General features: G+C 38.2%; 2 non-coding genes and 3 pseudogenes across 2 annotated transcripts; 2 read left to right on the plus strand and 3 right to left on the minus strand.

The window, feature by feature from the left end:
• Positions 1 to 17,934: 17,934 nt before the first annotated feature.
• Positions 17,935 to 18,118, minus strand: LOC126819860 (U2 spliceosomal RNA). The gene has a single exon (XR_007679827.1). It is a non-coding gene; the product is annotated as a U2 spliceosomal RNA (small nuclear RNA).
• Positions 18,119 to 33,386: 15,268 nt separating this feature from the next.
• LOC126819876 (U2 spliceosomal RNA) lies at positions 33,387 to 33,528 on the minus strand (annotated as a pseudogene).
• Positions 33,529 to 34,125: 597 nt separating this feature from the next.
• Positions 34,126 to 34,305, minus strand: LOC126819873 (U2 spliceosomal RNA; annotated as a pseudogene).
• Positions 34,306 to 51,609: 17,304 nt separating this feature from the next.
• On the plus strand, positions 51,610 to 51,797 carry LOC126819863 (U2 spliceosomal RNA). The gene has a single exon (XR_007679829.1). It is a non-coding gene; the product is annotated as a U2 spliceosomal RNA (small nuclear RNA).
• A 614-nt stretch (positions 51,798 to 52,411) lies between these two features.
• LOC126819875 (U2 spliceosomal RNA) lies at positions 52,412 to 52,568 on the plus strand (annotated as a pseudogene).
• Positions 52,569 to 72,089: the final 19,521 nt, after the last annotated feature.

Genomic DNA, 72,089 nt, shown 5'->3' on the forward strand with positions numbered 1-72,089 from the left:
CTCTCGTATCTTTTTGGAATAAACTTCGTTCTAACTTCATTCAGACATTCCCAGACAAATAAAAAATGATCTGGATCTTCATTTCCTACTTTGCATAATGGACAACGTGGTGAGTTATTTAAGTTTCTTCTGTATAAGTTTACAGATAGTGGCAAGAGATGTAATCTAAGTCGGGTAATATTACGTCGACACGACACTTTCAATTGACATGTTAAATATGCTTCTTGACATAACTCTTTAACTTGAAATTACTATAGTCTTTCAAACTTTCGCTTAATGCCATGTTGACGTCTTTTAAACGTTGTTTGAAGGACACTATGAAAAGTTGAACATTTCTAATACTTTCGTTTTGGAAGACGAACGCGAATCCAAGAGAAAATAGTAGTAATCTGACATTAGTTACCGAAGTTGTGCGACCACCTTCGTCTAGTTTTTTCATCATTAGGTAGGTTTGTTTAGGGTACCTTGTTAATGGCATGTTAATCAGATTGCACCAATATTTGACACAAGATGACATATAGTAAACATTTTGGTTGAATCTACCGCATTCTCCAAAAGCACCAGCATTGGATGCAAATTTATGAATTCCCAATATAAATTTACAATAGTTGGTGTGTATTTATTCTATGTCAGCCCTATACTGATAACCCCAAACTTGGGATCCGTACAGTAAAATTGGTTTTATAATGCTATCAAACATTTTAAACGAAACGTTTAATGATGGATGACCAATCTTTGTTATTAGTGATTTTATAGGGATTAAAGCTTTTTCTGCTTTTAGTGACAGATTTTGCAAACATTTGCTCCATTTTAACCTAGTACGTTACACATTCTACTTTATTACCGTCCAGGGACCATTTCTCATTCTTTCTCAAAGTGCCACCATTTCTGAACACAATAACCTTAGTTTTACCCATGTTTACCTTTAGATTAAATAGCACACATAACGTTTCTAGTACTTTCATTTTCTTTTGCAAGTCACCTACGCTATCTGACATCAAGCATAAATCGTCAGCATATAGCAGTGCTACAATATCTTGACACTTCTTGTATTGTAAATATGCCCCGCACATCAGCGCCATCTAACATTTCAATTAGCTGATTTATGTAAAACCCAAACAGGAGATGGCTTAAAACACAGCCCTGTACATACTAAGGTTTGATACATATTCCCTTTAACCCCTTTCTGCCAAAGCAGTGACATGAGTTGTGGCCTATTTATCGGGTCAAAGGCCTTCGAGAAGTCGACATATAAACAATAAAATCGGCCTTTTTGTTTACTTAAATATTTTTATGCCAATCCGTGAAACGTGAATACATCGATCTACTGTTGAATAACCGGGGTTTTTTTTGTAAACAGTATTTTATTTCATTTGAAAATGGATTGGAGAACAGGCTGGGCCTATGGTGACTCCTCTTCAGAATTTACAAAAATAAGTTTAATTTATGTACATACAGAACATATATACAACAAGAACATTTAGAACATAACCTCATTTTTCTTCCAATCAGATACCTTTAAAATGACCATGTGACACTGTTCTATTTCATGAAGAATGAAGTTATCTTAAGTACTTGCCATTGGCTGTAGAAAACCCCACCCACAGCTCAGGTCATGGTATGTGATCGCTAATTGGGATTAACACAGTAAGCTAACTACACGGTCTGCTGATTTAGGGTGAGCTAAATAAAGGATAAAGACAACAACATTTAATATAATTTAATTGTGGTTATATCTTAATATTTACAATATAATTTACATGCATTATATTTCAACCGTTACAGTTTTATCTTTTTTTCGCAAAACTACTTTATTTACACAATCTGGAATTATTATTTCGAGAGTGTTATTAGCACTTGAAGGCACATCTTGGTTTACGCAAGTTTTCAACTTCTTAATTTCCTGAATTTCGTCATTATCTTCTTGTGTACCGGTAGTTTTAATGTCATTTATTTCAGGCGGCCCCAAAGACTTGCTAACACTATCTTTAATAGAAAATAACTCTCTTTGGTATTTCTGGACAGCGTTGCTTCTATGGGCACTCCTTGACGTCACAGCCTTATCCGAAAAACCATCATTGTACAAAGTTGTGCAACAAGTTACCCGACCAGAGTGGTTTGATATTGTTCGACCCTCAATACTAAGTCCAGCTTGTTGATAAAATTTTTTAAACATTTGAGAAAGTTTATTAAAAGTTATTTTGGCAGCACTAAACCTGGGATGTTGACTTTCATCAGTTACGGTTGTGGTCAGTGGTTTTTTATATAGAAATCCTTTACGGGGAATAAGCGATAGATAATAATCATACATTTTCACCAAACAACGCTCATTATCTGGCTGTTCATAGTGTTCAATTGGTGTAATTGTCACATTTTTTCGTTTTAATCCACCTTGCGAGTTTTTTTTGTATCCTAGGAGTGAATCTTATAAATTTTCTCTTGTTTTTTTGATCAGTCAAAATTTCAAATTGTTCAGCTTCAACACACTTATGTTGCTCCATACCTCTAAATGCAAAGGCTTTTCCATTATAGAAAAATATCGCGTTACTCAGTCCTTCTGCTGTGTTCATAGAAAAAACACCCTTATCCCACATTACTTTTTCCTCTTCTGGAAGCACTGGTTCACATGATTTTACTTTTGTTCCAAATCCAAGAGATGTCAGTCGTTTCATTTCGGAATCCAATATTTTGCGGAATGTACTAAATTTCTCATCATCATCTCTCAAAATATGCACATTATTTCTGTTACAATCATTTTTGATATACCTTTGTAATCCCGAAACAATTTGAACAAGAGTGTTTGGTGGATAATTTGTCGCATCTTTACGCCTTATCTCAACAATAAATCTTTGCAGCCAAAATTGTAATTCTTCATCATTTAATGTATTAATGTCCGTAGGAATTAATTTTCCTTTCTCAAAATATGTCTCTGGCTTAGAGTTCCTATTATCAACCCAGTCCTTCCATAAATTTAACGCCCATTTGTTGTTGTTTCTGGTCTTGATTGGAACTGAACATTTTTGTATATTTTCTAAATCTGCCTGCTTCACAGGACTAGAAAAACGTCCTTTATTATCACGAGTCAAACATGGCATATCCACTAGTTGTTGCGTTGGAATATCCATCACTTGCGATAGGCTAATTAGTTCATCATCTGATGGAAACGATGCCCAGTCGACAGCAAAATCTGGCACATCAGTATTGAAGTACATTTACTATAGTGACTATAAAATTACTACTGAATGAATGAAGGAACATAATAAGATTAAAGTTGTACTCATTAACGATCAAAAGTTACTTGTAATCACTTGTAATCACCTTTAATCTCTTAATCTCATGACTTATACAGGTGACATTGAATGACTCCACCCAATTGTCAATCACTCTATGACCACACCTACAAATTATTCAACTTTAACAAATTTCATATTTCAATTAGTTTTCCCCAAATATTTTATGAAATATAAATAATACAAATATCATACTATATTTTGTATAAGTTTTGAAAGTAGAGATCATGTTCTAAGTGAGTTAGAACCCATATAGAAAATTCTTCATGGTTTAGAAACCATGAAGAATTTTCTATATGGGTTCTAACTCTTACATAAAAATATAAAATTATTTGAGATTTAAATATAAACTAAACATTTATACATATATAAAGTTGTCCGTTCCGTTACTTTATATTAATATGGTACCAATATAGTAGTGCCGCAAACCCCCTCCATATAAGACCTATCTAAACGTGAAGTATTATTTGGTATATTATATATAGAGTAAATAAATCAATAACAGACGGGATGATTTGGACGTTAGAAACGTTTTGACAATATTAAGAAATTATGAACAGTGTTAAAAATGTACTCATTTTGATCAACTGAGAGGACAAACTGACCATTTAATAAAGTCCTAATATCTTGAAATTGCTGCTTTAGTAAACCAATAGTTTGACCTCGGGCACCCGAATGCAAGGAGCATACTAGTAGATATTAATAACAATCTTCAAAATGGTGACCACACGCGCAGGCGGGGCTATCCGTTAAATGTCTCAAAAACTTATGACCATTTAAATCGCTGCAGCCTAATCTCAGTTTACTATGTATTATTTGATTTTTTCTATCTCCAATATAATAGTACTGTGGAATAATATGGTCGTTTTTAATCAAGCTTGAAACTAATGATGAGACAGAATTTGAATTTTGTACTTCGGGTTCCAATGTGTTCCATTCTCGGGTCGTCGACGGAAAAAATGAATTTGAAAAAATCTTTGTTCTACAAAAGTACTCTTCTTAGACGATATGGTGATTTTTTCTTTAAAATAAGGTTAGAAATATATGAAGGAGCTAGACCATTGATTAGCTTATAGAATAATTTTAATTTGTGTCTTCGTCGACGTTCAGCTAATGGAACAAATCCTGTTTCTTTATAGAGTTTTGCATGGCTTGTACCTCTAACCGCTCCACAAATAGTCCTTAGTGCATCTAACTGTAAAGTTACTAATTGTGAAACTAATTTGTTTGAACAACCAGCTCAAATTACGTCAGCATAATCAAAATGTGGTAAAATAAAAGAAGTATAGATGATGTTTAATGATTTTCTATTAAGTCGATGTTTTAATGATCTAAAACAATTGATAAGTTTCCCTACTTTATTACAGATATGATTTATATGGACATCCCATTTGCAATTTGGTTGAAAGTTTAGCCCAAGATGTTTATGCTCCGATACTTCTTTTATTTGCACAGTGTCCAAGTACAAGTGTGGTCTAGTTAAATTTATTTTAGTTGAAAAGGTTATTGTTTCAGTTTTTAGGGGGTTGAAAGTTACAAGCCATGTCTTTGACCAGTTATTAATAGTTATCAAATCATTATTCAGGATAGCCGCGTCTGCCTGAGGATTCGTTATTTGTAAATACAGGGAAGTATCATCTGCAAACAGTCTAATATTCGAGTTAATATCATTTACAATATCATTAATGTATAACAGAAATAAAAGAGGACCGAAATGAACTGAAATGTGGTTTTATGGCACGCCAGCTCCAACCGGGCTATATTGCGCCAAACATATGGTGAATATTACAAGACAGGCTAAATTATATCACAGAAAAACATTATATGCATAAATAAAAACAATATCACAGTTAGTAAAATTAAAAATAAAATACAACTTTTATGCATATAAATATTAAATACAAAAATGAAATGATATATATACAATTAAAATTTATGATAAAATCCTGTCTCCTTTAAAAAGTCTAACACTTTACCATATAAACCCGGTTGGGCAAACATGTGATGTAATGACTGACAACGGTAAAAATTTGATCTATTATCCTTGAAATGCTTGCACTCAATCAAAATGTGCTTAACTGTCAAAGGAACATGACAGTGTTCACATTCTGGTTGAGGCTCTCGCTTTAAGATGAAAATGTGTGTTAAAAAAGTATGACCAATACGAGAGCGACACAAAACAACTTCATCCCTCCTGTTGGTTCTATAGGAACTTGGCCAGTCTCCTAAGAGAGGCTTAATGTGATGAAGTTTATTTGTGCCTGCAAGATCCCAAGACCGTTGCCAGCGGTCATAAATAAAAAAGTTAATACAAGATTTAAAATCTGTGAAAGGTAAAAGAAATTTTGATATGGGAAGATCTAAAGCAGACTTGGCAGCTAAGTCTGCTTGATCGTTCCCTTTAATATCAACATGACTGGGGAGCCAGCAAAGGACAATGTCCTTGCTGTTAAACTCGTGTGATAGTAGCAGACGATAAATGTCTGCTACTAATGGGTGTACAAGCTGCTTATTGTTTATTGCTTGCAAAGAGGACAAAGAATCAGTAAATATAACGTGTTTTAAATTAGAAGATGATTGAATGAACTCCAATGCCTGAAAGATGGCCTGGAGCTCAGCAGTAAATATGGAAGCAGCAGGTGGAAGTCTGACAGACATGGTTCCAGATGGCGTGACGGTAGCCGAAGCTACCCGATCACCATCTTTGGAACCATCTGTGTAAATGGGAGCATAATCACCATATTTAGACCTCAACTCTCGAAAGAGAGTCTGAAAAACCGTGGAACTAGTATCTCTCTTTTTGTTTTTCGTTAGATCTAAATCGATCTTTGGAGGCGATATAGTCCAGGTTGGAGTACTAAACAAAGGGGTATTCGCAATACTGTCATGACTGATCCCAGCCTCTGACAAAAGGGGTTGGATGCGAATACCGAATGATGGAATAACGTTAGTTTTCAGTAAATACAGATGTTCGTGAAATGGTCTAAATATGGTGTTATAAGAAATATGGTGAGGCAGAGATGCAATTTTTGTAGCATACTGCAGTGCAAGTTTATCACGTCTGTCGTGCAATGAGAGCTCGTGCGCCTCGACGTATAAACTCTGCACTGGAGATGTTCGAAATGCTCCTAAACTGATTATAAGTCCTTGGTTGTGTATGGTGTCAAGCTCTTTGAGATAAGACTCGCGGGCAGACCCATACACAATACACCCATAATCGAGTTTAGATCTTATTAAAGCTCGATATAATCTGAGCAAGACCTTACGGTCTGCTCCCCAGTCAGTGTTTGATAAGACTCTCAAAATGTTGAGGGCTTTCAGACATTTCTTCTTGAGGGTTTTGATATGTGGGATAAATGATAATTTCTTATCAAATATCAAACCCAAAAATTTTGTTTCATCTACAACTGGAATGGGGCTTCCATCCAATGTAAGTTCCGGATCAGGATGTAAACCTCTTCGTTGACAAAAGTGCATACAAACAGTCTTGGATTTCGAAAATCGAAATCCATTGTCAGTTGCCCATCGTTGAATAGAATTCAAGCAAAGCTGCAACTGACGTTCGATTGTTTGCAAACTTGTCGATCCGTAACACATCTGAAAGTCATCAACATAAAGAGAGCCGTCGACCCCACGTTTAAGGCATGATGGTATGGTATTTATCTTGATGGAAAAAAGAGTAGGAGATAGTATACTTCCCTGAGGGACTCCCATTTCCTGGGGAAATGGATCAGAGAATATTGATCCCAAGCGTATCTTAAACGACCTATCTTCTAAGAAATTTTTAATAAAGACAGGTAAGCGACCCCGCAGACCGAGGTTATGCAGGTCGCGCATGATACCATATTTCCATGTGGTATCATAAGCTTTCTCCAGATCAAAAAATATAGCAACTAAATGTTGTTTCTGGATGAAAGCATCCCTGACAAACGTTTCAAATCGAACGAGATGATCAAGAGTGCTCCTTTGGGACCGAAACCCACATTGGAGGTCTGTAATGAGGTTGTTGGACTCAAGGTACCAAACAAGCCTTCGATTGATCAATCTCTCCATGGTTTTGCAAATGCAGCTAGTCAAAGCGATCGGACGATAATTGGAAGGATTCGTAGGATCTTTCCCCGGTTTAGGGATGGGAATTATTATGGCTTCACGCCATGAAGGGGGAAAATTCCCATCAACCCAAATCCGGTTATAAAGATCTAATAATATTAAAAGTGTAGAAAAAGGTAAATGTTTTAATATCTAGTAATGAATTTCATCTGGATCAGTTGCAGTATCCTGAGCCCTTTTAAGAGAATCACGGAGTTCAGCAATAGAAAACTTTTCATTATAACATTCATCATTACGGGACTTGAAATTAAGTCGCCTTTTCTCCTGTTGATGTTTAATGCCCCGAAAGGCATCCGAGGAGAAATTGGATGATGAATTGAATGAAATTGTACTGGCCAGAGAATTAGCAATATCAGGAAATGTTGTTAAGGTGGTATTGTCAACATTTAGATGGTTAACTGATAATGCACTACTTTTACCTTTAATTCTACGAATCCTATCCCATACCGATTTAGAAGTGGTGCGGGAATTGATCCTTGAGACATATCCTTGCCATGAAGATTTCTTTGCTTGGCGTATGGTTCTACGAGCCTTCGCCCGGACCATTTGGTATGCTGCAATATTCTCCATGGAAGGGTGATTCTCAAGGCGTCTTAAGATGCGATCACGCTCTCTAAGAGCGGATTTGCAATCGTTATTATACCATGGTTTATTGAAACGTTTGGGCTCAGTCGTGGTCTTCGGAATCGCCTGCTCAGCTACATCCTGAAGAATTGAAGTGAATAAGGCCATGGGCTCATCTGCATCTTCTAACTCTTTTGCATCAAAAGAGAAGAGACACAAAGATTAAAAAAGAGCCCAATCAGCCTTATGTAACTTCCACCTCTGCGGTCTTTCAACCGGAGAGGGGCCATTATTATCTATCAAGATGGGAAAATGGTCACTACCACACAGATCTTCATTCACTCTCCATGTAAAATCCTGAAACAGGACCGGAGAGCAAATGGTTAGATCAAGAGAAGAAAAAGAAGCTGTGGCAGGATGTAAATAAGTAGGCGAGTCATCATTTAATAAACACAAATTATTAATGTTAATGAAGTCCGCTATTTGTTTACCTCTGTTATTATCATCTGGACTACCCCAGAGTGAATGATGACCATTGAAATCTCCCGTAATTATAAACGGGAGAGGAAGTTGTGCAACAAGGTCATCAAGATCTCTGGGGTTCAGATGTAAACTAGGTGGTAAATATACAGAGCAGAGTGTGATAGGAATATGTAAAGTCACCCTCACTGCAACTGCCTGTAAAGGCGAATTGAGGGTGACTTTTCTCTGCGGAATATTTCCATTAAGGAAAATGGAAACACCACCGTGTGCTCTACCATCATTATTAGCAAAATAATGATAGGCAACAAAATGTCTGAGTGTTAAGACATCTGAATTCTTTAAAAAAGTTTCTTGTAAACAAATAGCTAAGGGATTAAATTTTTGAATTAAGATTTGAACTTCATTAAAATTTGGTTTCAGACCACGACAATTCCATTGAATAATGGAATTAGCCATTATCAGGGAGGTTTAACAAGACTTCTGTGATGTTGTTTGGGGTCATGTATTTTTACAACAACATCCATTAGATTGTCCTGTATCCCGAACCTGTTATAGGTTCCGACAGGATCTTCGTCACCCTTCCTACTACGGAAGGTAGCCAATTTAGAATTTTTAGGAACGCCTTTACCAGAACGTTCCTTGCTAATATCTATTTTGGGTGGATTTCCACCAATTGGTTGAGGAGTGGGAGGCACAATCTCCTCAATCTCAGACTCCCCAGACTTATTAGCAGTCTGGGTGTTGAGAGAAACATTTACGGGCTTTGGAGGAATGGTAGGTTTCGGTGGTGACGAGGACTCCGTCGCAGCTGGAAATACAGCAGGTGTTTGACAAGCAATGGAAGTGGTCTTGGGCTTGACTGTATTTGCAAAAGACATTGCAAATGTTGGGGTTGCAGCAAAAGAGGACCGAGAACCGAGCCCTGTGGGACACCGGCAGGGACAATCCTGGGGTCAGAGGAGACACCACTAACAACTACTACTTGCTTTCTATTTTTTAAATAATCAATAAACCAATCAAGCAGCCCCCCTCTTACACCAGACGCCCTCAGCTAATGACAGAGTCCAGCGTGCCAGACTCTGTCAAAAGCCTTGCTGATGTCACAGAACACTGCTCTTGTATACGTTCCGTGATCTATGGCTTGACAAAAAGTGTGAGTTAGTCAATTAGTTGATAGATAGCGCTATCTCCCTTTAAGAAGCCACTTTGAAATGAAGTTAGTATATTGTTTTCACAAAAGAAGTTAAAGACATGCTTATATATGCATTTTTCGAATATTTTTACAACAATGCTTAATAATGATACTGGTCTATAGTTTCCGCATTCATGAGGAGATCCTTTTTTGAAAATTGCTACTATATTTGCTGATTTCCAAATTTCAGGGACTTTTTTATGAGAAAGGGACAAATTAAAAATATAGCAGAGTGGTTCGCTTATTTCATTTACAATAGTTTTTAATATTTTCCCACTGATATCATCGGGGCCTTTAGCTTTTGAAGTATCTAAACATAGAATGATATCTTTAACTTCTTTTGGGCTTATTACGATCTCTGTAAGAGAGTTTAGGTTTTGGTGAAGAACAGGCAAGTTATTATTATCGTCGTTAAGTTTAGATGGTTAATAAAAAAAGTCATTTAGGGCATTCGCCTTGTCAAGTGGTGTAAAATGGGTGTGGTTATTTACTTGTAGAGGTGTCAGTTCGTTGTTGACCGCAGGTTTTGATTTCACAAATGAATTAACTAAATTCCACCAATCCTTTGTGCCGAAGTTAGCTTTATTGTTGTCCCCCGCCTTTCGAAGAAAGCAGGGGACTATTAAAATGGGTTCGTCCGTCTGTCTGTCTGTCCGTCTGTCTGTCCGTCACACTTTTTGGGACACAATAACTCTCTTCCTAATTGAGCTAGAATGTTCAAACTTGGTGTATGTGTTTATTAGGTCAATGCCTTGATGGAGTTCGAAGATGAGCATTTTCCGCGTAGGGTAAGCAGAGATAAGCAATTTGATTGGTTGATGCTTTGGGACACGATAACTCTCTTCCTAATTGGGCTAGAATGTTCAAACTTGGTGTATGTGTTGATTAGGTCAATGCCTTGATGGAGTTCGAAGATGAGCATTTTCCGCTTAGGGTAAGCAGAGATAAGCAATTTGATTGGTTGATGCTTTGGGACATGATAACTTTTAATTGAGCTAGAATGTTCAAACTTGGTGTATGTGTTTATTAGGTCAATGCCTTGATGGAGTTCGAAGATGAGCATTTTCCGCTTAGGGTAAGCAGAGATAAGCAATTTGATTGGTTGATACTTTGGGGCACGATAACTCTCTTCCTAATTGAGCTAGAATGTTCAAACTTGGTGTATGTGTTGATTAGGTCAATGCCTTGATGGAGTTTGAAGATGAGCATTTTCCGCTTAGGGTAAGCAGAGATAAGCAATTTGATTGGTTGATGCTTTGGGACACGATAACTTTAGTTCTAATTAAGTGAGATTGATGAAACTTGGTGTATAGTTTCATTACAGTAATACCTTGACTAAGTTTGATAATGAGCATTTTCTGCTCAGGGTAAGCAGAGCGATACGCAATTTGATTGGTCGAGACTTTGGAAAACAATAACTCTCCTACTTTGATTGTTAGACTATAAGTAAAGATATACTGTTTCATTGTTCAATACTATGTAAAGGATAATTTGTGATAAATTTATATGTGTCCTCTAATTATTTTCCTATTTCGGCGGGGGACATCAGCCTCACTGTTGGCTTGTTAATTCTATCATCTAGTCTCTCAAAATAATCTCTTTTGCTCTTCCTTATTAAAGATATGTGATCATTTCTAATCTTGCGAAAGTTTGCCCAATCTATAGGATTCCCAGATAATATTGCTTTTCTATGGATTTTGTTTTTCCGTCTTTTCATTTTCCTAATTTTAGAATTCATCCATGGTTTATCATTTGGTCTTATTGTTACTAATTTGTTTGGAATTTTTTTTTTTTGGCTAACTTAATTAACTCACTTGTAAAGTCTAGACACGCTTTACTAACATTATTTTCATCAGTTAGATGCTATATTAGATGCATCTAAGATAAGGTTGTCGTGGTCAATGTTCCCATAATCCCAAATAAATCTTTGAAAGCTTTTATAATGGGGTGAATTAAATGCTAGTCTACTAAAAATCGGACAATGGTCGCTACAAAAATTATCAAGACAACCGGATTCAAATATAAAATGTTTCGAGTTTGTTAGAATTAAATCAATAAGACTATTTTTCCCACAATCATCATACCGAGTTGGTTTTTTGATAACCTGGTTAAGATCTAATATAATCATAGCATTATGTAAAAAAGTATTCTGCTTTGCTAACATATCAATATTAAAATCGCCGTAAATAAAACAATTAGTAACATCATCAGATGCGGCCAAAGTTATAGACTCAACTATAGGGTTATTTATGAGATTTGTGGAATTTGGCGGTCTATAAAACGTTCCTATTAAAAATACATTATTAAAAGTTTTAACTTCTAACCATATTACCTCTATTTCGTCAAATTCTAGATCATGGCGTCTTTTAAAAAGTAGTGAATTTCGAACATAGACCGCGACACCGCCACCATGGTTATTTCTGTCGTTGCGAACAGGGGTGTTATATGAGGGTATAGAAATAGATGATGAAAGGATATTTTTGTCAAGCCATGTTTCACTTACCGATATGTCATAATTAGAAAGTTCAGCTGAAATTAAGTCAATCTTGTTTCTAATGCTCCTTACATTCGGGTGTACGACAGATATATGATTTGGTGCAGTAGGGCCAGGGTTCGTTTCAAAATCACCAGAGAGCTTTATTAATATAAGGATTAAATATAAGGATGTTAAATTTTCAAAAACGTATAGTCCTGTATAAAATATCAAATTTACTGATAATACTTCGCTTTTTGAGCCAATGTCTGGCGAATTAAAATATGTAATTGAGCAGTAGTTGAGACTAGTAAGGGAATACGTAAATTTGAAGCTAATTTTTTGTTTCCAGTGTGTGTATAACGGAACGGCACAAATATATACATACAACAATGGTTTTATATATATACATAACTGAAAATAAATAAAGATGAGCGGTTACTGACGGCACAGATTTTGTTTGAAACCCCACTAGGCCATCCCTAAGTGACATTTCCATTTTGTGCTATATTTAAATACACACATATATAGTTAAAGTTGTATATATAAACACCATGTTAGCTGAAAAAGAACAACAAATAGTCAATTATATGTAGAATATTACAAACTAATATCAATGACTACACGAATATCATTAACCTGCCAAGTTGTGAGCTATATTAATAATAACAGTAATAATAAATGATAATAACTAAGATATCACCATGTAATAATAACAGTTATAATAAATACTAATAACTAAAATATTATCATGTTATACTAACAGTAATTATAATAAATACTAATAACTAAGATATTATCATGTTATACAGTAATTATAAATACCAACAACTAAAATATTATCATATTATACTAACAGTAATTGTAATAAATACTAATAACTAAAATATTATCATATTGTACTAACATTAATTGTAATAAATACTAATAACTAAAATATTATCATGTTATACTAACAGTAATTATAAATACTAATAACTACGATATTATCGTGTAATAACCGGTTCGATAACCCGCCTGGGCTTCCGAATACTGTTCGTTCATTTCAGACCACTTTTTTAATCTTTCGTTTAACACAGACGAGTAGACTTTCCCAATGCAAGAGGATATACCTCTATAATTATTTGGGTCAGATTTCGAGCCTTTTTTTTATAAAGGGGGGCAATCAATGCTCTTGACCATGATTCGGGGAAGGTACCAGAGATAAACACTTTGTTAAACAATTCAGTCAAAATAATAGCAAATATTTTAGGGCATGACTTTAAGAAATCAATACCAATGCCATCAGGCCCGGGGGCTGTACCAGGTTTAATTCTGTTAAGACAGTTTAATATCTCTGACTCTGATATTGGTTGATTAATAATAAAGTCATGTTCACAAGTTTCACTTAATTCATTAAATTCAGCAACACTGTCACATATTGCAGAGTCGTTACTGCTGCGTGGAGATTCCACATTTAATAGACCTTCAAAATAGCTTGCCCATTCTCTAGGATTAATACCATGTTTTCTTTTTCAGTTTACAGATATTGTTGAATTTATTTTTGGCATCTTTATATTTTATTAATGCTTTGTTTGAGTCATTACCTCTGAATTCCTTTAAATACTTATATTTACCAATTTTAATTTCTAGACAATCACTAATTGCAGTCCTCTACGCCAGGGACAAGTTGTTTTGACGATGTGATTTGCTCTATGTTCACCGACTTCGTCAAAACAACTTCGTCTTTCAATACGTAGTGCAGTCTAAAAAAACACGCGACTGTTTTACACTCAGGGTAACGCAGCAAGACGCACGTGTAAATACTACTCAGGTCGTTTCTCCACTGTGCAATCAGTCTACCACGAAATGTAACGTGAGGCACAGAAAGGAATAAATGAAAGAGCAGAAAGTATTTGTCACATTTCGCTTGACACGACTCGATAATAAATACAATTTTTCAGAGTTCGCTTCACAATACTCGATAGAAATGTGATTAAGTGACTTATTAGCACCTTTCCTCGGTGTATCGGTAAAGATCAGGGCCCTGTTTCACGAAATTTTAACTAAGATAAAATCCAAATTTTAGTAGATACTTCAATTTTGATTGACTAAGCACTAAAATCAACCTAATAGTATCCAATCAAATTACTCAAATATAGATTTTATCTTAGTTAAAATTTCGTGAAACAGGCCCCAGGACAGTTTAGGTCGGGGGCCGCCTCGGCTGGGCCCCTCGACCAAAATTGTCCTGATCTTCACCGATAAACTCGGAAAGTGTGCTAATAACTACTACATACACCTGGCAGGTCGCTAGCCGGCGTATAAAAACAAACCAAATTAAAGAGACAGCGTTTTTTAAAACTGAAAATACAATATAAATTAAACACCGAATACAATAAACTTATAGGTAAAACCTCGGATAGTCCTGGGGCATAGCGTGGGTCGTTAAGGGGGAATGGTCAATTAGAATGGTTGGGAGACAGTACAAAACGGTCGCTGTTAGTAACCTTAAATTCATTATTTACGTTTGTCTTTTTTGGGGGGTTTAATCTCATATTCTGTCATCTCCTTGATCTGAGCTCCTTTCCTTTTTGCCCTTTCCCTCTCTGCTTTCTTATTCTCATTCTCTTCATTTGCAACTTGTTCCGGCCAAGAATCAGAAAACGCATTTTTTTTCAATTAACGCGGCCTCGGCTTCAATAATTCTATCGTTCTCACCTTTACTTTCTGTAATTACAGTATTCTTTTCCATACTTTTCCTCTCCATTTTTTTCTCATTTCCATCTTCATTAGTTTCACTCATTACCTGTTCACCTTCCCTGAAACTAAACTCACTGAGTCACTTTCACTTGAAGAAATGAGGTTATTATTCACCACCCTAGACGAATATAATTTGGGATCTTGAAAATTATTGTTGTAATTTGAACAATTTCCCGCAACATGCCCCAGACATTGACATCTTAAGCACAATGGAGCCCTATCTCTCGAATTATGAGAAGTTTGCAGGCCCCATTCTCCGATTCCAGAAAATCGGGGACTGCCGCCATCTTATCTTCCCTCATCTCCATTTTAACTACTTTTATACCATTTTTAAGGTTCATGGATCCTGGTTCCGACGAAGCTAATTGGGTAATGGAAATGATACGGTCATGCGCTTCAAACACCTGAGCTAAAACACTGTTTTTCAAAAAGCGTGGGGTCCGATCAACCCTAAACTCAACCCGTCGCTTATCGCTTGGAGAAAAGTCAAATTTAGATCGTCCATTTTCATAGCTATGTCTAACAGTTCAACATCATTCTTAGATGATACAGTTACAAACCACTCCCCTAAACGTGCCCCTTTTATCTATAGCGATGATGTTTTCTCTGGGAATAATTGCAGAAACAGCGTTAACAATACCTGTTCTCCATACTTTATCTTCACCAGTAACAAATACTCTAACCGTTCTTTCTAAGATATCTCTGTCAATATCATCCTCCGTAATTCTAATCTTCGTAGTAAACACACGCTTACCTTGGCGGAAACCTAAAAAACAAAATCGCGAAAACCACTGGCCGGGACTTTGATCTTAGCCAAAAGGCCGAGAAGCGATGCCGAAGAAAGTTTGATTTCCGTGCATACCACGCTCGAGATGATTGAATTACCCGAGCAGATTTCACTGTCTGGCTAAGGCATTAAATATGTACATGCTGTTTATGTGCCCTCAAAGTATAGTCATTTTGAAGCATATAAATGTGGTCGGTTTCTGATCTGCATCCATGCGCGAGTGAAATATAAATTAATGATATTTCCTCTCCAACATTGCGTCCAGCGAGCTTAACCAGGGCTGCGTGGGCAACTTTACCAGACTTGTATGTACGTATATTGTACGTTTTGTTGAACTTCCGACCCTGTCTCAAGAAGAAAAAAAACAAGAAAAGAAAGAGAGGGATATGGGTGGATAGTAGAATAGAAGGAGGATAATATGACATCAAGAAAAGTTCAAGTCAACAAATTTTGTTTTGTTTTGTGTATATGATGTTTGTCGAATGTACAAAGAATGCATGAAATACAGTGCATAATAATATTTATACGTGTGTGTGGGAATGGTTTTATTTTTATACGCCCACATTTTCATGTGGACGTATAATGTCGTCGCCCCTGTCCGTCCACAATTGTTTGTAAACAGTCTACAGGTCACAATTTTTATCCGATTTCAATGAAACTTGAAATATAGGTTTATCACCCTAAGATCTCGGTTCCTTTCGATATTGGCATCTATCGGACCGTAACTTCATGGATTATGGCCCCTGATTGCATGAAAAATCACGTTTTTGGCTTGTGAACACTGTAGAGGTCACATTTTTTATCCGATTTTGTTGAAACTTGAAATGTAAGTTTATAACCCAAAGATCTCGGTTCCTTTCGATATTCGCGCATATAGGAGGCAGGCCACCATTAAATTTCATCATCTCGGTACCCACGAATTGTAGTTCGTCTATTTATAGCAAATCTCTCTCTCTTTTCTCCCCTTTTGCATGCCCATTTTTGTTGATTTTTTGGTCTAGAATAGACGAAGAAGGTTTGAATTAACATTTTCTGCCAGGTTTTGGTAAATATTCATGATTTTGAGGCGGAATTGTAGTTCGTCTATTTATAGCAAATCTCTCTCTCTCTCTTTTCTCCCCTTTTGCATGCCTATTTTTGTTGATTTTTTGGTCTAGAATGGACGAAGAAGGTTTGAATTAACATTTTCTGCCAGGTTTTGGTAAATATTCATGATTTTGAGGCGGAAGGATAAGAGGGTTATCAGGTTAGCTACGGCGATATGTAAGCAACTAGTTACATGTTTTTAGTATGCTTCTTCAAGTTTGGGTATCTCAAAATTTTGGTGGTCAACCTCATACAAATTTTAGTGCAAAGACATGACCATTTGTTCCTCTGTCTGTAGTGAAAAGCATTCAGCCCAACGACAATTTTGGGAAAAGTTGGAGGTAGGCAAAGAGGCCAGAATTAACATTGAAGTCAATGGGGAAATTAATGGTGGTCTGCCTCCATATCGGACCGTAACTTCCTGAATTATGGTCCCTGATTGTACGCAAAAACGCGTTTTTTGGCTTGTGGACCCTATAGAGGTCATAATTTTTATCCGATTTAAAAAACCGTATTATTATATCACCGTTAAACCCTAAGGACGGTTGAGTTCGAATTTCGTAAAAATCGGCCCAAAACTGACAGACAAAATGGCCGCCGTTCGTTCTCAAATAGCGTAAAAATATGGTATATCAAGGTTGTGGACCCTATAGAAGTCACAATTTTTATCTGATTTTGTTGAAACTTGAAATGTAAGTTTATAACACAAAGATCTCGATTCCTTTCAATATTCGCGCATATCGGACCGTAACTTCATGAATTATGGCCCCTGATTGTACGCAAAAACGCGTTTTTTGCCTTGTGGACCTTATAGAGGTCATAATTTTTATCCGATTTAAAAACATGTGTTAATATATCACCGTTACACCCTAAGGACGGCTGAGTTCTAATTTCGTGAAAATCGGCCCAAAACTGACAGACAAAATGGCCGCCCTTCGTTCTCAAATAGCGTAAAAAATATGGCACATCAAGGTTGTGGACCCTATAGAGGTCACAATTTTTATCCGATATTGTTGAAACTTGAAATGTTAGTTTATAACACAAAGATCTTGGTTCCCTTTCGATATTTGCGAATATATCGAATTGTAATTTCCTGAATTATGGCCCTTGATTGTAGGAAAAATCACTTTCGTTGAGCTTGTTTTCTATCCATCTCTCGAAAATGTGGGCGTATACTGCCTGGCAGCCGCTGGTTTCAAATTTTAACAAGGGGTGGGCCACGCCTGGAGATACTGCAATACCAGGGCAACCCGTGATGAGGGCGGAGCAAGCCCCGACACCTCATCTCGGCCCAAAAATCAGTTTACTATCGAAGTACCCCAATTATCAGATATTAAGCTGATAAGAACAGATACTACACTTTGATCTTAGCCAAAAGGCCGAGAAGCGATGCCGAAGAAAGTTTGATTTCCGTGCTATGGTCGTGCATACCACGCTCGAGATGATTGAATTACCCGAGCAGATTTCACTGTCTGGCTAAGGTATTAAATATATACTGAGCGCCATGGAAAACGCATCACTTGGTTTTTCGTATAACAAAATGATCCTGTAAACATATCTTATTTATTTTTCTTCTTATTGTGAACAATATTCAAATGGGAAAACATCAATAACAACACATTTGTACACTTATGGATGTTTAATCTGTAATCAACGGTATTTTATCAGAGGGATCAAAAGTACGACACAGATGTCAGTAGCGCGTGTGTCCTCAACGGGCTCTTACGCACGCTGTGCAGCGACGTCGCATGGAATATACCAATGTTTGAAAGAAGGCCTGGGGCAAATTGTTCCATTCTTGGACAAGAGCAGCTTCTAAAGCAGCAATGGTGTGCATCTGTGATCTCCGATACAGACGGCGTCCAATCTCATCCCAGACATGTTCTATCGGTGCCATGTCCGGAGACATGGCTGGCCAGTCCAAGTTATTGATGTTGTTAGCAACCAGGTAGTCCATACTAAAACGGGCGGTATGCGGACGTGCATTATCCTGTTGGAAGTGCTGAAGTTGTGGGTGAGCTCGTAACATCGGAACAACAATTGGTTGGAAGACATCATCACGGTAGGCTACAGCATTAACGCGACTCCTGCAAATGTGTAGGGCGGTCCGGTGATGAAATGTGAAGCCTCCCCACACCATTACACTTCCCCCACCCCATCGATTCGTTTCAAAGACGCAACAGTCTGCAAGACGTTCCCCCAAGACGTCCCCACACACGTTGACGGCCATCAGCGTGATAAAGATGAAAGCGACTCTCATCACTGAAGAGCACACTTTGCCAGTCTACTCTTCTCCATGTCTGGTGTCCTTGAGCCCATATCAAACGCCGCTGACGGTGATGATCCCTGAGGATAGATCCAACATAAGGTCATCGTGCACGGAGTCCTACTTCTCTTAGACGACGTCTTACGGTGTTGGTACTTACTGGTCCTTGTCTTCCGACGACTGCTGCACCTGTTCGAGTCGCTGGGCGGAATCTGTCACGCAGATGAGTGACCCGGATGTAGCGGTCTTGAACCTGGGTTATAGCGCGTTGTGGACCAGGGCGTTGACGGTCACGTGTTGATCCAGTAACTTGAACACGTTCCACCAACCTTACAATAGTGGACTGATGACAATTGAAGTGTCTGGCAATAGCACGTGTAGACATGCCAGGCCTGGACATTCCCATGGCTTCATTCCGTTGATTTTCAGTAAGTCTCGGCATCTCTAGCTCGATTCCTTCACACGTCCAACAACAAATTACGACAGATTGACGTTTCACAGTTCATGTACTGCACATTAAGTTGAAAACATGCTTTTAAAGGGCTCACACACAATGATGCACGTGAATATTGGGTTTTTCATGTGCATCTCGTGCAATTTTTTTTTTGTGCACACGGGCCGGTATTTTTTGCGTTTGGGAGCATTGTGTGAAACAATAGTTCATAGTATTGCATAATATTATACATAAAAAACCACCTAGTAATAAAATATTTGGGAAAAAAAAGTGATACGTTTTCCATGGCGCTAAGTATACATACTATTATATTTACATGGAAAAAAAGAAAAACCATGCAATAAACAGGTCATCCTGAGACCTAAAAAATAAAACATTTAACATGCATATGTTTATAAAATAATCATGCATACATATGTATATAGATTTATATATACACAATAAATTATAAATGCATGTATATAGATTTATATATACATAATACAAATACATGCGCGTATTTACTTAACTTATGGTACATCATATCTATAAAACAAGATCAAGTTATATTATATATGTATTATAATACTATGCAAAACTAACCCCTTCTCTTAAACAAAATAAAACTATAGTAACGTAGAGCTTTTACTTCCCACCGCAGACGATTTTAAAAAACCAAACACAAAACCAAACTACGATTACACAAAGAACACAAATGGATAAAGGAAGACAACTCCATATGAAAAAATATACCAAAAAGACAAGCCAGTAACGGTAAAAATTCAGTGCTGATAATCTAGATTTATCAACAGTAATTCGAAATCTTAATTTTTCAATAAATTGAGAAATGATTGCTTGAGAAGTTACTGACTTTGACCTGAAACGTGCATCATTTCTATTACCCCATATTACTTGTTTTGCCAAATTAACTAAAACTAGTATGACTTCAAGCTGAAATTTAGAAAGTTTCGGGAAATTTAGATATCGAATAAGCTTGTAAATTAATTTAGTTTTACCTAACATCAGTATATTAACCATATTTCGAATTACTCCCCAAAGAGGATGATCTTTATCATAATAATAAAATATATGCTCTACAGTCTCAACCGGGTCACAGAAGGCACACTTTTTTTCAAGAGTGTGTCTTCTACAAAATAAGTCCACATAGTGGGAACAATATCATGGACCAGGCGCCATGCTAAACTACGTGCTTGAGGATCAACAAAACTGTTATTTACATTACGCCAAACTAGATTAAAATCTATTTGCGGCAGATTCCTGACAACCGCAAATTCTGTAAAAGTAAAAGTTAGTAATAAATCATAAAATTGTTTAGTTGTACACTCGCCATGCCAAACAAAATCTGGGTACAACTCTGAAAATGTTTCGACGGCAGTCAAACAGCCCTTATAATATGTCGGAATAACTTGGCCATAGGGGACGGAATTAGAAGCTAAACTGGAATTTAAATTTTTCAAACTATGACCAAGCCAATACTTTGCAAAGTAGTTCCACTTGACGTTTTTACTATTTATAATATTATGTACATGCTTGAGCCGTAGAGCTAAAATCTTATAATATATATGTACAACAGATAAACCACCATATCTACGATCATAGAATAAGATCTGACGCTTGAGTGGCTCAAACTTCTTAGTCCCGCAAATAATTTAAACATTGAAGAATTAAAACGTTTGAGATACCCGGGCGGCAGATCTACGATCGTATTCACATACCACAATTTAGAACAGGCTAAAACTTTAATATTAGCGCGTCCAAATATGGACATATCTCTTTTTTCATAAGTAAATAACACGCGTTGAAAGTAATTACAAATTTTGCTCCAATTATCGTCGGCAGTAATATCATGCCCGAAACGAACACCTAAAATTTTCTGAGACTCGACCCAACTAACGCCAAAGTGTTGAGTCGAGTTTTTTAATTTGCCAAAAGCTAAAGCCATTGTCTTCGTCTTATTTAAACGTGCACCAGAACCTTTTCCATATGTTGCAGTGAATGAATGAAATATGGTTTTATGGCACGTCAGCTCCAACCGGGCTATATTGCGCCAAACATATGGTGAATCTGAGACAAATTAAAACAATATCACATAAATGAATTTATATATGTAAATAAAAACAAATATCACAGAAAATATATTAATTAAAAATAAATATAACAAATCTTTTACATATATAAATATTTAAAACGATATACATGATTAAATATATACAATTAAAATTGATTATAAAAGTTTGTCTCTTTTAAAAATGTTAGCACTTTGTCATATAGCTCCGGTTGAGCAAATAGCTGACGTACTGACTGGCAACGGTAATATTTAGATCTAATGTTCTTGAGATGTTTGCACTCAATCAAGATGTGTTTCACTGTCAAAGGAACATGACAGTGAACACATTCCGGTTGAGGCTCTCGCTTCAAAATGAAAATATGAGTTAAAAAAGTATGACCAATGCGAGAGCGACACAAAACAACTTCATCCCTCCTGTTGGTTCTATAGGAGTTGGGCCAATCTCCTAGGAGAGGCTTAATGTGATGAAGTTTATTTGTGCCTGCAAAATCCCAAGACCGTTGCCAGCGGTCATAAATAAAATGATTTATACACGAATTAAAATCTTTATATGGTATTAAAAAGGGTGATTGGGGAAGATCTAAAGCAGCTTTGGCAACAAAATCTGCTTGATCATTCCCCCTTATATCTACGTGACTGGGGAGCCAGCAAAAGACGACGTCTTTACTGTTGAACTCGTATGATAATAGCATATGATAAACATCTGCTACTAATGGGTGTTCAAGCTGTTTGTTGTTAATTGCTTGAAGCGAGGACAGAGAATCAGTAAAGATGATATACTTTAAAGATGAAGAGAATTGTATGAACTCCAAGGCCTGAAGAATGGCCTGGAGCTCAGCTGTAAATATTGAAGCAGCAGGTGGAAGACACACAGAAATGGTCTCATATGGCGTCACGGTAGCCGAGGCTACCCGATCACCATCTTTAGAACCATCTGTGTAAATAGGAGCATAATCACCATACTTAGACCTTAACTCTCTAAAGAGAGATTGGAACACCGTAGAGCTAGTATCTCTCTTTTTATGTTGAGTTAGATCGAAATCGATCTTTGGGGGAGATATAGCCCACGGTGGAGTCCTAAAGACAGGGGTATTCGCAATACTGTCAAGGCTGATACCAGCCTCAGACAAAAGGGGTTGTATGCGAATACCGAATGATGGAATAACATTAGTCTTCACCAGATACAAATGCTCATAAAGAGGTCTAAATATGGTGTTAAATGAAATGTGATTCGGAAGTGATGCTATTTTCGTAGCATACTGCAGGGCCAGTTTATCACGTCTGTTGTGCAATGAGGGCTCATGCGCCTCGACGTATAAACTGTCCACTGGAGATGTACGAAATGCTCCTAAACTGATTCTAAGTCCCTGGTTGTGTATGGTGTCAGCTCTTTGAGATAAGACTCGCGGGCAGACCCATACACAATACACCCATAATCGAGTTTTGATCTTATTAAAGCTCGATATAATCGGAGCAAGACCTTACGGTCTGCTCCCCAGTCAGTATTTGATAAGACTCTCAATATGTTGAGGGCTTTCAGACATTTCTTTTTTAGGCTTTTAATGTGGGGGATAAATGATAATTTCTTATCAAATATCAGCCCCAGAAATTTGGTTTCATCCACAACTGGAAGGCGGTTGCCATCCAAATAAAGTTCTGGATCTGGATGCAAACCTCGTTTCTGACAGAAGTGCATGCAGACAGTCTTGGATTTCGAAAAACGAAATCCATTTTCGGTTGCCCATTGTTGAAGTGAATTCAAACAAAGCTGCAACTTATGTTCGATTATCCGCATGTCTGTAGAACCATAGCACATCTGAAAGTCATCAACATAAAGAGCGCCGTTTGTACCTGGTTTAAGGCACGCTGGGATAGTATTAATTTTAATTGCAAACAATGTTGGAGATAAAATACTTCCCTGTGGAACTCCCATTTCCTGAGGAAATGGGTCAGAGAATATTGATCCCAGTCGTACCTTAAATGACCTATCTTCCAGGAAATTTTTAATGACGATAGGTAAGCGACCTCGTAGGCCGAGGTTATGGAGGTCGCGCATGATACCGTGTTTCCACGTTGTATCATATGCTTTCTCCAGATCAAAAAATATTGCAACTAAATGTTGCTTCTGGATGAAAGCATCCCTGACGAACGTTTCAAATCGAACGAGATGATCAAGAGTGCTCCTTTGGGACCTAAATCCACATTGGAGGTCAGTAATGAGGTTGTTGGACTCTAGGTACCAAACAAGCCTTCGATTGATCAATCTCTTTATGGTTTTGCAAATACAGCTAGTTAAAGCGATCGGACGATAGTTGGTAGGATTCGTATGATCTTTACCGGGTTTAGGGATGGGAATTATTGTGGCTTCATGCCACGAAGGGGGGAATTGCCCATCAACCCAAATCCGGTTAAAAAGATCCAGTAAAATTAAGAGAGTGGAAAAAGGTAAATGTTTAAGAATTTGGTAGTGTATTTCATCTGGCCCAGTTGCAGTATCTCGAGCTCGCTTTAGCGAATCCCGAAGCACTGCAATGGAAAAGGTATCATTATAGCATTCATCATTGCGGGACTTGAAATTAAGTCGCCTTTTCTCCTGTTGTTGTCTAATGCCTCTAAAGGCATCGGAGGAGAAATTGGATGATGAATTAAATGAAAAAGTACTGGCCAGAGAATTAGCAATATCAGGAAATGTTGTTAAGGTGGTATTATTAACATTTAAATGATTAACTGATAATGCACTACTTTTACCTTTAATCCTACGAATCCTATCCCATACCGACTTAGATGTGGTACGGGAATTAATCCTTGAGACGTAACCTTGCCATGAAGATTTCTTTGCTTGACGTATGGTTCTACGAGCCTTCGCCCGGACCATCTGGTATGCCGCAATATTCTCCATGGAAGGATGGTTCTTTAATCGCCTCAGGATGCGATCACGCTCTTTAAGAGCGGATTTGCAGTCATCGTTGTACCATGGTTTATTGAAACGTTTTGGTGTAGTCGTGGTTTTTGGAATCGCCTGCTCAGTAACATCTTGAAGAATTGAAGTGAATAAGGCCATGGGCTCATCTGCATCTTCTAACTCCTTTGTATCAAAAGAGAAGAGACACAAAGATTCGAAAAGAGCCCAAATCGGCCTTATGCAACTTCCACCTCTGAGGTCTTTCGACCGGAGAGGGACCATTATTATCAATCAAGATAGGAAAGTGGTCACTACCACATAGATCTTCATTTACCCTCCATGAAAAATCCTGAAACAGGACCGGAGAGCAAATGGTGAGATCTAGGGAAGAAAAAGAAGCTGTGGCAGGATGTAGATAAGTAGGCGAGTCATCATTTAATAAACACAAATTATTAATGTTAATGAAGTCCGCTATTTGTTTACCTCTGTTGTTATCATCTGGACTACCCCAGAGCGAATGATGACCATTGAAATCCCCCGTAATAATAAACGGGAGAAAGCTGTGCAATGAAATGAAATGAAATGTTGTTTAATGGCACGTCAGCTCCAACCGGGCTATATTGCGCCAAACATATGGTGAATTTAACGAGACAAATTAAAACAATATCACAGGAATGTATTCATATATGTAAATAAATACAAATATCACAGAAAATATACTTAAAAATAAATATATCAATTCCTTTACATATATAATTATTTAAAAAACAATATATGATAAATATATACAATTAAAATTTTGAATAAAAGTTTGTCTCTTTTAAAAATGCTAGCAATTCATCATAAAGCTCCGGTTGAGCAAATAGCTGACGTACTGACTGGCAACGGTAATATTTAGATCTAATATGTTTGAGATGATTGCACTCAATCAAGATGTGTTTCACTGTCAAAGGAACATGACAGTGAACACATTGTGGTTGAGGCTCTCGCTTTAAGATGAAAATGTGTGTTAAAAAAGTATGACCAATGCGAGAGCGACACAAAACCACTTCATCTCTCCTGCTGGTTCTATAGGAGCTTGGCCAGTCTCCTAAGAGAGGCTTAATGTGATGAAGTTTGTTTGTGTCTGCAAGATCCCAAGACCGTTGCCAGCGGTCATATACAAATAATTTAATGGACGATTTAAAATCGGTGAAAGGTAAAAGAAATTGTGATATGGGAAGATCTAAAGCAGACTTGGCAGCTAAGTCTGCTTGATCATTCCCTTTAATATCAACATGACTGGGGAGCCAGCAAAGGACAGTGTCCTTGCCGTTAAACTCGTGTGATAGTAGCAGACGATAAATGTCTGCTACTAAAGGGTGTACAAGCTGCTTATTGTTTATTGCCTGTAAAGAGGACAAAGAATCAGTAAATATAATGTGTTTTAAGGATGAAGAGGATTTGATATACTCCAAAGCCTGAAAGATGGCCTGGAGTTCAGCAGTAAATATGGAAGCAGCAGGAGGAAGACGAACAGAAATGGTCTCAGATGGCGTGACAGTAGCCGATGCTACCCGATCGCCATCTTTGGAACCATCTGTATAAATTGGAGCATAATCACCATATTTAGACCTTTTCTCTCTGAAGAGAGATTGAAACACTGTGGAACTAGTATCTTTCGTTTTGTTTTTTGTAAGATCGAGATCGATCTTCGGGGGAGATATAGACCATGGTGGTGTCTCGAAGAAAGGAGTATTCGCAATACTGTCTTGACTGATACCAGCCTGAGACAAAAGGGGTTGAATGCGAATACCGAAGGATGGAATAACATTGGTTTTCAGTAAATATAGATGTTCATAATAGGGTCTAAATATGGTGTTAAATGAAATATGATGAGGCAGAGATGCAATTTTTGTAGCATACTGCAGTGCAAGTTTATCACGGCTGTCGTGCAATGAGGGCTCGTGCGCCTCGACGTATAAACTCTGCACTGGAGATGTTCGGAATGCTCCTAGACTGATTCTAAGTCCTTGGTTGTGAATGGTGTCAAGCTCTTTGAGATAAGACTCGCGGGCTGACCCATACACAATACACCCATAATCGAGTTTAGATCTTATTAATGCTCGATATAATCTGAGCAGGACCTTACGGTCTGCTCCCCAGTCAGTGTTTGATAAGACTCTCAATATGTTGAGGGATTTCAGACATTTCTTTTTCAGGGTTTTGATGTGGGGGATAAATGATAATTTCTTATCAAATATCAAACCCAAGAATTTTGTTTCATCTACAACTGGAATGGGGCTTCCATCCAGTGTAAGTTCCGGATCAGGATGTAAACCTCTTCGCTGACAAAAGTGCATACAAACAGTCTTGGATTTCGAAAATCGAAATCCATTGTCAGTTGCCCATCGTTGAATAGAATTCAAACAAAGCTGCAACTGACGTTCGATTGTCTGCATACTTGTCGATCCGTAACACATCTGAAAGTCGTCAACATAAAGAGAGCCGTCGACCCCGCGTTTAAGGCACGATGGTATGGTATTTATCGTAATGGAAAAAAGAGTGGGAGATAATATACTTCCCTGAGGGACTCCCATTTCCTGGGGAAATGGGTCAGAGAATATTGATCCCAAGCGTACCTTAAACGACCTATCTTCTAAGAAATTTTTAATGAAGATAGGTAAGCGACCCCGCAGACCGAGGTTATGCAGGTCGCGCATGATACCATATTTCCATGTGGTATCATAAGCTTTCTCCAGATCAAAAAATATAGCAACTAAATGTTGTTTCTGGATGAAAGCATCCCTGACAAACGTTTCAAATCGAACGAGATGATCAAGAGTGCTTCTTTGGGACCGAAATCCACATTGGAGGTCTGTAATGAGGTTGTTGGACTCAAGGTACCAAACAAGCCTTCGATTGATCAATCTCTCCATGGTTTTGCAAATACAGCTAGTTAAAGCGATCGGACGATAGTTGGTAGGATTCGTATGATCTTTACCGGGTTTAGGGATGGGAATTATTGTGGCTTCATGCCACGAAGGGGGGAATTTCCCATCAACCCAAATGCAGCTAGTCAAAGCGATCGGACGATAATTGGTAGGATTCGTAGGATCTTTACCCGGTTCAGGGATGGGAATTATTGTGGCTTCACGCCATGAAGGGGGAAAATTCCCATCAACCCAAATCCGGTTATAAAGATCTAATAGTATTAAAAGTGTAGAAAAAGGTAAATGTTTTAATATCTGGTAATGAATTTCATCTGGACCAGTTGCAGTATCCCGAGCCCTCTTAAGAGAATCACGGAGTTCGGCAATAGAAAACTTGTCATTATTAACATTCATCATTACGGGACTTGAAATTAAGTCGCCTTTTCTCCTGTTGATGTTTAATGCTCCGAAAGGCATCAGAGGAGAAATTGGATGATGAATTGAATGAAATTGTACTGGCCAGAGAATTAGCAATATCAGGAAATGTTGTTAAGGTGGTATTGTCAACATTTAGATGGTTAACTGATAAAGCACTACGTTTACCTTTAATTCTACGAATCCTATCCCATACCGATTTGGAAGTGGTACGGGAATTTATCCTTGAGACATAACCCTGCCATGAAGACTTCTTTGCTTGGCGTATGGTTCTACGGGCTTTCGCCCGGACCATTTGGTATGCTGCAATATTCTGCATGGAAGGGTGATTCTCAAGGTTTCTTAAGATACGATCACGCTCTCTAAGAGCGGATTTGCAATCGTTATTGTACCATGGTTTATTGAAACGTTTGGGCTTAGTCGTGGTCTTCGGAATCGCCTGCTCAGCTACATCCTGAAGAATTGAAGTGAATAAGGCCATGGGCTCATCTGCATCTTCTAACTCCTTTGCGTCAAAAGAGAAGAGACACAAAGATTCAAAAAGAGCCCAATCAGCCTTATGCAATTTCCACCTCTGCGGTCTTTCAGCCGGAGAGGGACCATTATTATCTATCAAGATGGGGAAATGGTCACTACCACACAGATCTTCATTTACTCTCCATGTAAAATCCTGAAACAGGACCGGAGAGCAAATGGTGAGATCAAGAGAAGAAAAAGAAGCTGTGGCAGGATGTAAATAAGTAGGCGAGTCATCATTTAATAAACACAAATTATTAATGTTAATGAAGTCCGCTATTTGTTTACCTCTGTTATTATCATCTGGACTACACCAGAGTGAATGATGACCATTGAAATCTCCCGTAATTATAAACGGGAGGGGAAGTTGTGCAACAAGGTCATCAAGATCTCTGGGGTTCAGATGTAAACTAGGTGGTAAATATACAGAGCAGAGTGTGATAGGAATATGTAGAGTCACCCTCACTGCAACTGCCTGTAAAGGTGAGTTGAGGGCGACTTTACTCTGCGGAGTATTTCCATTAAGGAAAATGGAAACACCACCGTGTGCTCTACCATCATCGTTAGGAAAATGATGATAGGCAACAAAATGTCTGAGTGTTAAGACGTCTGCATTCTTTAAAAAAGTTTCTTGTAAACAAATAGCTAATTGATTAAATTTTTGAATTAAGATTTGAACTTCATTAAAATTTGGTTTAAGACCACGACAATTCCATTGAATAATGGAATTTGCCATTTTCAGGGAGGTTTAACGGGACTTCTATGATGTTGTTTGGGGTCGTGAATTTCTACAACAACATCCATAAGATTGTCCTGTATCCCGAACCTGTTAAAGGTTTGGACAGGATCCTCATCACCCTTCCGACTTCGGAAGGAATTAAGTTTTGTATTTTGAGGAACGCCTTTACCAGAACGTTCCTTGTTTGTTTTTGGTGGATTTCCACCTTTTGCTGGAGGAGTGGGGGGCACAATCTCCTCTATCTCAGACACTCCAGACTTTTTAACAGTCTGGGTACTGAGAGAATTATTTGCAGGTTTCGGAGGAATTGGAGGTTTTTCTTGTGATGAGGATTCTGTCTGAGCTGGCCAGACAACAGGTGTTTGGCAAGCAATGGAAGCGGTCTTCGGTTTGACTGCGTTTGCAAAGGACATTGCAAACGTTGGGGTTACAGCCTCAACCAACTTCCTTGCTTCTGGATATGAAATGTTTTTCTCTGTTTTCACCTGTTGTACTTGTTTTTCTTTTTTCCATATCGGGCACTCTCGGGAATATGCAAAATGAGGCCCTTTGCAGTTAATGCAATGGCGATCGAGCTGACAAGATGTACTTTCGTGACCATCCTGTCCGCATCGAGCACACATCGCTTTCCCCTTACACACGTTCTTACTATGTCCAAAGCGTTGACAATTAAAACAACGCAATGGATTTGGAATATAAGGGGTAACTGGAATGGAAAGAAAACCAGCCTTGATCATCCTAGGAAGATCTGGCTTATCAAAGGTCAGGATATAGGTGTTTGTTTGAATAATGATACCATTACGTTGGATGGAAATACGTTTGACGTAAGTAACACCTTGTGAGGAGAGATTTTCAAGCATCTCTTCCTCACTGCTGCCTTCTAAATCCTGAGACCGAATAACACCTCTTGAAGAATTAAGAGAGTTATGCGGTGCAACTTTGATGGGAATGTTGGCTAAAGTCTTAGATTTTAATAAAGATGAAGCATGTGATTCTTTAGCACATTCCACTAGCAGAGTACCATTTCTCATTTTCTTCACGCTTTTAGGCTCACCAGCCAAGCCGGCAAGACCTTTAGCAATCAGAAAAGGAGAAGTTTTACTTAAATTAATATCATTGGTACTCTGTATAACCAGAAACCTAGGCCAAGTTCGGGATGTTTTATTTGCTAAACCATTTGTTTCCAAATCCTCGGTCGACGTTCTTTTTAACGTACGAGTCTTCTTGATTTGGGAAGCCATGAGTGTATTTTAAAAGATTCATCCCTGCCTGCTCTCCAACCACCAAAGGGTTGCAATATCCATGCAGGCTACTGCGCGGATATCCAGCGCATGCGCCCTAAGAGAACAGACAGGGATATACCTAGACAAAGTAAAGATATAATATTTTTACCTTATCCAGTTGACCCAAGCCGCTGCTTTAGAGTAGGCACCCAGGACACAAAGGTAGAACTGCAATAAATACATTACAGATTTATGGGAAAGATGCGCCTACTCGTCAGCTAAACACGACCAAAGCCGATTGATCAGAGTGGGCCACTCGGACCTCCCGTCTAGGTGAACCATGGGCCAAAGTAATGTGTTGCAGAGAAAGGGCTCGCAAGCCAAATCCCCACTCAATTACCAGGATTCCACTCTCCACCGACACGGGTCGCAGCGCACGGCAAACACGTTGCCCCATTACAGGGATCCTTTTAGTCGCCTTTTACGACACGCAGGACATACGAAGGGTATATTCTTATCACCCCCTACACCCCAGGGGGGAAGAAAATGGGAAGTAACACAATATTTATATAAATAATCAAAAAAAGCTCTACCTTCAGGACAAGAAGGGCTAGATGCATATATATTTAAAATTCTGAAATTAACTCCACTTATTGAGATGTCTAATAAAACCATACGACCGGAATGGTCGAAATCAAATTTAATAATTTCATAATCAAGGTTGTTATTAATTAAAATACCTACCCCATATTGGCGATTACACCTGAAGCTACATATTGCCTTATACCCGCACATACTCTCAATTTTCATACCTTCATTTACAGATTCAACATGACTTTCTTGCACCAAACATACATCCGGATTCACACTCTTCAACTCTCTCACAAACATTCTCTTCCTATGGAGCTTCCCCATCCCGTTCACATTCAGTGAAACAATCTTTAAAGAACTCTCCATTGTATTTTAATTAATAACAACCCTAAAAAGAGAAAGCACAAAATTAAAATATGAATACAAAAAATATAAAAATACTAACCAAGAAACACAAGCCAAGTCATTATAGAACATAACAAACTTGGCTAAAAATAGAAAGTATACACTGACGGGGAATACCCGGCAAGACACGCCTTGACAGACCCGATGTGTATACAACACTCGACTAACGACTGACAAGCTATACACCTGGCAGGTCGCTAGCCGGCGTGTAAAAACAAACCAAAACAAATGAGCGGTGTTTCTTAAATCTGTAACAAGAAAAAAAACTAATTAAACTAAATCTATCAAACAAGAGGTAAAACCTCGCACATTCCAGGGGCATAGCGTGTGTCGTCGAAGGGGGTTGATCAGATAGGAAATTCCAGGGACGGTCCAAATCGTTCGCTGTTATTGAGATAAAAGGAATTATTTATTTTTATCTTTTTTCTTCGATTTTATCCCTCCCCCCCCCCGTCCTCACGTGTTAACACTTCATTAATCATAGCTACTTTTCTTTTTGCCTTTTCTCTTTCTGTTTTCTTTTTTTTCATTTTCCTCATTCATAACCTGCTCTGGCCAAGAATCCGAAAATGCCATTTGTTCAACTAACTTGGCCTCGGCATCGATAACCTTATCGTCTTCACTTTTGCTTTCGTTTGATGATGTATTTTAATTAATAACAACCCTAAAAAGAGAAAACACAAAATTAAAAAATGAACATTGAAATATAAATATACAAACCAAGAAATACAAGTCAAGTCATTATAGAACATATCAAACTTGACTAAAAATAGAATGTATTCACTGACGGGGAATACCTGACAAGACACGCCTTGACAGACCCGATGTGTATACAACACTCGACTAACGACTGACAGACTATTCAACTGGCAGGTCGCTAGCCGGCGTATAACAACAAACCAAATTAAAGAAACAGGGCTTCTTAAAGCTGAAAATAAAATATAAGTTAAACACCAAATACGAGATAAGAGGTAAAACCTCGGATAAGTCGGGGACATAGCGTGGGTCGTTAAAGGGGGTGGTAAAACCTCGGATACGTCGGGGACATAGCGTGGGTCGTTAAATGGGGGTGGCCAATGAGAAAAATCCAGGGGCAGTCCAAGTCGTTAGGTGTAAAATTAAGGGTTGAAACTATTTGAGTTTATCTTTTTTTCTTTTCTTCTCTCCTCTTTATTTCTTTTTCATGTGCCGATGTTTCATTTGTTTCATCCTGTTTTCTTTTAGATTTTTCCCTATCATTTTCTATTTTATCCCTTTCTTCTGCCTCCACCTGTTGGGACCAAGAATCGGAAAACGCCAACTTTTCAACAAGTGCCGCTTGGGCCTCAAAACTACTCTCACCTGTCTCTTTAACTACACTTTCTGTATCTTTCTGAATCTTCTCGTCTTCCTTTGTTCTTATCTCCATTTCTTTTTCGTCGCTATTTACCTCCATCCTGTCAATTTCTTCACCTTCCCTGAAACTAAACTCGCTATTAGATTCACTCTCTTCAGTAGATGACACAGCACAATTATTTATGACAGTTTGATTGTCTCTGGCTAAAAGCCTTGCTGAATACAAGTTAGGATTTTGTAAACAAGACCCAGCAACATGACCAAGACACTTGCACTTTAAGCATAGGGGCATCCTATCTCGAGATGTAATTAGTAACTTATAAGACCCGTCCTCTGATTCCACTAAGTGGGGAATGGAGGCCAACTTATCTTCTCTAACTTCCATTCTCACAACTCATTTTTCAAGTTCATAGCACCAGGCTCAGCAGACACAAGCTCGCCAAGAGATATAATTTTGCCATGTGGGCTGAAAATCGAATGCAGTATTTCATTCCTCAAAAAACGTGGCACCCAATGTACCCGGAACTTCACCCTCCTCTTGTCACTAGGGCAGAACTCAAAAGTAGAGCCCTTATTCTTCACATTACCCGCTAGATCCAAAAGAGTAACGTCGTTCTTTGACGCAACAGTTATATACCATTCCCTGAACATACCTCTTTTATCTATAGCCTCTACATTTTCTCTAGGAATAACTGTCGACACAGCCTCTAAAACTCCGGACCTCCAAACCCGATCGTTACCTGTAACAAACACACGAACTGTTCTTTCCAAGATGTCTTTATCAATGTCTTCCTCGGTAATCCTGATCTTTACAGTATATTCACTCATCCTGGCGCCAAGGTAAGAAAAAAACCGCTTACCTAGGCGGAAACCTCTAAAAAAAAATCGCGACAATCCCTGGCCGGGACGTTCGTAGATACTACACTTGATCTTAGCCAAAAGGCCGAGAAGCGATGCCGAAGAAAGTTTGATTTCCGTGCTATGGTCGTGCATACCACGCTCGAGATTTCACTGTGTGACTGGAGGTATTAAATATGTACATGCTGTTTATGTGCCCTCAAAGTATCGCCATTTTGAAGCATATAAATGTGGTCGGTTTCTGATCTGGATCCATGCGCGAGTGAAATATAAATTAATGATATTTCATCTCCAACCTTGCGTCCAGCGGGATTAACCAGGGCTGCGTGGGCAACTTTACCAGACTTATATGTATGTATATTGTACGTTTTGTTGAACTTCCGACCCTGTCTCAAGAAAAGGGAGGGAGAGGAGAGGAGAAGGGCGGGGTGGGGGGTGGAGAGGAGAATAGAATGAGGATAATATGACATCAACAAAAGTTCCAAGTCAACAAATTTTGTTTTGTTTTGTGTACGTGATGTTTGTCGAATGCACAAAGAATGCATGAAATACAGAGTATAATATTTATACGTGTGTGTAGGAATGGTTTTATCATTTTTTGTACATGATGTTGCCGAATGCATAAAAAGCATGCGCGTAAGAGGGTAATATCTATACGGGGAATTGGTCAATTTCACTCTTTTCAAATTTTAACGAGGGGTGGGCCACGCCTGGAGATACTGCAATACCAGGGCAACCCGTGATGAGGGCGGAGTAAGCCCCGACACCTCGTCTCGGTCCAAAAATCAGTTTAATATCGAAGTACCCCATAATGGGGTACGTATCAGATATTAAGCTGATAAGAACAGATACACTTTTTTTCAATAAATTTTATTTTCTCAATGCTTTTACAAGGCAACTCTGTGCAGACGCCCCATAATGGACAAAATGAAATTATATACTGAGCGCCATGGAAACGCATCACTTTTTTTCCCAAATATTTTATTACTAGGTGGTTTTGTATGTATAATATTATGCAATACTATGAACTATTGTTTCACACAATGCTCCCAAACGCAAAAACAATCGGCCCGTGTGCACAAAAAAACAATTGCACGAGATGCACTTGAAAAACCCAATATTCACGTACAGCATTGTGTGTGAGCCCTTTAAAAGCATGTTTTCAACTTAATGTGCAGTACATGAACTGTGAAACGTCAATTTGTCGTAATTTGTTGTTGGACGTGTGAAGGAATCGAGCTAGAGATCCCGAGACTTACTGAAAATCAACGGAATGAAGCCATGTAAGGTTGGTGGAACGTGTTCGAGTTACTGGATAAACACGTGATCGTCAACGTCCTGGTCCACAACGCGTTACAACCCGGGCTCAAGACCGCTACATCCGGGTCACTCATCTGCGTGACAGATTCCGCCAAGCGACTCAAACAGGTGCAGCAGTCGTCGGTAGACAAGGACCAGTAAGTGCCAACACCGTAAGACATCGTCTAAGAGAAGTAGGACTCCGTGCACGACAACCTTATGTTGGATCTATACTCAGGGATCAGCATGGGCTCAAGGACACCAGACATGGAGAAGAGTAGACATGTGTGGAGACGTCTTGGGGAACGTCTTGCAGACTTCTGCGTCTTCGAAACGAATCGATGGGGTGGGGGAAGTGTAATGGTGTGGGGAGGCTTCACATTTCATCACCGGACCCCCCTTCACATTTGCAGGGGCCGCGCTAATGCTGTAGCCTACCGTGATGATGTCTTGCAACCAATTGTTGTTCCGATGTTTCGAGCGCACCCACAACTTCAGCACTTCCAACAGGATAATGGACGTCCGCATACCGCCCGTTTTAGTATGGACTACCTGGCTGCTAATAACATCAATGTCTTGGACTGGCACCGATAGAACATGTCTGGGATGAGATTGGACGCCGTCTGTATCGGAGACCACAGATGCACACCATTTGCCCCAGGCCTTCTTTCAAACATTGGTTAATTACATGCGACGTCTCTGCACAGCGTGCGTAAGAGCCCGTGGAGGACACACGCGCTACTGACATCTGTGTCGTACTTTTGGTTTTGACCCCTCTGACGCTGTACCGTTGATTAGATTAAACATCCATAAGTGTACAAATGTGTTGTTATTGATGTGTTCCCATTTGAATATTGTTCACAATAAGAAGCAAAATAAATAAGATATGTTTACAGGATCATTTTGTTCTACGAAAAACTAAGTGATGCATTTTCCATGGCGCTCAGTATAGTACTAAAGTGATGTGCCAAAATAAAGGAAAGTTTAGACAACTTACTCTTAATCTCTTCTACAGCTGCTTTGGTTTTAATTAAACTATCGTCTGCGACCTCTAGTTGAACGCCGGTTTCTTATATACGCCTCATGCACTTGCATCTCAAATCGAGTCTGCATTTGGGCGACCCGTAAATATGGATGAGTTTAGGCGTTCTCTGAATACAGTTGAGTTTGGGCGAGCCAAACCAACTTTAGTAGTAGAAAAGTGTTACTGTGGCTATATAGAAGATAAATTAAGTATGTTATTATCTAAACAGTACCACAAAACACAACACACCTCCCAGTTTTTAAAAGGCCCCAGATAGGAACAGGGCTAGACCCATAAAGTATGCCCAGATAGTACAAAAGTACCTCGAGCCTAATCAGAACCAACTCTAAAGAATAACCAATACACAACATTAATCCAACTATATCGATAAATGCTAATACTGGGCGAGATCCGAAGATCTGCCCAAATGAGCTCTTTCAAGATTTAAATATTCTTAAACCATACCCGGTCTTCCGGGGACATCATATTAATCGCCACCACTAAAATCCTTCAATGAAAAAACCCGCAAAACTATTTAGAGGACACAAAAGAGAACCGGAATGGGATGGGCCAACGGAACAAGCGACATGCTCGCTCCATCTCCCAAACGGCCCCTGGAGCCAGATAATTGTTTTCTGTGACTACCCTGGACCGATTAACCAAACTCCAGAGATTTGTTAGTGACCCCCCGCTTTTTGTGACCCTCCCCGCCAGGATTTTCACTACCTCCAATTTTCTATACAACCCCTCGTCTGTTGTAGACCCCAAACTAAAAATGTTCGATTAATGATTACATGCCGCTGAATGGCTTTAGAAAAAAAACAGCAACCCCTAACCGGGCAGAGCTGTGCTCGCCCCACCTGTGACTTATTCCGTCTTTTCCTGACCTCCCCTTGGGACGCCTGGCATTGATTACTGTGGAATTGTTGGGAAATAGGTTGTAACCCTAATTTAGGCCCCTGACATTGATTACTATGGAATTGTTGGGAAATAGGTTGTAACCCTAATTTAGTCCCCTCCCCCAATTAAATTTTTTGGATAGTAATTCATTCGGGGGAATTTCCATCTGCTCCTCAACCAACACCGACTCCTCTACCACCGACACAGCCAACAGCCCTCTCGTTGCTTTCGCCCCCATAACCAACGTCTCCGCGGTTACTTTTCCCACAGCCAAGGCTCCTAATGTCACCCTCTCTCTCCATAAAGTCTCCAACCTCCCCCGCCTCCGGTGTTACTATCAGTAAGTCCTGGTACCATTCCTCTATCCGTTCTACCCTCCGTCTTCCATTGCTCCTTATCCTAAACCAATCTTCCATCTAAAAAAAAACATCCAACAGAAAAACAAAACCGAAATTTAGTCCTTACCCTCGGCGAGGTCTAACTGCCCTTTTCAGATAATTATCCTCAACCTCTATCGCAATTCGGACATTTATAAATATCAATGCTCTCGGCCTCCTGAGGGGTAATATTTACACAATGACCATGAAACCATTCCAGACAGAAGTCACATTGTAAACCGAATTGATTCCTCCACGGCTTCCTACACACACAATAAACTTTTCTCCCTTCGGTATCCCTATCTGTCCTATCCTTAACCCCTTCAATAGCTCTCTACCTGCCTTGATTGTCCAAGAGGGAGCATTCATATCCGAGCAATTCTTGATGCGATCATGGTGCGTAACCGATACTGAGCTTCTAGTCTTAACTCTATACAACGAAGCACCCAATTTTTCAATACCTACCCCCGGACCCCTCCAATACTTCATTAATTTTCGAGCTTTTCCTTTGGGGGTAGAAGTGTCCAAAATATATACAAAAGCCCCCACTTCATAAGCTCGTTCTCTCAATTTTATATCATAATCCCCTTTCATGCGCTTCTGTGCCATCCCTAAATTTTCTCTAGCACGTTCATGTGCCAAAGTCGCAGCTTCTTCTAACTCAACCAAATATTGATCTACCGTTCGTATATTCGCCTTCTCTTGACTTCCAAACATCAGATTTACTGGAATATTTATCTCCCTGCCTAACATTAAACGGTTTGGGGTAAATCCGGTCTGTCTATTTACCGACGACCTTAAAGCGCCAGCTAATTGAGCTAAATGTTGATCCCAATATTATTTTGTTTCTCCTCTACGAAACATCTAACAGCGTCCATTAGTGTCCGGTTATACCTTTCCGCTTGCCCATTCGAAGAAGGACGATACGGAGTAGTTCGCGCTTTATGGATTTGCATCTGATGGCACAATTCATTAAACAAGTCACTCCTACCTTGATCAGTGAAAATTTGAAAGGGATACCCGAAACGAGAGAAGAATTGATCTATTGTGGCTTGTACAGTTACTTCTGCTGTTTGCGAGGATAACGGAACACACTCGACCCATTTTGTAAACTGATCTACCATCATTAGAATATGTACATTACCACGAGTTGACTTCGGCAAAGGTCAAAGGAAATCTAAATGCACCCTTTCCATGGGAAAACCGGACTGATATGACACTAAACCCGAACGAGCATGAAAAGTAGCCTTTTTACAAGTATTACAAACCCTACAGTTTTGCAAATAAGCTGCCACATCTTTGGACATACAGTACCAGAAATAGTTCATTCTAATTTTCTGTTGAGTTCGCTTTGAACCTTGGTGTCCTGCTGAAGGGAGATCATGATACAAGGCGATAATTTCTTATATACAATTTTTAGGCCCCACTAATTGAGACGACCCATCCCCGGGATCTTTTCTAAACAAAATTCCCTTGTCAGTTAAGTACAACAGTTCCTTATGAATCCAATACTATTTAGCGGCAGGACTACTAAGGATTAGCTCCGCTTCTAATGGGGAACTCCCATCCTTAAGCCAGGCCAGAATTAATCTAAAATTTGAATCTTTGTTCTGACTTTCTACCATTTCCTGTTCAGAATTCAGGTTAGCTAAAGTTATTTGCCTAACAATCTTATCCTTTTCCTCATTATCATCTGATGCCCCTTTTCTATAAATCGAAAAACACGACACAAACATCCCATTAATATTATATGACCCTAACTGACTCGAATCATCCTCCCAATCCGAGAATAAATCTCGTGACAATATTCTATTTACAACCGGTTCCTCGGGAATCCTTCTAAATAAAAGGTATCGATTCCTCTACCTCTTCTATAAAGTCAGCCCAATCTTCATAGGCCTTACAACAATATTTACACAACCCCCCCCCCACCACAAGGCAAAGCTTCAGGTAGAATTTGTGTCTTGAAATCGGGACAAGGGCCTACCTCGGGCGAGCGCGTCGAGCTCAGGGTCGATGCTTGACTGTCATATCGTATTGTGGTGACAACTCCTCTAACCGTCTAGCTAGTTGTCTATTCGGTTTTTTAAATCTTAAGAGCCACGTTAAACTACTATGATCCGTTCGAACCGTAAAATTCCGCCCCAACAGATAATGTCTATATTGTCGGGTGAATCTGACCACTGCCAGAAGTTCTTTCCGGGTCGTGCAATAACGTCTTTGCTCCGGAGTTAAGGAAACACTACTATACGAAATTACTTTTTCTTGTCCATCTTGCACCCGACTTTAAACATACCCTATAGCTATATTAGAAGCATCTGTATCCAAAATGAAGTGATCCTGGGCGTTTGGAAGGGATAAAACCGGAAGAGTTATCAAAGCCCGCTTAATATTTTCAAAAGCAGTTTGTTTTTCTAGATCCCATGAAAAAGGCTGCTTTCCGGTAATGGCATACAACGGAAAAGTCATTTGTGCCAAATCGTTTATAAATTCTCTATAATTTGCAAAACCTAAGAATTTCTCGACCTCTTTAGTATTCTTAGGTACTGGCCAAGATTTGACAGGCTCTATATGTTTCTGACTCATTTTTAACCCTTCCCCGTTTACTATGCTCCCTAAAAATTCTACTTCCTCTTGAAATAGAACACGATTCTTTGGTTTCAATCCATATGTTTGCAATCGCGTAAGAACTTGCCTAACATTCCCATAATTAATATATCATCTAAGAAGGCCAATGCTATATTCCAAATTAATCCATGCATTACTAAATTGATAGCCCTAGAAAATGTGGAAGGGCTGTTCGTGAGCCCAAAAGGGAGTCTACGGAATTCAAATAATCCATACTTAGTTATGAAAGCGATCTTTTTCTGATTTTCCTACTTTAAAAGGGATTTGATAATAAGCATTGGTCATGCCCATTTTAGAGAAAAACCTTACAGCATTAAGCGCTCTGTAATCAATACACCACCTAACGGAACCATCGGGTTTCCTTATTAAAACTGGTGGACTCGCCCATTCGGACGATGATGGCTGAATAATCTTAGCGTCTAACATTTTTTTTATTAATGATTTTTCCTCATCGGCAAAATTAATTGGTCGTATGGTCCTCTTAGATATTTCTATAGATGGCGTTAAATTTAGATTTTTAAATATATATGCATCTAGCCCTTCTTGTCCTGAACGTAGAGCTTTTTTTTTATTATTTATATAAATATTATGTTACCTCCCATTTTCTTGTTTTAGCAGGTGATTTTAATTTTATTATGGATTCGTCGCTAGATAAGATTGGTGGAAATCCAGACGCAGGTACTGAGGGGCGTGTACAGATGAGAAAGATTATTCAAGATTTCGATTTGGTAGACACTTTTCGGTACCTGCATCCTAAGAAGATTATAACTACATGGAGAGGACCTAATGTGAGTACGCGTATTGGTCGCTTTTATATTTCAAGCAGATTTGCTTCTCGTTGTCTCAAAAATAACAATGTTTGGCCATGTCATTTCTCAAATCGGACCCGGTTATTGGAAATTTAATAATTCTGTTTTAGATGATGGCTCCTACAATTTAGAGTTTAGGTGTTTTTGGCAAGAGTTCATCCAAAATCAAAATATTACACATGAATGATGGGAACATGCTAAATTAGAGATTAAGAAATTTACATTGGCTTACTGTAAGCGTAAATCTAATTTAAATACTCTCGTAAGAGAGATCTTGAGAGACGTTACACGGAATTAGTTTTGGCTGAATATAATAATAGAGGAGATGATTTAGATCAGATAAATTCTATCAAAAAGAGTTAAATGCCCTTGCTTTGGCTGATGACAGAGGGTGTTTGATTCGGTCCAAATCTGATAATCTTGATAATAACGAAAAACCCACTAAATACTTTTTAGAGAAGGAGACGAAACGCGGTAAGGATAAAATTATTACACAATTACAAGATTTAAACAATATTACTTAGTCGGAAAATCTAAAATTATCAGAAATCGCTCGTAATTTTTATTTAGATTTATTTACTAGGGAGAGTATCGATATTACACTGTGTAATGAGTTTTTAGCTGATTTACCGGGTTTAGACAATGATGTATCAGAAAGCTGTGAAGGTTATATCACTTTAAATGAAATTCAAAATTCACTCAAAAATATGAATAGTGATAGGAGCCCAGGTAGTGATGGTTTATCAAGGGAGTTTTATTTATATTTTATAGATTTATTTGGTCCTGTACTGGTGGAGTTGTATAATTCATCTTTTGATAATGGTTTTCTTTGTCCTAGTCAGAGAATGTCTTATACTGAGCTCCATGGAAAACGCATCACTTAGTTTTTCGTATAACAAAATGATCCTGTAAACATATCTTATTTATTTTTCTTCTTATTGTGAACAATATTCAAATAGGAACACATCAATAACAACACATTTGTACACTTATGGATGTTTAATCTGTAATCAACGGTACAAAGTCAGAGGGGTCAAAACCAAAAGTACGACACAGATGTCAGTAGCGCGTGTGTCCTCCACGGGCTCCTACACACGCTGTGCAGCGACGTCGCATGGAATTTACCAATGTTTGAAAGAAGGCCTGGGGAAAGTTGTTCCATTCTTGGACACAAGAGCAGCTTCTAAAGCAGCAATGGTGTGCATCTGTGGTCTCCGATACAGACGGCGTCCAATCTCATCCCAGACATGTTCTATTGGTGCCATGTCCGGAGACATGGCTGGCCAGTTCAAGACATTGATGTTGTTAGCAGCCAGTTAGTCCATACTTACACGGGCGGTATGCGGACGTGCATTATCCTGTTGGAAGTGCTGAAGTTGTGGGTGCGCTCGAAACATCGGAACAACAATTGGTTGCAAGACATCATCACGGTAGGCTACAGCATTAACACGACCCCTGCAAATGTGTAGGGCGGTCCGGTGATGAAATGTGAAGCCTCCCCACGCCATTACACTTCCCCCACCCCATTGATTCGTTTCGAAGACGCAGCAGTCTGCGAGACGTTCCCCAAGACGTCTCCACACACGTTGACGGCCATCAGCGTCATAAAGATGAAAGCGACTCTCATCACTGAAGAGCACACTTTGCCAGTCTACTCTTTTCCATGTCTGGTGTCCTTGAGCCCATATCAAACGCCGCTGACGGTGATGATCCCTGAGGACCAACATAAGGTCGTCGTGCACGGAGTCCTACTTCTCTTAGACGACGTCTTACGGTGTTGGCACTTACTGGTCCTTGTCTTCCGACGACTGCTGCACCTGTTCGAGTCGCTGGGTGGAATCTGTCACGCAGACGAGTGACCCGGATGTAGCGGCCTTGAGCCTGGCTTGTAAGGCGTTGTGGACCAGGACGTTGACGGTTACGTGTTGATCCAGTAACTCGAACACGTTCCACCAACCTTACAATAGTGGACTGATGACAATTGAAGTGTCTGGCAATAGCACGTGTAGACACGCCAGCCCTGGACATTCCCGTGATTTTCAGTAAGGCTCGGCATCTCTATCTCGATTCCTTCACACGTCCAACAACAAATTACGACAGATTGACGTTTCACAGTTTATGTACTGCACATTAAGTTGAAAACATGCTTTAAAAGGGCTCACACACAATGCTGCACGTGCATTGAGCATCTCGTGCAATTTTTTTTTTTTTTTTTGCGCACAGCCGATATTTTTTGCGTTTGGGAGCATTGTGTGAAACAATAGTTCATAGTATTGCATAATATTATACATACAAAACCACCTAGTAATAAAATATTTGGGAAAAAAAGTGATGCGTTTTCCATGGCGCTCAGTATAACTCTCCTGTGCAAGGACCGTAATAATTCTCAATTTATGAAAAATTGGCGTCCCATATCTCTTTTAAATATTGACTATAAGATTTTATCTAAGGTCATACAACGACGGCTGAGTTCGGTGATTTCTGAAATAGTTGGCCCTGATTAGACTTGTTCTGTACCTGGTAGAACTATCTCAGATAATCTTCATTTTATTAGAAATATAATTGATTATGTCAAACAAATACAGCTTGACTGTGGGTTTGTTAATATAGACAGTCAGAAAGCTTTTGATCGTGTAGATCATGGGGTTTTTTTTTCGGCACTTTCTAAATTTAATTTCGGCCCATCTTTTATAAGATGGGTTCGCTTGCTTTATACAGATGTTAATAGCTCAGTTATTGTTAACGGTTTCGTTACTCGTTCGGTACGGTACGACAGGGATGTTCATTATCTCCCTTGTTGTACGTACTTGTAGTGGGACCGTTTCTCATACGAATCCGTAAAGACTTACATATCAGGGGAATTAAAATTCCTGGGTGTATAGAGGACGCTAAGGCAACGGCTTACGCAGACGATGTTACTGGAAAATGTTCAAATCTGAGTCGTGTGGAGGTCAGGTACAAAACTCAGAAAACTCGGAAAATATTTTCCGACTTTTCCCCTCTCCGAGTTTTATGAATTGACTCGATTGAAAACACAAAACTCGGAAAATTCGGAAAAAATTGTCCGACTTTTTGTTTCAAACTGAAAAGTCGGAAAATATTTTCCGAGTTTTCTATTCAAACAAAAAAGTCGGACAATTTTTTCCGACCTTTCCGAGTTTTGTGTTTTCAATCGAGTCAAATCATAAAACTCGGAAAGAGAAAAAGTTGGAAAATTATCAAAAATATTGTTTTTTTTAAATTAGCGAAAGTAGTTGTAGTAATACATCTATGTAATAAGTTGGGCATAATCTGTAACTTTTCAGTTATATTTTAACCAAAATAATGCAATATGGCATTTTTGTATTTTGGCCTATACGAAAACACAAAACTCGGAAAACTCGGAAAGTGGTCAAAAGGTACCAAAATAAAATATTTTTCATTGGATATGGTGTGTAAGGGTTGTAATATGTACAAAGGAACTCAACTCGCCTTTACGGGGATAACTTGGGTGAGATCGAAAACTCGGACATCCAAAAGATGAAATGATTAAAACGAGGTGTGTATATAATTTCAAGTTGACACATGGCCCCGAGACCGAACCTGCCCCGTTCTCCCATACTATATACGTCGTGTCGAGAATAGGCCTACCTAACTTTTAGAAATAAAATTGGCGAAAGGAGTAACAGTCAGTTATATAGAGAGATGACTCGTGTTTTCCTTTGGCGTTCGTCACTTCCGATTCAGGAAACATTTATTACTCAGCTATCGTAGCAATGATCTCTGTGTTAAAATTATATTTGGAATGTGTAACTATCTCTATCACATATGTGATAATGACTGGCACCAATATTGTCCTTTAATTATCCAATTAGATATTCTCGACACGTAGTAGGCCTACTGCCTGTGATGTCTATCTCGATGCAACAAAAACTTGAGTGGGCTACACTAAATATCAAGTTATTCCCGTTAAGGAAAAATCCGCTGTATATTAATCATAATTTTCCAATGAAAAATAGTTTATTTTGATATCTTTTTGCCACTTTCCGTGTTTTCCGAGTTTTGTATTTTCGTATAGGCCAAAATACAAAACTCGGATATTTAATTGTAACTGCCATATTGCATTACATGTATTTTGGTTAAAATTTAACTGAAAAGGTTATAGATCATGTCCAAATTATTAAATAGATGTGTTACTATCACTTAATTATCCAATTAGATATGCTCGACACGTAGTAGGCCTACTGCCTGTGATGTCTGTCTCGATGCAACAAAAACTTGAGTGGGCTACACTAAATATCAAGTTATTCCCGTTAAGGAGAAATCCGCTGTATAATAATCATAATTATCCAATGAAAAATAGTTTATTTTGATATCTTTTTGCCACTTTCCGAGTTTTCCGAGTTTTGTTTTTTCGTATAGGCCAAAATACAAAACTCGGATATTCGATTATAACTGCCATATTGCAGTATTTTGGTTAAATCTAACTGAAAAGGTTATAGATCATGGCCCTGTTTCACAAAAACTTAAACTAAAATCAAACTGAAATTTTAAATTTTATGCGTTTCACGAAGATCGATTGTAACTTAAAATGCAATTTTAATAGATTATAGTTAAAATAGCTTGCGCTCGCGCAGTGAACAATTCCGGCGAGGAACTTAAAATGCAATTTTAATAGATTTTAGTTAAAATAGCTTGCGCTCGCGCAGTGAACAATTCCGGCGAGGGCACTTAGGGTGTTGGCATACAGGTTGAATTAACCGTTACAATACCAATGAGGAGAGTTTCATACGTTGTTATAATGCCTGCACATGGTCAGACAGTCGTAGAGAGATGAAATAAATAAGTTTATTGAGTGTTATTTGTTTTGAAATGTATCAATTTGTTGGCCTTGAACTTGCATGTCGTTTTCGTGACCTTGGCATTGGATTTACTCGCAGACTTCAATGGAAATAATGCGTATCGATAAACTAAATGGCTTGAATTTCGTAGTTTTGTTGTATTTTGGATAACAGAAACTATTGAGAAATTGTCACAAACATGTAATATTTCTGACTCAAACGATTAATCTAGACTAAAGTATTGTCGAATTTAAAAGTATTTAATAACTTTTAAACTAATACACGAAATAACCAATGTTCCGATGCCTAGATTTGAAATGTCAGTCCCATGGACCCTTTCAATAATAATTTGAAAATGTCAAAGTGCCACACTCCTTATTGGATAATACCTATCTATCTTATTAAATTAAAATGATTTTTTTTTTCACAATATAAAATACCCTTGGCTCCTATTTAAATCATCATAATCCCAAAACCATAATTAATACTTTGCATATGGCGTATCTAGTATTACAGGACTAACGGGGTTTCGATTCCCCGGTTGTACGTGACAAGGAGTAGGGTCGCCCGTCCAACCTCGTGGGTTTTCTCCGGTTCCTCCCACTACTAAAGACCCCTACGCGCAAGCGAATTATTCAAATAAAATTGAACCATGTGTTAGCCCGAAATGACCTAAACTCTCTCTCTCATTTTAAACAATTGTAGGCCTATAAGATATTTTTTTATAGACATTAGATATGAAGTGGCTTTAGATTTTTTTAGGTTTTTTTTTGGTCTATTAATTATTTGAAAATAGCATAATTTATACTTGAATCATATGGTAATATATAAAATAGTAACAAAGAGTTTTGTTTACTGGTGTTTTGAGGGGATTTTTTGTTCTTGGGGTTTTAATTTGGGGCGTCATCTAATTGCTTATATTTCCCATACAATGAAAAGAAATTGAATAAAAATTATTTTTGTGAATGATAGTATGTTTAAATTATATAACCCGGGCCATTGGCAATATTATCATTATTCCAAATATATCTACATGTCGCAATAGATCTCACAAAGTAGCTCTAATCAATGTTTGTTAATGTCGTGATTTTAAGTTAGGAGAGGGTGACGGCTGTCCTAAGTTACAATAGAATTTAGTTAAAATTGTCCCTAAAATAGTTTTGTGAAACGCCACTATTGTAAGTTAGGATACAATTTTAACTTACAATATTATTTTTGTGGATTTTACCTAATATGCTTAAAATCGTTTTGTGAAACGCGTCTATCTTAAGTTAGGATGGAATTTTAGTTTAAGTCGATTTTAAGGAGATTTAAGTTTTTGTGAAACAGGGCCCAGGTCCAACTTATTAAATAGATGTGATACTGTTACTCCTTTCGCCAATTTTATTTCTAAAAGTTAGGTAGGCCTGTTCTCGACACGACGTATATAGTATGGGAGAACGGGGCAGGTTCGACCTCGGGGCCATGTGTCAAATTGAAATTATATACACACCTCGTTTATTCATTTCATCTTTTGGATGTCCGAGTTTTCGATCTCACCCAAGTTATCCCCGTAAAGGCGAATTGAGTTCCTTTGTACATATTACAACCCTTACACACCATATCCAATGAAAAATATTTTATTTTGATACCTTTTGACCACTTTCCGAGTTTTCCGAGTTTGGTGTTTTTGTATAGGCCAAAATACAAAACTCGGATATTCGATTATAACTGCCATATTGCATTATTTTGGTTAAAATATAACTGAAAAGTTACAGATTATGTCCAACTTATTAAATAGATGTATTACTACAACTACTTTCGCTATTTTAAAAAAAAAAAAAATATTTTTGATAATTTTCCAACTTTTTCTCTTTCCGAGTTTTATGATTTGACTCATTGAAAACACAAAACTCAGTTTGAAACAAAAAGTAGGACAATTTTTCTGAGTTTTCCGAGTTTTGTGTTTTCAATCGAGTCAATTCATAAAACTCGGAGAGGGGAAAAGTCGGAAAATATTTTCCGAGCTTTCCGAGTTTTGTACTTGACCGTAGTGGGGAGCATTTGCTTGCAACATATGAAAATTATTGAAAAGGTTTTAGGGCACGTTTAAATAAGACGAAGACAATGGTTTTAGCTTTTGGCAAATTAAAAAACTCGACTCAACAGTTTGGCGTTAGTTGGGTCGAGTCTCAGAAAATTCTAGGTGTTCGTTTCGGGCATGATATTACTGCCGACGATAATTGGAGCAAAATTTGTAATAAATTTCAACGCGTGTTATTTACTTATGAGAAAAGAGATATGTCCATATTTGGACGCGCTAACATTGTTAAAGTTTTAGCCTGTTCAAAATTGTGGTATGTGAGTACGATAGTATATCTGCCGGCTGGGTATCTCAAACGTTTTAATGCTTCAATGTTTAAATTTATTTGGGGGACTAAGAAGTTTGAGCCACTCAAGCGTCAGATCTTATTCCATGATCGTAGATATGGTGGTTTATCTGTTGTATATATATATATATTATAAGATTTTAGCTCTACGGCTCAAGCATGTACATAATATACTCAGCCAAATTAAAAACTTGACACTGATGAATTTCAACTAATTTTTTTTTCTGGTAAGTCAAATAAATTTTAAAGTATTTCTAACGATGGTAAGTAGTAAGAAGCCTTTAATTTCAGAAAATTGTAAAGTCACGTGGCTCACGTGACTTTTGAGCATATAAAGATGAAAAATCTGAAAAACACGTGCAAACACAAACTCGTGAGGTCAATCGATGCAAGTTTGCTTAAACTGAACACGCACACGTAACTTGAACTGGAAAAACAAATTAAAATTCTTATTTTCATTTTTGTTAGAAAATGCCGCGCCTTTCAAATGTAGAACGTCTACGTGCTATATGTAGGCTCTATGCTGGTCAGTCTGTGGTCACTGTTGCAAGAGCCTTTGATTGTTCACGCCAGACAATAATTAATCTTAGAATGAGAGTGCTTCAAACTGGAACTATTGCCGACCGCCCAAGGGCGGGAGCGCCACGTGTGACATCACTCCAGGAAGATCAAGCAATACGATTACGTCATCTTAGAAACAGATTTGTCACTGCAACCTCCACAAGTAGAGAAATGTAGGCTCTATGCTGGTCAGTCTGTGGTCACTGTTGCAAGAGCCTTTAATTGTTCACGCCAGACAATAATTAATCTTAGAATGAGAGTGCTTCAAACTGGAACTATTGCCGACCGCCCAAGGGCGGGAGCGCCACGTGTGACATCACTCCAGGAAGATCAAGCAATACGATTACGTCATCTTAGAAACAGATTTGTCACTGCAACCTCCACAAGTAGAGAGATGTGTGGTGGAAGGGTAACTGCACAAACTGTTCGAAATCGCTTGCAGGCTGCTGGTCTTCAAGCTCGGAGGCCCTATAATGGACCAATATTGACACCTCTTCATCGCCGTAACCGACTTGTGTGGGCCACAAGACACATAAGATTTACCCAAAGACAGTGGAATTCGGTTGTCTTTAGTGACGAATCTCGATTCACCTTGAGATTTGCCTCAGGGTCAGGGTCCGAGTGTACCGCAGACGAGGTGAACGTTACGCTCAAGCATGCGTCAGAAGTTGACTGATTTGGTGGCGGCAGCGTCATGGTTTGGGGTTCTTTTTGTACACATGGACGTTCTCTTGTTGTTGTCCAAGGGAACTTAAATGTTGTCCAATACAGGGATCAGATTTTGCAACCTTTTTTTCTTCCGTTTATGCAGAGACATGGGCCTGGACTAACGTTTCAACAAGACAATGCTCGACCCCATACAGCAATTGCTACCCAGAATTTTTTAAGAAATGCCGGTGTCCAAGTCCTGGATTGGCCGTCGCTTAGCCCCGACCCTAATCCTATTGAACACATCTGGGACGAACTGGGTCGACGTGTTCGTCAGCAAGTGAATCCACCACTGACGTTGCAGACCTTCAACATGCTCTTGCTGAGCAGTTTTGACGTCTTCCTAGGGTAGTGTTTACTAATGTTCTGAGATCCACGAAATGACGTTGTGTGGCAGTACGAGAGGAGGCCACAACCGTTACTAAACACTTTATTCCGATTGTTCTCCAAGTCTGTGAATTTCATTTTGGGGGGTACTGTGACATCACGAACGTTATCAATGTCAAGGTTTTTCGGCGAGACGTATTCTTGCTTTCTGTTGATGTCAAGGTCGTCTGTCCACAACATAACACTAAAATAGTTGCCTTAAACCAAATATTAAAAATCTAGTCCGAAAAATCCCGAGTGTCAAGTTTTTAATTTGGCTGAGTATATTATAAATAGTAAAAACGTCAAGTGGAACTACTTTGCAAAGTATTGGCTTGGTCATAGTTTGAAAAATTTAGATTCCAGTTTAGCTTCTAATTCCGCCCCCCATGGCCAAGCTATTCCGACATATTATAAGGGCTGTTTGACTGCCGTCGAAACATTTTCAAAGTTGTACCCAGATTTTGTTTGGCATGGCGAGTGTACAACTAAACAATTTTATGATTTATTAGTAACTTCTACTTTTACAGAATTGGCCGTTGTCAGTAATCTACCGCAAATAGATTTTAATCTAGTTTGGCGTAACGTAAATAACAGTTTTGTTGATCCTCAAGCACGTAGTTTAGCATGGCGCCTGGTCCATGATATTGTTCCCACTATGTGGACTTTATTTTGTAGAAGACATACTCTTGAAAAAAAGTGTGCCTAATTCTGTGACCAGGTTGAGACTGTAGAGCATATATTTTATTATTGTGATAAAGTTCATCCTCTTTGGGGAGTAATTCGAAATATGGTTAATATACTGACGTTAGGTAAAATTAAATTAGATTTCAAGCTTATTCGATATCTAAATTTCCCGAAACTTTCTAAATTTCAGCTTGAAGTCATACTAGTTTTAGTTAATTTGGCAAAACAAGTAATATGGGGTAATAGAAATGATGCACGTTTTAGGTCAAAGTCAGTAACTTCTCAAGCAATCATTTCTCAATTTATTGAAAAGTTAAGATTTCGAATTACTGTTGATAAATCTAGATTATCAGCTATGAATTTTTATCATTACTGGCTTGTCTCTGGCATGTTTTGTGACATTGACAGAGAAGCTAGTGTTTAACTTTTAATTTCTCCAAAGAGTTGTCTTTTTGGAATATTTTTTTTCATATGGAGTTGACTGCGGTGGGAAGTAAAAGCTCTACGTTACTATAGTTTTATTTTGTTAAGAGAAGGGTTTAGTTTTGTATATAGTATTATAATACATATATAATATAACTTGTTCTTGTTTTATAGATATGATGTTCCATAACTCAATATCATCCAAAATCTTCAACATTGAAAACACGATTTATTTGTCAAATTAAACAACATTCATGTTGTGATCTTACCGGGAAAAGATGGGCTGTTGATATCCAATATTTAAGACAAAAACATTTTACCATTGGTACACGAATCGTGTACCATAATGCGCTCCAGCCCCAGTTGTATCAAGAGACTCGAGGGACGAGGCTAGACACATTGCACCAAATCAAACGGCTTATGTACACTGGAATAACCAGACGCTAGAAATTTGCACTCGCTTGAGACTGCTGGCTTATTTCGCCGAACATAACTGATTTGAAATTGGAGTAAAAACGGAAACCATTGAATGTAAATCAGTTTATATGCATTCATATTACAGTATTATATGCGTTGCGACCCACTTTTGTCAATTTCTGGGTCCCAAATGTTAGCGATTTTTTCATTCTTCTATTACGGTGTATATATTTGTTTTGTGTATATATAAATCTATATACATGCATTTTTAATTTATTGTGTATATATAAATCTATATACATATGTATGCATCATTATTTTATAAACAATATGCATGTTAAATGATTTATTTTTTAGGTCTCAGGATGACCTGTTTATTGCATTTTTTTTTTTCCATGTAAATATAATATTATGTATATACTTTTGTTTGAACATTATATAGTGTTTCTTTATTGCGTCCATATATATGTTTAATGCATGGTTTTTGGTTGTTTTCTTTTTTTCGTGTGCATATTATATTATGTATAAATGGTTTTTTTTAGTTTTTTTCCTGCATGTATATATGTTTCCGGCAACTCTGTGCGCATTATTTAAAAGTTTTTCTTTAATTTTCTCCTCTGGTTTCTGGTCCAGACTAAAAAATAAACCTTTTTTATTTTTATTTTTTTTTCCATTTTATCGTCTTTATTTTCTCACGCAACATACCGTTAATCATTCTTCATTGTATATAATTTCATTTTGTCCATTATGGGGCGACTGCACAGAGTTGCCTTGTAAAGGCATTGGGAAAATAAAATTTATTAAAAAGAAAAAAAAAGTGTAGTATCTGTTCTTATCAGCTTAATATCTGATACGTACCCCAATGGGGTACTTCGATATTAAACTGATTTTTGGACCGAGATGAGGTGTCGGGGCTTGCTCCGCCCTCATCACGGGTTGCCCTGGTATTGCAGTATCTCCAGGCGTGGCCCACCCCTTGTTAAAATTTGAAAAGAGTGAAATTGACCAATTCCCCGTACAAAAAAAATAAAACCATCCCACACACACGTATAAATATTATTATGCTCTGTATTTCGTGCATTCGACAAACATCACGTACACAAAACAAAACAAAATTTGTTGACTTGAACTTTTCTTGGTGTCATATTATCCTCCTTCTATTCTACTATCCACCCCGCCCCTCCTCCCCCGCCACACCACGCCACACCACACCACCACCTCGCCTCCCCTCTCCTCTCCCTCTCTTTCTTTTCTTGGTTTTTTTTTTCTTGAGACAGGGTCGGAAGTTCAACAAAACGTACAATATACGTACATGTACATATAAGTCTGGTAAAGTTGCCCACGCAGCCCTGGTTAAGCTCGCTGGACGCAAGGTTGGAGAGGAAATATCATTAATTTATATTTCACTCGCGCATGGATGCAGATCAGAAACCGACCACATTTATATGCTTCAAAATGGCTATACTTTGAGGGCACATAAACAGCATGTACATATTTAACACCTCAGCCACACAGTGAAATCTGACCGGGTAATTCAATCATCTCGAGCGTGGTATGCACGACCATAGCACGGAAATCAAACTTTCTTCGGCATCGCTTCTCGGCCTTTTGGCTAAGATCAAAGTGTAGTATCTGTTAACGTCCCGGCCAGGGATAGTCGCGATTTTTTTTTAGAGGTTTCCGCCAAGGTAAGCGGTTTTTACCTTGGCGCCACGATGAGCGCGTTTACTGCTAAGTTTCGTATCAACGACGACGATATTGACCGAGATATTTTGGAAAGAACAGTCAGAGTGTTTGTTACAGGTGATGATCGTGTATGGAGATCAGGTATAGTTAACGCTGTTTCATCTATCATTCCCAGAGAGAACATTGTTGTTATTGATAAACGAGGTATGTTTCGTGAATGGTTTGTCACAGTTGCTTCGAAAAATGACGTTGAGCTACTCGATATAGCTGGCGTGTATCAAAATGAGAGATCAAAATTTGAGTTTTCCCCAAGTGATCGGAGACGGGTCAAGTTCAGAGTTCACCGAGCCCCGCGCTTTTTAAAGCAGAGTGTTTTATCTCAAATTTGCATGGCCGTATAATTTCCATAACTGAGTTAGCGTCAAATGAACCGGGAGCTATGAATTTGCGAAACGGTATAAAAGTGGTTAGAATGGAGATGAGAGAGGACAAAATGGCGGCCGTACCTCACTTTTTAGAATCTGAGGATGGGGCATACAAACTGCTAATCACATCAAGGGATAGGGCAGGGCGCCTTTATGTTTGAGATGCAAATGTTTAGGGCATGTTGCGACAAATTGTGGAATGTACAATAATACACAAGATCCCAATTTGTTCTCTGCTAGAGTGGTGAATAATAATGTTATATCATCTAGTGACAGTGACTCTAATAGTGAATTTAGTTACGGGGAGGGGGATCAAGTAATGGGCGAAGATGAAGAAGGAAATGGAAAAGTAGATAGCGAGGAAGAGAAAGGTGACAGCAGTGAAAATAAAACATCAAATGAAAGCAAAGGTGAGGACGATAAGGTTATCGATGCCGAGGCCAAGTTAGTTGAACAAATGGCATTTTCGGATTCTTGGCCAGAGCAAGTAATGAATGAGGAAAAGGAAAAAAAGAAAGCAGAGAGAGAGAAAGCAAAAAGAAAAGCAGCTATGATAAATAAAGTAACAACATGTGAGGATGGGGGGAAGGGATAAAAGCTAAGAAAAAAGATAAAAATAAATAATGCTTGTTATAACAACAACAGCGAACGATTTGGACCGTCCCTGGAATTTTCTATCTGATCACCCCCCTTCGACGACACACGCTATGCCCCTGGAATGTGCGAGGTTTTACCTCTTGTTTGATAGATTTTATTTAATTTGTTTTTTTCTTGTTACAGATTTAGGAAACACCACTCATTTGGTTTGGTTTGTTTTTGTTTTTACACGCCGGCTAGCGACCTGCCAGGTGTATAGCTTGTCAGTCGTTAGTCGAGTGTTGTATACACATCGGGTCTGTCAAGGCGTGTCTTGTCAGGTATTCCCCGTCAGTGAATACATTCTATTTTTAGTCAAGTTTGTTATGTTCTATAATGACTTGGCTTGTATTTCTTGGTTTGTATATTTATATTTCAATGTTCATTTTTTAATTTTGTGTTTTCTCTTTTTAGGGTTGTTATTAATTAAAATACAATGGAGAGCTTTTTAAAGATAGTTTCACTTAATGTGAATGGGATAGGGAAGCTCCATAGGAAGAGAATGTTTGTGAGAGAGTTGAAGAGTGTGAATCCGGATGTATGTTTGGTGCAAGAAAGTCATGTTGAATCTGTGAATGAAGGTATGAAAATTGAGAGTATGTGCGGATATAAGGCAATATGGAGCTTCGGGTGTAATCGCCAATATGGGGTAGGTATTTTAATTAATAACAACCTTGATTATGAAATTATTAAATTTGATTTTGACCATTCTGGTCGAATGGTGTATATAGATGTTTCTATAAATAGAGTTAAATTTAGATTTTTAAATATATACGCATCCAGCCCTTCTTGTCCTGAACGTAGAGCTTTTTTTGATTACTTATATAAATATTGTGTTACTTCCCATTTTCTTATTTTAGCAGGTGATTTTAATTTTATTATGGATTCGTCGCTTGATAAGATTGGTGGAAATCCAGACTCAGGTACCGAGGGGCGTGTACAGATGAGAAAGATTATTCAAGATTTCGAGTTGGTAGACGCTTTTCGGTACCTGCATCCTAAGAAGATTATAACTACATGGAGAGGACCTAATGTGAGTACGCGTATTGTTCGCTTTTATGTTTCAAGCAGATTTGCTTCTCGTTGTCTCAAAAATCACAATGTTTGGCCTTGTCATTTCTCAGATCATGATTTTATTGGTATTAACGTTATATTAGATAACGCGCGTTCTATCGGACCCGGTTATTGGAAATTTAATAATTCTGTTTTAGATGATGGCTCTTATAATTTGGAGTTTAGGTGTTTTTGGCAAGAGTTCATCCAAAATCAAAATATTACACATGAATGGTGGGAACATGCTAAATTAGAGATTAAGAAATTTACATTGGCTTACTGTAAGCGTAAATCTAAATTTAAAAACTCTCGTAAGAGAGATCTTGAGAGACGTTACACGGAATTAGTTTTGGCAGAGTATAATAATAGAGGCGATTATTTAGATCAGAAAAATTCTATCAAAAAAGAGTTAAATGCCCTTGCTTTGGTTGAGGACAGAGGGTGTTTGATTCGGTCCAGATCTGATTATCTTGATAATAACGAAAAACCCACTAAATACTTCTTAGTGAAGGAGACGAAACGCGGTAAGGATAAAATTATTACACAATTACAAGATTTGGACAATATTACTTATTCGGAGAATTCAAAATTATTAGAAATCGCTCGTAACTTTTATTTAGATTTATTTACTAGGGAGAGTATCGATATTACACTGTGTAATGAGTTTTTAGCTGATTTACCGGGTTTAGACAATGATGTTTCAGAAAGCTGTGAAGGTTATATCACTTTAAATGAAATTCAAAATTCACTCAAAAATATGAATAGTGATAGGAGCCCAGGTAGTGATGGTTTATCAAGGGAGTTTTATTTATATTTTATAGATTTATTTGGTCCTGTAATTCACTCAAAAATATGAATAGTGATAGGAGCCCAGGTAGTGATGGTTTATCAAGGGAGTTTTATTTATAATTTATAGATTTATTTGGTCCTGTACTGGTAGAGTTATATAATTCATCTTTTGATAATGTTTTTTTTGTCCTAGTCAGGGATTGTCTTATATAACTCTCCTGTTCAAGGACCCTAATAACTCTCAATTTATGAAAAATTGGCGTCCCATATCTCTTTTAAATATTGACTATAAGATTTTATCGAAGGTCATACAACGACGGCTGAGTTCGGTGATTTCTGAAATAGTTGGTCCTGATCAGACTTGTTCTGTACCTGGTAGAACTATTTCAGATAATCTTCATTTTATTAGAAAATATAATTGACTATGTCAAACAAAAACAGCTTGACTGTGCGTTTGTTAATATAGACAGTCAGAAAGCTTTTGATCGTGTATATCATGGTTTTCTTTTTTCGGCACTTTCTAAATTTAATTTCGGCCCATCTTTTATTAGATGGGTTCGCTTGCTTTATAAAGATGTTAATAGCTCAGTTATTGTTAACGGTTTCGTATCAGAGATGTTTCCAGTTACTCGTTCAGTACGACAGGGCTGTTCATTATCTCCCCTGTTGTACGTACTTGTATTGGAACCGTTTCTCATACGAATCCGTAAAGACTTACATATCAGGGGAATTAAAATTCCCGGGTGTATAGAGGACGCTAAGGCAACGGCTTACGCAGACGATGTTATTGGAATTTGTTCAAATCTGAGTAGTGTGGAGCATTTACTTGCAACATATGAAAAGTATGGAAAAGACTCTGGTGCACGTTTAAATAAGACGAAGACAATGGTTTTAGCTTTTGGCAAATTAAAAAACTCGACTCAACAGTTTGGCGTTAGTTGGGTCGAGTCTCATTCTACGTGTTCGTTTCGGGCATGATATTACTGCCGACGATAATTGGAGCAAAATTTGTAATAACTTTCAACGCGTGTTATTTACTTATGAAAAAAGAGATATGTCCATATTTGGACGCGCTAACATTGTTAAAGTTTTAGCCTGTTCTAAATTGTGGTATGTGAGTACGATCGTAGATCTGCCGGCTGGGTATCTCAAACGTTTTAATTCTTCAATGTTTAAATTTATTTGGGGGACTAAGAGGTTTGAGCCACTCAAGCGTCAGATCTTATTCCATGATCGTAGATATGGTGGTTTATCTGTTGTACATATATATTATAAGATTTTAGCTCTACGGCTCAAGCATGTACATAATATTATAAATAGTAAAAACGTCAAGTGGAACTACTTTGCAAAGTATTGGCTTGGTCATAGTTTGAAAAATCTAGATTCCAGTTTAGCTTCATATTCCGTTCCCCATGGCCAAGTTATTCCGACATTTTATAAGGGCTGTTTGACTGCTGTCGAAACATTTTCAGAGTTGTACCCAGATTTTATTTGGCATGGCGAGTGTACAACTAAACAATTTTATGATTTATTACTAACTTCTACTTTTACAGAATTGGCGGTTGTCAGGAATCTACCGCAAATAGATTTTAATCTAGTTTGGCGTAACGTAAATAACAGTTTTGTTGATCCTCAAGCACGTAGTTTAGTATGGCGCCTGGTCCATGATATTGTTCCCACTATGTGGACTTTATTTTGTAGAAGACACACTCTTGAAAAAAAGTGTGCCTTCTTTGACCAGGTTGAGACTGTAGAGCATATATTTTATTATTGTGATAAAGTTTATCCTCTTTGGGGAGTAATTCGAAATATGGTTAATATACTGACGTTAGGTAAAATTAAATTAGATTTCAAGCTTATTCGATATCTAAATTTCCCGAAACTTTCTAAATTTCAGCTTGAAGTCATACTAGTTTTAGTTAATTTGGCAAAACAAGTAATATGGGGTAACAGAAATGAAGCACGTTTCAGGTCAAAGTCAGTAACTTCTCAAGCAATCATTTCTCAATTTATTGAAAAGTTAAGATTTCGAATTACTTTTGATAAATCTAGATTATCGGCTATGAATTTTTATCATTACTGGCTTGTCTCTGGCATGTTTTGCGACATTGACAGAGAGAAGCTAGTGTTTAACTTTTAATTTCTCGAAAGAGTTGTCTTTTTGGTACATTTAGTCATTTCTGTTCTTTGTGTAATCGTAGTTTGGTTTTGTGTTTGGTTTTTAAAATCGTCTGCTGTGGGAAGTAAAAGCTCTACGTTACTATAGTTTTATTTTGTTAAGAGAAGGGTTTACTTTTGCATAGTATTATGATGCATATATAATATAGTTTTTTCTTGTTTTATAGATATGATGTTCCGTAATAATGTAACATATAAGTTAAGTAAATACGCGCATGTATATTTTTATACGCCCACATTTTCATGTGGACGTATTATGCCGTCGCCCCTGTCCGTCCGTCCACAATTGTTTGTGGACTCTCTACAGGTCACAATTCTTATCCGATTTTGACGAAACTTGAAATATAGGTTTATCCCCAAAAGATCTCGGCTGCTTTCGATATTGGCATGTATCGGATCGAAACTTCATGGATTATGGCCCCTGATTGTACGAAAAATCACGTTTTTAGCTTGTGGACCCTATAGAGGTCACAATTTTTATCCGATTTTGTTGAAACTTGAAATATAAGTTTATAACCTAAAAATCTCGGTTCCTTTCGATATTTGCGCATATCGGACCGTAACTTTCTGAATTATGGCCCCTGATTGTACGAAAAATCGCGTTTTTAGCTTGTGGACCCTATAGAGGTCATAATTTATATCCGATTTAAAAAACCGTATTATTATATCACCGTTACACCCTAAGGATGGCTGAGTTCGAATTTCGTGAATATCGGCCCAAAATTGACAGACAAAATGGCTGCCGTTCGTTCTCAAATAGCGTAAAAATATGGTATATCAAGGTTGGGGACCCTATAGAGGTCACAATTTTTATCCGATTTTGTTGAAACTTGAAATGTAAGTTTATAACCCAAAGATCTCGGTTCCTGTCGATATTTGCGCATATCAGACCGTAACTTCCTGAATTATGGCCCCTGATTGTACGCAAAATCGCGTTTTTAGCTTGTGGACCCTATAGAGGTCATAATTTTTATCCGATTTAAAAAACCGTATTATTATATCACCGTTACACCCTAAGGACGACTGAGTTCGAATTTCGTGAAAATCGGCCCAAAACTGGCAGATAAAATGGCCGCCCTTCGTTCTCAAATAGCGTAAAAATAGGGTATACCAAAGTTGTGGACCCTATAGAAGTCACAATTTTTATCCGATTTTGTTGAAACTTGAAATGTAAGTTTAACACAAAGATCTCGGTTCCTTTCGACATTTGCGCATATCGAATTGTAATTTCCTGAATTATGGCCCTTGATTGTAGGAAAAATCACTTTCTTCTTAGCTTGTTCTCTATCCATCTCTCGAAAATGTGGGCGTATCCTGCCTGGCAGCCGCTGGTTCATTTTTATTCTATTGCGGTGTACATATTTATATTGTGTATATATAAATCTATATACATGCTTTTTAAATTTATTGTGTATATATAAGTCTATATTCATATAGTTTCATTTTCGTATATGCATGTTAAATGTTTTAATTTTTTAGGTCTCAGGATGACCTAGGTTTTTTTTGCATGATATATGTTTAATGCATATATATGTTTAATGCATGGTTTTTGTTTGTTTCTTTTTTCCATGTGCATGTTATATTATGTATAAATGTTTATTTTTTCCTGCATGTATATGTTTCAAGCATCTCTGCCCATTATTTAAAAGTTTGTTTATTTTCTCCTCTGGTTTCTGGTCCAGACTAAAAAAACCTTTTTTATTTTTATTTTTTTTCCATTCTATCATCTTTATTTTCTCACGCCCCATATCGTTAACCATCCTTCTTTGTATTTTTTATTGTGTCCATTATGGACCGAGATGAGGTGTCGGTTTCTTATATACACCTCATGCACGTGCATCTCAAATAGAGTCTGCATTTGGGCGACCCGTAAATGTGGATGAGTTTAGGCGTTCTCTGAATACAGTTGAGTTTGGGCGAGCCAAACCAACTTTAGTAGTAGATAATAATATAATAATAATTGTTTATTCAATATCCAAGGCCCTTGGCCCAAAGTACAAGTGATACAATGATTTACAAAAGAACATGAAAATAATATACATAATTATAAACTGTTTATATATTTACATCTTAACCTCATGCAACTATACACATAATTTGCTAGCTGAACCTGATTACAATTACACATAATAAGTTTGAAGGCATCAGTTGCACTTAAATTGACATTTAAGGTTAATAGTGCATTTCTAATAACACTATATAAGGTACATTTCACAATAAAATGGATTTCATCTTCAATGTGAGATTCATTGACATTTTTACAGTACAGACAAATTCTGTCAACTCTGTCAGTACCGGCCCAACGACCTGTTTCAATTGCAAGGTGATGATTTGAGCATCTAAATTTTTTCAGTGATATTTTATGTGCATTAATATGTACATCAGATAAATACGCTTCATATGAAAGGGGGAGATCACGGTGGCTAAGTGGGTAAGGCGCTGGCTCGCTAGCCTGGAGGTCGGGTGTTCGATCCCCGCTTTGGCCGAGAAAGTTCATCCAGATTTTCCGGCGTGGTTTCCCCTTGTCAGTGATGCAGGACGGAGGGCCTGAAAAGGACAGCAGTCTAGTCATTCGGATGAGACGAAAAACCGAGGTCCCGTGTACACATTAGCGTGCACGTAAATTATCCCTTGACAGTTGGAATTCGATATAAGAGTAGGCCGTAGTGCCGCTGTCCGGGCAAAATTTCTCTCATAGCAGACTGTATGGCGGTTGCCCGTCTTCATTAGCCCAGTTCGGAGTAAAACAGTAGGACGTTAAACCCCATTTCATTTCATTTCATTTCATATGAAAGGGAACATTTATAAGCCGAGTAGTTAGAGAGTTTAGAACTATTCACATCTTTTAAACGTTGCTTAAATTGCCTTAAAAATACACTTTTGTCCCCAATGCATTGCTGCTGTATGGCGGTTGCCCGTCTTCATTAGCCCAGTTCGGAGTAAAACAGTAGGACGTTAAACCCCATTTCATTTCATTTCATTTCATATGAAAGGGAACATTTATAAGCCGAGTAGTTAGAGAGTTTAGAACTATTTACATCTTTTAAACGTTGCTTAAATTGCCTTAAAAATACACTTTTGTCCCCAATGCATTGCTGCTCCCAAACTAATCCAAACCCATGTGTATACAATATATTTCGAACTTTACTTGCCCACGTTATTCTTCCTGCATTGTCTAAAGATAATAACATGTTGTAACAGGCTTTGGGGAAACGGTCAGTTGGCATTTCTAACAGTTTTAACCAGTATTTTATAAGCTTTGTCATATAAGTAATGTAAATAGGTTCTCGACCAAGTTCACCATACACAGCAGCATGTGAAGTTCTTGAATTTACATGAAGTATAAATTTACAAAAGTTTAAATGTACATTTTCAATATTTTTTATATCAACAAATCCCCAAATTTCACAGCCATAAGTTAAAATAGGTAAAATCATTCTGTCGAAGAGAAATAAAGAATCTTGAACACTTACAGAGCATTTCGAAACGAAGGCTTTTAACATATTAGAAGCTTTAGTGGCTTGTTGGGCTAATGTAGTGGTGGCACGGGACCAGCAAAGTTTCGTGGTAAACATTATTCCCAGGTACTTGTAGAAAGAAACAACTTCCAAAGGTTTGCTGCCATAAAATCGCTTTTCATTTGCCTTAACAATCCACCTCTGCGAAATACAATTATCTTAGTTTTATTTACATTTACTTGCATACCATATTTTTTGCAGAATTCATGAATACAATTCACCTGATTTTGGAGTCTATTAACAGTGTCCGATACATTGGCAATATCATCTGCATACATTAAAGAAATTATATTCGATATTTCAGAGTTCACAAATATACCCTGATTACCATATTCAGCCATCATTTCGTGTAGTTCATTCAGAAATAAAACAAATATTAATGGGCTTAAAGTACAGCCCTGTTTCGTACCAATTCTGCATTTAAAGTAGTCAGTTAGTTTTAGTTTATCACTTTGTACACATGATTTCAAATGTTTATACATGTTTTTTATAACTTGAAATACCTTACCCTTTACAGTGTTTTTAATTAAAACATACTTAATGAGCTGATGATGGACACTATCGTAGGCTTTACTAAAATCTATAAAAAGACAATAAAATCTACCATTTTTCTTTGACAAATATTTTTGTATTAGAGACTGTAATGTAAAGATGTGATCATTAGTACTACGCCCCTTTCTATAACCGGCTTGAGATTCCAACAGCTTATCATTTAGTTCACACCATTTTGTTAGTCTATTGTTCACAATTTTTGAAAATATTTTACTCAAAGATGACGATAGTGATATTCCCCGGTAGTTACTTGGGGTGGATGATTGAAGAAGCCCATTCCTTTGGATAATATCCAGTCAGCAGTATTAAATTAAAAGTACTAAGTATATATGGAATGATAATACCGACAGAATGTTTATATATTTCACAGACTTTACCATCAGGTCCAGGGGCTTTATTATTGTTGTTTAAATCATTAATTACAGAAACTATTTCATGTTCACTAATTGGAGCATCCAAAATGTCACTGTAGCCACTATCACTGTTCTCATTGTCACTGATTACATCAATAATTTTTTCATGAAACTGCTCATTTAACTGTGTTGAGGTATTGTTATAGAGTTCATTAAAATGATTATACCACTCATCACTGGATATTCCACGTCCGGCATTATTCTCCTTTTAGAGGAAGGATTTCACTTGTTTCCATAAACTGTCCGTACTCGCATCTTTAGTAGTAGAAAAGTGTTACTGTGGCTGTATAGAAGATAAATTAGGTATTTTATTATCTAACCAGTACCACAAAACACCTCCCAGTTTTTAAAAGGCCCGAGATAGGAACAGGGCTAAACCCAAAAGGTCTGTCCAGATAGTACAAAAGTACCTCGAACCTAATCAGAACCAACTCTAAAGAATAACCAATACACAACATTAATCCAACTATATCGATAAATGCTAATATTGGGCGAGGTCCGAAGATCTGCCCAAATGAGCTCTTTCAAGATTTAAATATTCTTAAACCATACCCGGTCTTCCGGGGACAACATATTAATCGCCACCACTAAAATCCTTCAATGAAAAAACCCGCAAAACTATTTAGAGGACACAAAAGAGAACCGGAATGGGATGGGCCAACGGAACAAGCGACATGCTCGCTCCATCTCCCAAACGGCCCCTGGAGCCAGATAATTGTTTTCTGTGACTACCCTGGACCGATTAACCAAACTCCAGAGATTTGTTAGTGACCCCCCGCTTTTTGTGACCCTCCCCGCCAGGATTTTCACTACCTCCAATTTTCTATACAACCCCTCGTCTGTTGTAGACCCCAAACTAAAAATGTTCGATTAATGATTACATGCCGCTGAATGGCTTTAGAAAAAAACCAGCAACCCCTAACCGGGCAGAGCTGTGCTCGCCCCACCTGTGACTTATTCCGTCTTTTCCTGACCTCCCCTTGGGACGCCTGGCATTGATTACTGTGGAATTGTTGGGAAATAGGTTGTAACCCTAATTTAGGCCCCTGACATTGATTACTATGGAATTGTTGGGAAATAGGTTGTAACCCTAATTTAGTCCCCTCCCCCAATTAAATTTTTGGGATAGTAATTCATTCGGGGGAATTTCCATCTGCTCCTCAACCAACACCGACTCCTCTACCACCGACACAGCCAACAACCCTCTCGTTGCTTTCGCCCCCATAACCAACGTCTCCGCGGTTACTTCTTTCCCCACAGCCAAGGCTCCTAATGTCACCCTCTTAAAATTTTTGGATAGTAATTCATTCGGGGGAATTTCCATCTGCTCCTCAACCAACACCGACTCCTCTACCACCGACACAGCCAACAACCCTCTCGTTGCTTTCGCCCCCATAACCAACGTCTCCGCGGTTACTTCTTTCCCCACAGCCAAGGCTCCTAATGTCACCCTCTTACACTCCCTCTCCATAAAGTCTTCAACCTCCCCCGCCTCCGGTGTTACTATCAGTAAGTCCTGGCCCCAGTCCTCGATCCGTTCTACCCTCCGTCTTCCATTGCTCCTTCTTATCCTAAACCAATCTTCCATCTAAAAAAACATCCAACAGAAAAACAAAACCGAAATTTAGTACTTACCCTGGGCGAGGTCTAATTGCCCTTTTCAGATAATTATCCTCAAGCTCTATCGCAATTCGGACATTTATAAATATCAATGCTCTCGGCCTCCTGAGGGGTAATATTTACACAATGACCGTGAAACCATTCCAGACAGAAGTCACATTGTAAACCGAATTGATTCCTCAACGGTTTCCTACACACACAATAAACTTTTCTCCCTTCGGGATCCCTATCTGTTCTATCCTTAACCCCTTCAATAGCTGTTCTACGTGCCTGGATTGCCCAAGGGGGAGCATTCATATCCGAGCAATTATTGATGCGATCATGGTGCATAACCGATACTGAACTTCTAATCTTAACTCTATACAACGAAGCACCCAAGTTTTCAATAACTACCCCCGGGCCATTCCAATACTTCATTAATTTTCGAGCTTTTCCTTTGGGAGTAGAAGTGTCCAAAATATATACAAAAGCCCCCACTTCATAAGCTCGTTCTCCCAATTTTATATCATAATCCCTTTTCATGCACTTCTGTGCCATCCCTACATTTTATCTAGCAAGTTCATGTGCCAAAGTCGCAGCTTCTTCTAACTCAACCAAATATTGATCTACCATTCGTATATTCCCCTTTTCTGGACTTCCAAACATCAGATTTACTGGAATATTTATCTCCCTGCCTAACATTAAACGGTTTGGGGTAAATCCGGTCTGTCTATTTACCGACGACCTTAAAGCGCCAGCTAATTGATCCCAATTATCTTGTTTCTCATCTACGAAACATCTAACAGCGTCCATTAGTGTTCGGTTATACCTTTCCGCTTGCCCATTCGAAGAAGGACGATACGGAGTAGTTCGCGCTTTATGGATTTGCATCTGATGGCACAATTCATTAAACAAGTCACTCTGAAAATTCCTACCTTGATCAGTGAAAATTTGGAAGGGATACCCAAAACTAGAGAAGAATGGATCTATTGCGGCTTGTGCAGTTACTTCTGCTGTTTGCGAGGATAACGAACACACTCGACCCATTTTGTAAACTGATCTACCATCATTAGAATATGTTCATTACCACGAGTTGACTTCGGCAAAGGTTCAGGGAAATCTAAATGTACCTTTTCCATGGGAAAACCGGACTGATATGACTCTAAACCCGAACGAGCATGAAAAGTAGCCTTTTTACAAGTATTACAAAACCTACAGTTTTGCAAATAAGCTGCCACATCTTTGGACATACAGTACCAGAAATAGTTCATTCTAATTTTCTGTTGAGTTCTCTTTAAACCTTGGTGTCCTGCTGAAGGGAGATCATGACACAGGGCGATAATTTCTTATATACAATTTTTAGGCATCACTAATTGAGACGACCCGACAAATTCCTTATGAATCCAATAATAGTTAGCGGCAGGACTACTAAGGACTAAGGATTAGCCCCGCTTCTAATGGGGAACTCCCAGCCTTAAGCCAGGCCAGAATGAATCTAAAATTTGAATCCTTGTTCTGATTTTCTACCATTTCCTGTTCAGAATTCAGGTTAGCTAAAGTTATTTGCCTAACAATCTTATTAGGCCGTGGACTGGCACGATTATATGGATTAGATCTTTACTCTCGCTTAAAGGCCGGGAACCGCCTTTCCGATTTTTTAAATTGATAGATAGAGCAAAAATGATGTTAACTAGCAACCTTCAGATGTGGCAGTCAGTATGTATAATATTTATAAAATTATCTGAATAAGAATTATATTTTTTCTCGTCATAACACGAAGCTGCTACGTGATCATTGTTTATAAACAATGCCACGATCTGGTCAACTGAACCCAACCGGGTTTATATTGTAACATACTAGACTTTTTACAAGAGACATGTTTTTATCATAAATTTCAGCTCTCCAGAAGCAGTCCACAAATCCAGCTTTGTTTACTTCGTTAATGGATAAGTGCTTGGAAGAGATTTTAATTGTATTAAATAGACAGTATGCCAGGTACTTTGGCCTAAAAGTCACCACTGACCTCATACTCCAAACCGAATCTGCTAGATTCCCACAATATAGACGCGGAGGAGGTTATGGGAATGTTTAGCGCAGCACAGAAAAGAGCACCTAATGCTACTATGACATACATTTCATCCAAGTTACGTGCTCAAAAAAAAAAGAACCAACACCTACCTTGATACGTTACCTACTTGTGAGCAAGAGTACATGATAAACTTTGCTATTTGTCATGCCAGGAAAGATAATGTTAAAAGTAGGAAAGCTAGTAAAAAAATTGTTGAAGAAGTGTCACTCCGTCGTGCCAGCAAATCCCAGAAGCACCACATAACAAACAGACGTAAACTTGAAAAGAAAATCCGCGAAACTTGTTCCTCAGATCTGCTAACTCTGCTAGCTGATGAATACCACCTGACAGATGATCAGACATCTGCACTAAGTGACATTCTTTCGGGCGCTGCTGTCGGAAGAGACATTGGGCATTATTGGCATGATGATAGCAGCAATCTACGTGTTCACTATAATCGAAAATTGGAGAAAATACGAAAGAAGAGAACAGGCGAGATGAAAGATGCATTTGTTGTTTGCTATTGGGGAGACGGTGAATCTTATGATGACGATGGCACAGATTTCTCCCTCAACCGTCTTCAAGTTGTACAAAGTCATCTTCTAGAGACCATGTTTAAGTATTATTACAAACTGTGATGTGACATTTGTTAAGCGCTTAGAAATATCACCAGATATAATGAAGCGCTCTAGAAGATGAATAATAATAATAAATTTTAATTGTATATTTATCACTTCATTTTTGTATTTTAAATGTTTATATGCATAAAAGGTTTATTTCATTTTTAATTTTAGTTACTGTGATATTATTTTTATTGATGCATATAATACTTTTTCTGTGATACTTATTTAACTTGTCTCGCATAAATCACCATATGTTTGGCGCAATATAGCCCGGTTGGAGCTGACGTGCCATTAAACAATATTTCATATCATTTCATTTGGTCAACTGAACTAATCTTGTTTTATGTGTGTTTATTGATAGTTTGGGCTTTGCGGAAACGATATTTCATCAAGGATTGGCACGAAATAGATGCAGGGTAATCGGGCACACTTATATCTTTAGACATGTTGAATTTGAGCTTCAAACTCAGTGCAAATTGCGTCATATGTTAGTCATGTATGTACACTCATGTATGCTGTTTTCAATAATGGGGGAAGGTCTGGTGACAACTGGCCCAGAGCTACAAATCATTATTTATTTTCCATTTTTTTTACTGAACTGAGATTTCATTTCATTTCATTTCGACCACCTTTTACTAGCTTGAATCTGAATATTGGGGGAAAATTTCTGATGGATAATTTCTTGACAGTCTTTATATTAGATCTAATGAATGGTGGTTATATTTCTATCAAGGTACACTAAATCTGACCAAATTCTTAACTAAATAAAACAGATTTTTGTGGCCCCAACCTGTAAGTCCCCAAACTATGATTTCCATCAGGCCATAATAATTATTGTATGTACATTAGACCTTTATACTAAAATTTCATTTCTCGTCATTTTGCAAAATAAGTGCTCGAATTGCAAACCAATATAGATCGAAGAATGTTTGACTAACCGCAGGTTACTTGTATATGTCTATGTTTGATATGCAAAACAATGCTACATACAGCAATTGACATCCTCTAAAGGCAATGCACAATAATAAGACAAAAATATTATTAATTTTGTATTTATTAACTAGTCCAATTTTTAACTGGGAGATAAATTTAGAAAAAAAATCCAGTCATAACAATAGCAATGCATAATCAAAATATTCACGACAGTAAAACCCAATTAAACTCATAAAATATTACTAAAATTGAAAAGACATGTCATGTATGCACACACAGTATATTGCTCTTAAAAGCACTCTGAGCATGCTTATGGGTGGATTTGGCACTCAAAAAATGTAATTTATTATTATTGTATGTCAATATTCATCAATATCATCATCTGATAAGTCATCAGCATCAATTTCTGTTGTTGTAAGCATAGTATTATTGCAATTCCTACATCCACAAAGATCAGTGCATGAGAGATTTGCAAGTCTGCATGAACATCTTTTAGAGATGCAGTTAGTTTTGCAATTGCAATGTACATATTTTAAAATGTCCTCTGGCGCTGGATCAAGTGTCATCCACTTGATTTATATGCCATGATCAGTTATATTCCACCCATGCTCTGATGGGAGTGAAATCACATTTTTATATGCCCACATTTTCATGTGGACGTATATTGTCGTCGCCCCTGTCCGTGCGTCCACAATTGTTTGTGAACAGTCTACAGGTCACAATTTTTATCCGATTTCAATGAAACTTGAAATATAGGTTTATCACCCTAAGATCTCGGTTTCTTTCGATATTGGCATGTATCGGACCGTAACTTCATGGATTATGGCCCCTGATTGTACGAAAAATCATATTTTTAGCTTGTGATCACTGTAGAGGTCACAATTTTTTTTATCCGATTTCGTTTAAACTTGAAATGTATGCTTATAACCCAAAGATCTCGGTTCCTTTCGATATTCGTGCTTATCGGAACGTAACTTCCTGAATTATGGCCCCTGATTGTACGAAAAATCGCGTTTTTTAGCTTGTGGACCCTATAGAGGTCATAATTTTTATCCGATTTAAAAAACCGTATTATTATATCAATGTTACACCCTAAGGACGACTGAATTCGAATTTCGTGAAAATCAACCCAAAGTTGACAGACAAAATGGCCGCCGTTCGTTCTCAAATAGCGTAATAAATATGGTATATCAAGGTTGTGGACCCTATAGAGGTCACAATTTTTATCCGATTTTGTTGAAACTTGAAATGTAAGTTTATAACGCAAAGATCTCGGTTCCTTTTGATATTCGCGCATATTGAATTGTAATTTCCTGAATTATGGCCCTTGATAGTAGGAAAAATCACTTTCTTGTTAGCTTTTTCTCTATCCATCTGGTTCAAAGAATGGATTGCAGCCTGATAGTTAGATCTTTTAATATGTAAAATCAAGGCATCTTTAGTCGGGGGGGGGGGGATTGTTCAGATGAAGTTTTTAAACAGAATAATTTATATCTAGCACCCCCTCCCCCCCCCCCCCTGGTGTGTAGGGGGTGATAAGAGAATATACCCTTCGTATGTCCTGCGTGTCGTAAAGGGCGACTAAAAGGATCCCTGTAATGGGGCAACGTGTTTGCCGTGCGTTTCGACCCGTGTCGGTGGACAGTGGAATCCTGGTAATTGAGTGGGGATTTGGCTTGCGTGCCCTTTTTCGGCAACACATTACTAGACGGGAGGTCAGTGTGGACCACTCTGATCAATCGGCTTTGTTCGTTTTTAGCTCTATAGAATGTACGTTTTTCCAATTCCATTGCTTTGTTTATTTGTTCACCTTTGTGTCCTGAGTACATTCTACAGAGCGGCGGCTTAGGTCTATCAGGTTAGATAAGTATTTTTACTTTCTGGCTTGAGTATACCCCTCGTCGAGCCCGGAGGCCATGCCCGGATATCAGCGCTAGCCCCCCCCCCCCCTGGTAGGCAGGGCAGTAACCTGGGGGACGACGAGGGGTGATTAATTAAAAAAATATTTTCATGGATCCCCATATCCCCCCACATCAATAAAAGAACGTAAACAGAAACGTCTGAGTACAGAGGACGTTTCTGATTTATTTTCAAATAATAAAATGTCAAAGTCTTGGCTCAGGTTTCTCTTAATTGAGAGTCCCTCTAGAGACCTATCGAAAGTGTCACCATTACTAATAACCAAGGGTTTAGCTGGCTTGGCCGGCGAGTCCTAGGCTATTAAAAAACTAAAGAACGGAACACTCTTAATAGAATGTCCCAAAGAACAGCATGCTACCATGTTTCTTAAATCATCATCTTTGGCAGACATTCCTATTAAGGTGTCTCCCCATAGGTCTCTAAATTCTAGTAGAGGTGTAATACGTTGCCGGGACCTTGAAGGCAGCAGTGAGGATGAAATGGTATAATACCTTTCTCCCCAAGGTGTACAACACATTAAAAGAATTAGTGTTCGTCGAGGAGATGAGGTGATTCCAACAAGCACCTACATCCTCACATTCAATCGTCCCGACCTACCTAAGACTCTCAAGGCAGGTTATTTAAACATACCTGTGGATTCTTACATTCCTCTTCGTTGTTACAAGTGCCAAAAGTTTGGGTACAGCAAGACTGTCTGCAGGGGTAAAGACACTTGCGCTCGTTGTGGTCATGATGGCCACGAGAACGCCACCTGTCAGGCTGAGTTTTGTTGTGTGAATTGTAAGGGGAAAGCACTTTGCTTATTCCCGTGAATGCCCAATATGGCAAAAATAGAAAAGAATCCAACAGGTCATGTCTGAACAAAAAATACCATATTTCGATGCTCGAAAGCAGGTAGATTTAATTGCACTTTTTGCCCACTACTCATTTTCAAGTGCAGTTAAAGTTGCCACCAGATCCTGGCCTAACAAGCAGAAAATGAAGACTTTGACAACATCAGATCAAAATAAAGGGGTCTCAAGCTCTTCTCATTCGCGTGAGAGCTCGATTCAAACAACTTTGTCCTTGCCTGGTGAGGATTCATCTTACTTGCCCCAAACTGAAGTTATTGGGAACAATCACAATTCTTTTACCCAGAACGGCAAGGAACCGTCTTCATTAGATAAATCGAAAGCTGCAACTCCTAATCCCAGGTGCACTGGGTCAGGATCACAGTCATCGGCTACCCCACCCTCACAGGAAAAAGTATATATTTCCGCAAAACAAACGAAATTAGCAAAGTTGCGTGAGAAGGGTAAAAAGGGTTCACAAGACCCTATTATCCATTTCACTAAATATTTGGTTGGTCTGATGGACGGTATTACCGTAGAGGGGGTCAATAATGACCCCGTCGGCGATAAGCCGCCAAAAATAAATTATCCCTGACAATGGTAAATTCCTTTATTCAATGGAATTGTCGTTGTTTAAAACCAAATTTTAATGAAGTTCAACTTTTAATTCAAAAGTATAATCCTTTAGCTATTTGTTTACAGGAAACGTTTTTGAGGAATTCTGACAATTAGACATTTTGTTGGTTACCATCATCACTCTGTTGGTGATGGTAGAGCTCATGGGGGTGTTTCTATTATTCTTAATGGAGACATTCCTCAGGGTCAAATCACGTTCAACTCGGCTTTACAGGCAGTTGCAGTAAGGGTGACTCTGCATATTCCTATTACACTCTGTTCTATTTATCTTCCATCAAGCTTGCATCTTAATCCCAGAGATCTTGATGACCTTGTTGCACAACTTCGTCTCCCGTTTATAATTACGGGAGATTTCGATGGTCATCATTCCCTCTGGGGTAGTCCAGATGACAACAACAGAGGTAAACAAATAGCAGACTTCATCAACCTTAATAATTTGTGTTTATTAAATGATGACTCGCCTACTTATCTACATCCTGCCACAGCTTTTTTTTCTTCCCTGGATCTCACCATTTGCTCTCCGGTCCTGTTGCAGGATTTTACGTGGAGAGTAAATGGAGATCTATGTGGTAGTGACCATTTTCCTATTTTAATTGATAATAATGGTCCCTCTCCGGTTGAAATACCTCAGAGGTGGAAGTTGCATAAGGCTGACTGGGCTCTATTTGAATCTTTGTGTCCCTTCTCATTCGACGCAAGAGAGTTAGAAGACGCCGATGAGCCCATGGCCTTAATCACTTCATTTCTTCAAGATGTAGCTGAGCAGGCGATTTCAAAAACCACGACTGAACCAAAACGTTTCAATAAACCATGGTATAATGACGATTGCAAATCCGCTTTAAAAGAGCGTGATCGTATCCTGAGACGGTTAAAGAACCACCCTTCCATGGAGAATATTGCGGCATACCAAATGGTCCGGGCGAAGGCCCGTAGAACCATACGCCAAGCAAAGAAGTCTTCATGGCAAGGTTACGTCTCTATGATCAATTCCCGTACCACATCCAAATCGGTATGGGATAGGATTCGTAGGATTAAAGGTAAAAGTAGTGCTCTATCAGTTAACCATCTAAATGTTAATAATACCACCTTAACAACATTTCCTGATATTGCTAATTTTCTGGCCAGTTCTTTTTCATTTAATTCATCATCCAATTTCTCCTCTGATGCCTTTCGAGGCATTAAAGTACAACAGGAGAAAAGGCGACTTAATTTCAAGTCCCGTAATGTTGAATGCTACAATGGAAATTTCTCTGTAGCAGAGCTCCGTGATTCGTTAAAACGAGCTCGGGACACTGCAACTGGTCCAGATGAAATTCACTACAAAATTCTTAAACATTTACCTTTTCCAACTCTCCTAATTTTATTATATCTTTTTAACCGGATTGGGGTTGATGGGAATTTCCCTCCTTCG

This window comes from Patella vulgata, chromosome 4, assembly GCF_932274485.2.
Source record: "Patella vulgata chromosome 4, xgPatVulg1.2, whole genome shotgun sequence".
NCBI classification, from domain to species: domain Eukaryota; kingdom Metazoa; phylum Mollusca; class Gastropoda; family Patellidae; genus Patella; species Patella vulgata.